General features: G+C 41.6%; 1 protein-coding gene and 1 long non-coding RNA gene across 2 annotated transcripts; both read right to left on the bottom strand.

Annotated features, from left to right (window-relative positions):
* Positions 1–19148: 19148 nt before the first annotated feature.
* Positions 19149–21689, bottom strand: LOC132829624 (uncharacterized). The gene is made up of 3 exons (XR_009646245.1): positions 21655–21689; positions 20139–20252; positions 19149–19962 (listed from the first exon to the last, which is right to left on the bottom strand). It is a non-coding gene; the product is annotated as an uncharacterized LOC132829624 (long non-coding RNA).
* Positions 19927–30341, bottom strand: zgc:113279 (uncharacterized protein LOC553749 homolog). The gene is made up of 12 exons (XM_060846746.1): positions 29964–30341; positions 27915–28039; positions 27654–27681; positions 27506–27558; positions 26004–26680; positions 24848–24953; positions 24104–24250; positions 23939–23999; positions 23229–23395; positions 21655–21762; positions 20139–20252; positions 19927–19962 (listed from the first exon to the last, which is right to left on the bottom strand). The coding sequence occupies exons 1-12, from the start codon at positions 30172–30174 to the stop codon at positions 19927–19929; spliced, it is 1833 nt and encodes a 610-aa protein (XP_060702729.1). The 5' UTR covers positions 30175–30341.
* Positions 30342–72089: the final 41748 nt, after the last annotated feature.

The raw sequence follows: 72089 nt of genomic DNA, 5'->3' as shown, positions 1-72089 counted from the left end.
ACTGAATGTACAGTAAGTGAACAGTTGAATATAGCAATAATTGGAACACCTGTACTGTTAAAATATTCACCAATTGCTGGCTTATACAGTACGAGTGGGTGCAAAACTTAGCTCCCATCGGAAGATAAATTAGGAAAATCACTAGAAGATACATATCAAAAGGAGATAAATTACTGATGTAATTCAATATTTCAAAATTATTTTGTTTCTTTTCTTCCCTTCAACTTCTGCATAACACAGATAATCAAATAAATAAAACCAAGATCGCAGGTGATGGAAGTCTGCAACAAAAATAGAAATTGCTGGAGAAACTCAGCAGGTTTGGCAGCATCTGTGGAGATTTTCTCTCTACTCTTGCTGCCAGACCTGCTGAGTTTCTCCAGCAATTTCTGTTTTCGTTGCAGAATTATTCAAACTAGTGAGATTTAGATCATATTCATTTGTTTTAGCATCCATCACACTGATTATTAGGTACATCTTTGCATTATATCATGTGTCATTAGCAATAATGCTCGAATCTTTTGACAGTTATAATAAGGTGCTATCAGTAACTCATTACAGGGCCAAAGACAGTTTATGAACACACCTAGCATGAGAGTCAGTTTTCCCAAACTATTTCTCTGCATCAGTTCTCATGTTCAAACTTTAACTTGGTCATCTTGAAGCTTACCATCCCTTTCCACCAATCCACTGCTTCATAGGCACACCACAACATATGTAAAGTGAAAATAATGGTGAATCTGTATAATTTTTCTATGTCTGTACATGAACAACCCAAAATCATCAGGAACATTGTCATATCATCCAACATATTTTCAGGAGAGAATTTCAGGAGAGACTGGGTATTTTCCTTACTGACTGCTTAGGTCTGTTGAACAGCAAACTTACTTCCAGAATCATCTAATTGTTTTCCCTTCCCACCACACCCAGGGTAAAATTATTCCTACAGCATTTTTAGTCTATAGCAAAACAATAAGAAAAAAAGTGAAAGCAGTATATCTACAGATTTCAAATGATTTATTCAAAAATTTCCCCCGCCTTAGCAACTATGCTAAAAACTACTGGAAAACATATCTTCAATGTTTCACAAAAGTTGGATTAGTGCCAATGTATAACTGCCAATCAATTAGAATAGCTTCACAATGCACGTCGAGACTTGCATTAATTTTGAGGGTGCTGTCAATCAGGCTTTGGAGGCAGGTGCCAGGAACATGCCAAAGTCATGTGTGAGTTATCACCATGCATCTATACACAAAAAAAGCTATAGATCATGCTGTTATATTCTAGCTTTTATTCATCATGCCTCCAGTTTATCACCAACTCAAATTCACTAGTCCTCAGTCTATCTTGAATTGGCATGTTTTCTGCATTGGAGCTTAAAATGGAACAAGTTGCCTGCGAGATAGATGCTAATTACTATTTGATAGAGCTACAGTCTCTTTGTGCAGTCTTAAGAGAGAGTAGCTTTTGTTTGTCACTTCTACCATATACAACTGATACAGTAAAAACGAGACAGCTTTCCTCCAGGACCAAGGGTGCTACATGGACAGCACAAACTACACAATCGTACATGGCACAAAGTGCATAAGGAGTACAAAACATGCAAGTTACAGTGTAATAGAAGAATGATAAATAACAGACATTTTTCTAGCAGCAATTCAGAGTTGTGCAAAGAATTTCAGATGGGAAAGAGTCCGATCATACAGTGATAAGAAGCCCGATGGACTGGGAAAAGCAACTGCTGCACAGTCTGGCCATGAGAGGCCAAATGCTCCGGTATCTTCTGTCAGATGGCAGGAGGGAGAAGAGTTTGAGTGAGGAGTGTGTGGGGTCTTTCACAATGCTCTTAGCCTTTCAGATGCAGCGTATGGAGTAAATGTCTGTAAAGGATGGAAGAGAGACATTACACCTCAGCAATTCTAGGCAAGGCAAAAGAAAGCATAGCTGCTAATGCTGGGGGAAATATAAGCTGCATCATGATTAATTCTCCTTATGTCATTTTAAATCATTTGAAATCTGTAGATATACTGCTTTCACATTTTTTTCTCATTGTTTCGCTATAGACTGAAAATGCTGTAAGAATAATTTTACCCTGGCAGTGATGGGAAGAGAAGACAATTGAATGAATCTGGACTTAAGTTTTCTGTTCAACAGACCTAAGTAATCAGTAAGGAAAATACCAAATCTCTCCTGAAATTCTTTTTTAGTAAACCTTTCTGGGAGCTCAATAAAGTTTCCAAATGTCAATATTTCAGATTAGTTTGTTAAACCTGAAAGCCTGGACAATGACAATCTTCCAAAGACTTGGATTAAGGTTGCTTGTGATCAGAACTGAAGTTCATCCATAAGTCTATGCCTATCGAAAATTTGATTTCTTCAACAGGAAACACAGTGGACTGTGAGAAGTCATTACGAGACACTGTGTTTTCAGATTCTTGGCCAGTAGCATTGTTTTCCTTCTCTATTTTCATTAGTCACCATATCTTCAGAGATTGTTAGTCTTTTGAGTTGCATGTTTTTCTTTGTGTTTGTCTTTGTGATTAAGGGAATGTAGTTTTAATTCCAGGTTATAACTTAGATATTGATCAGTGTTTGAAACTAATTTTAAGCATGAGATGTATCTTTAGGATGACATGGTGACTCAGTGGTTAGCACTGCTGCATCACAGCATCAGGGAGCCAGGTTCAATTCTAGCCTCAGATGACTGTCTATCTGCAGTTCACATGTTCGCCCTGTGTCTTTGTGGTGGGTTTCCTCCCACGGTCCAAAGATGTGCAGGCTAGGTGGATTAGCCTTGGGAAATGCAGTGTAACAGGGATAAAATAAGTCGGGGTGGGGTGCTCTTCAGAGAGTTGGTGTGGACCTAATGGGCCAAATGGCCTGCTTTCATACTGTAGGGATTTTATGATCTTTTAACACACAGGTTATTTTGAGTTTTTTAAGGAAACCTGGTGAAAGTCTATTTTAGTCTTTTATTCTGTATAGTATCACAAAGGATAAACTATTGGCCATTTGGATAATTAAATCCTCACATTTGGACCAATGGTATAAGAGGTGGAGCAGTAGGGCTTGATTAGCAACTCATTTCCCCCCTATCAAAGTCATAACAAAAGTTACTTGCAACTTTTTTCCCTCTCTTCATGTAGCTCCCCTTTAAATAAAACATACTCAACTCCTTTGCTCTTCCAAACTGCTCATCATTTATTATAATAGACACTGAAGTCATTCAGTGTTGAAATAACTATATGATTGCTACTTACTAATATCCACAGCAGTAGCCCAGGTATCCTTTGTGGAGGATTAAGTAGTCTTAGTCTGCAACAAGCTACAACTTGCTTACACAGGTTCTATATTCCCTGAAAATACTTTGCCTTTTAGTCCAAATCAGGTCAAACAAAAAAATCAGGCAATGTTAAGATTGCCGATGCAATGATTGCCTTCCACCTCTCTCAAAGTTTGGATATTGTTATAAATATGAGGTTTAAAGATTGTTGTGTTTCAGAACTGTGCCTTTAAGTCAGGATAAAATAAAGCAGGTCGTGTGACTGGTTCTGAAGCCAGGATTAGAGTGTGATGCTGGAAAAGCACAGCAGGTCAGGCAGCATCCAAGAAGCAGGCAAATTGACGTTTCGGGCAAAAACCCTTCATCCCGAAACGTCGATTTTTCTGCTCCTCGGACGCTGCCTGACCCGTTGTGCTTTTCCAATACCACTCTAATTTTGACTCTCATCTCCAGCACCCGCAGTAACCCACTTCCACCTGGTTCTGAAGTCTGCCAAGCAACAGGTCTGGTTGATGTAGCTGTAAAAGAAGCTCCAAGTCATTTTGCTAGGAAACAGGAAAAAGGTTTCACACCTGTAGACAACGACAGCAGCAACTGTGTTAGACTGTCCATTTCCAAAATCTCACAAAGATATTGAGATTGTCAGTCTAAAAATGTTTACACTTTAAACTGTGTTTTACTTTAAATATACAACAGAGTTGAAATCTGAAAAGTAGCTAATCAGCATTTCTATCTGAATACAAAACCCATGTGGTTCACACAGCCATGGCAATGGGCTTTGAGAGGAGAAGGTTTTTCTAAGATTCTCTTGGTAACTCAGTGATACAGTCTGGCAGAATCAGGGAGAAATAAACGACTGAAAATCTTAATGGTTCACCCTACAAGAATGTCCATGAGAACTTGTATTCAGCAATTTTGTGAGAATTTGGAACTGGTAATGTAAAGTCTTGTGCCACCTTTCAGTTGTGTACTGGAAGTTCAACTTTAATGAAAGTGATCAGTCTCTTGGAAATTATAGCAATTAATACTCTGATATTGAGATTGCCTGAACTCACAGGAGCTGAAAAATTGGCCATGAATTTTTTGCCGTACATAAACACTCCAATACTTAATATATGAACACGCATTTATATCTATTCAGAATTTATCTAATTACGCATTATATGGTTGTGTTTGTGAGTCACAATAGGCAGCAGTTTTGTAACCAGTAACCCTCCCAACTTTGGAAAAAAAATCCATATTCCAACATTTACATTGAGCAGCTCAATAATCTCCAGCACCCTAATAGGGGCTGAGTTATGGAATTACTATAGCACAGGACACCATTATGCATTTGTGTCACGCCAACTCTCTGCTGCAATACACTTACTTTGTCCCATGCATTTTCTCCTTTCACTCGGCAATTTTCTTTACTGTACATGTCATAGATTCAAAAAAGAAGTCATCGTGTGAAACTTGCCAAGTGGGCATTTGCATTAAGAACAACAAAAGCCTGAGGATGTCTCAAAAACGCTGAAACTTCAATGATCAGGCCACAGTATATTCAATTTTTGTTTTGGAGGTAAATGTTACTCAAAAAATACAGAGATGCCCAAAAGGTTAAAGAAGTAATTAAATTTATATGACACCTGTCATTGCCTCAAGGCATCACATGTATAACAACCAATTAAGCACTTTTTAAACTTTTTCTTATTCTGCCATAAGATGTGTGCATCACCAGCAAGGGCACAATTTATTATACACCCCTAGTTGCCTTGAGCTGAATACTTGTTAGGCCATGTTAGATGGCAGCTAAGAGACAACCATGGTTCTAGGACCGATGTTATATGTAGGATAAACCAGGTAAGAATGATTAATTTCTCTCTTGAAAGGACAGTAGAGAACCAGTAGAGAATTTTTACATCAATTGTTTCATGGTTACTTTGAACTAGCCTTTTCTTTTAAATTCCAGATTTTTAAATTTAATTCAGATTCCACTGTCTGCTGTGATGGTTCTCAAGCCCACATTCCCAGTGCGTCAGCCTGGGTCTCGACATTACTAATCCTGAGGCGATTACCATTGCCACTTCACAGTGCCTTCATTCTCGTAATTTTGGAAAGTTTACTTTCAATACACAATTATAAATCTGCTGGACTGGAAACTGAATTACACTAGTTACATTTTAACCTTGTTAAAACATGCCTAAAAGGTCGTTTAAGGTGAGAGAGAGACAAAAGGGTCCAAATGGGCAATTTCTTCCCCCCCCGGGGGTGAGTGTCTGGAACGGGCTGCCAGAGCTAGTGGTGGAAGTGAGTACAATTTCATCATTTAAGAAATATTTAGACAAGTACATGGATGGGAGACGTATGGAGGGATATAGACCAAATGCAGGCAAATAAGGACGAGTTTAATTGTGAAAACTGGGCGGCATTGACAAGTTGGGCTGAAGGGCCTGTTTCCATGTTGTAGACCTCTATGGGTCTATGTGTACAGCAATCGATATAATCCTTCACCCCAGACTCCAGACCCACAGCAATGTGTTTGATTCTTTGCTGCCGTCGGGTTAATTAAGGATAGGCAACAAATGCTGACCTAGTCAGTGACGCCCACATCCTGTGCATGATTAAAACAATACAGCTGTACCTTGTGAGCTGTCCAGCAGTAAGTAGTGAAGCAGCAGCAGTATCATGTCTGCATAGTTCAGCCCTCGATTCCTGTTGCCTTGTCCCTGATACCTTTGTTTTAATTTTGATTCATCCAGGAATTCTTCCTCAGACCAGCTGCCAGCAAACTTCAATTAGCCGGTCATGCATACACTGGGGAGGGACCCACCTTTGCTGAGTTTCAACTTATTCTGAGTCAAACCTTCCTTTCCCCGGAACGAGTAAATGAACAATGCAGTCCAGCCTACATGATTATATTTAAGCAGCTTAGTTACCCATTCATTCCAGCCTGGTGTCAAATAGCAAACTGCTCAGGGTCAGATAGCTCTTCCATTAGGAATGTCAGGTTACCAGCTGCTGAATTATTTTACACTGACTTGCACTAATTGAGAAAATATCAATGACATCTATATTGTATGATCTTCTCATATGGTGCGGTAACATGAAAATTGAACACACCTCTTACCACATAGTGGCATCAAGAAGTCATAATTCAGTATGTGGATGTACCTAAGAGAAGGTGCAAAACCTGACCTACTCATAGAGTCATAAAGTCAAAGAGATGTACAGCACGGAAACAGACCCTTCAGTCCAACTCATCCATGCCGACCAGATATCCCAACCCAATCTAGTCCCATCTGCCAACACCTGGCCCATATCCCTGCAAACCCTGCCTATTCATATACCCATCCAGCTACTCTTGGGAAATAAGGCAGGGCAGGGGACTGATTTGTCAGTGGGGGAGAACTTTGGGGCCAGCGACCATAATTCAATTAGTATTAAAATAGTGATGGAAAAGGATAGACCGGATCTAAAAGTTGAAGTTCTAAATTGGAGGAAGGCTAATTTTGATGATATTAGCCAAGAACTTTCAAAAGTTGATTGGGGGCTGATGTTTGTAGGTAAAGGGACGTATGGAAAATGGGAAGCCTTCAGAAATGAGATAACGAGAGTCTGGAGACAGTACATTCCCGTTAGGGTGAAAGGAAAGGCTAGTAAGTGTAGGGAATGCTGAATGACTAGGTAAATTGAAGTTTTGGTTAAGAAAAAGAAGGAAGCATATGTCAGGTATAGACAGGATAGATCAAGTGAATCCTTAGAAGAGTATAAAGGCAAGAGGAGTGTACTAAAGAGGGAAATCAGGAGGGCAAAATGGGGACATGAAATAGCTTTGGCAAATACAGTTAAGGATAATCCAATACATCAAAGACAAAAGAGAAACTGGGCAGCAAATAGGGCTCCTCAAGGATCAGAGCTGAAAATGTGTTGCTGGTTAAAGCACAGCAGGTTAGGCAGCATCCAAGGAACAGGAAATTCGACGTTTCGGGCCAGAGCCCTTCATCAGGATGAAGGGCTCTGGCCCAAAACGTCGAATTTCCTGTTCCTTGGATGCTGCCTAACCTGCTGTGCTTTAACCAGCAACACATTTTCAGCTCTGATCTCCAGCATCTGCAGACCTCACTTTTTACTCCACAAGGATCAGCAATGCAGCCTTTGTGTGGAGCCACAGGAGATGGAAGAGATAGTAAATGAATATTTTGCATCAGTGTTAACCTGTGGAAAAGGATATGGAAGATATAGAATGTAGGGAAATAGATGATGATATCTTGGAAAGTGTCCATATTACAGAGGAAGATGTTTTGGAAAGCATAAAAACAGATAAATACCCAGGACCTGATCAGGCATACCCTACAACACTGTGGATAGGTAGGGAAGTGATTGCTGGGCCCCTTGTTGAGATATTTGTGCCATCGATAGTCACAGGTGAGGTGACGGAAGACTGGAGGTTGGCTAACGTGGTGCCACTGTTTAAGAAAGGTGGCAAGGACAAGCCAGGGAACTATAGACCAGTGAGCCTGATGTCGGTGATGGGCACGTTGTTGGAGGGAATCCTAAGGGTCAGCACTTACATATACCTGGACAACAAGGACTGTTTAGGGATAGTCAACATGGCTTTGTGCTGAAGATTGATGAGGGCAGAGCAGTGGACATGACCTATATGGACTTCAACAAGGTGTTTGTCAAGATTCCTCATGGGAGACTGGTTAGCAAGATTAGATCTCATGGAATACAGGGTGCACTAGCCATTTGGATACTGAACTGGCTTAATGGTAGAAGACAGAGGGTGGTTGTGTTTCAGACTGGAGGCCTGTAACCAGTGGAGTGCTACAAAGATCAATGCTGGGTCCATGACTTTTCATCATTTATATAATTGATTTGGATGTAAGCATAAGAGGTATATTTAGTAAGTTTGCAGATGACAGCAAAATTGGAGTTGTAGTGGACAGCAAAGAACGTTACCTCAGATTACAATGGGATCTTGATCAGATGGGCCAATGGGCAGAGGAATGGCAGATGGAGTTTAATTTAGATAAATGTGAGGTGCTGCATTTTTGGAAAATCAAATTAGAGCAGGACTTACACACTTAATTGGAAAGTCCTAGGGAGTGTTGCTGAACAAAGAGACCTTGGAGTACAAGTTCATAGTTCCTTGAAAATAGAATCACAGGTAGATGGGACAGTGAAGAAGGTGTTTGGTATGCTTTCCTTTATTGTTCAGAGCATTGATTATAGGGATTGGGAGGTCATGTTTTGGCTGTACAGGACATTGGTTGGTCCACTTTTGGAATATTGCTTGCAATTCTGGTCTCCTTCCTATCAGAAGGATGTTATGAAACTTAAAATGATTCACAAAAGATTTACAAGGATTTTGATAGGGTTTGAGGATTTGAGCTATAGGAAGAGATTGAATAGGCTAGGGCTGTTTTCCCTGGAGCGTCGGAGGCTGAGGGGTGATCTTATAGAGGTTTACAAAATCATGAGAAGCATGGATAGGGTAAATAGGCATGGTCTTTTCCTTGGGGTGGGGGAGTCCAGAACTAATGGGCATAGGTTTAGGGTGAGAGGGAGAGATATAAAAGAGACCTAAAGGGCAATGTTTTCACATAGAGGGTGTTATGTGGATGGAATGAGCTGTCATAGGAAGTGGTGGAGACTGTTACAATTAAAGTATTTAAAAGGCATCTGGATGGGTATATGAATACGAAGGGTTTAGAGGGATATGGGCAAATGCAACTAGATTAGATTGGGATATCTGATTGGCATGGATGAGCTGGATTGAAGGGTCTGTTTCCATGCTGTACATCCCTATGACTCTATATCAAGGTTCATGTTCTGAATTCATAGCTTCACATCCTATTATGTTTCAGAGGCACATCAGAACATATCTTAACAAGGGAATTTAAAATCAAGTATAAAACTAGTCACAGTTTTTGAAAAAAAAATCAAATTGTTGTAAAAGCCTGTCTTGTTAATTAAACTTTTATAAGAAATGAAATCGGCTACCTGAAGAAGGGTAACACCTGAAATGTTGACTTGTGCATCTCCTAATGCTGTGCTCTTCCAGCCTCCTTTCTGTCGACTTTGCCAAACTGGCATCTGATTCATGACCCACAACAATATGGTTGACTTTTAGCGCCTGTTTGAAATGGCTAAGGGTGCTATTCAATTCAAGGGCTATTATGGATGGGCAACAAATGTTGATCTTGCTAACAATGCTCATATCCCATTAAAGGTACTTTTAACAAGTGCAACAAGAAGCCAAATCAAAGAAGTTGGACTTTGAATGGTGATGCAACTGTGGGGAACCATAAATCCAGCAATTTTCTCTTCTTTATAGCTCTGAATCAGAGTGATTAACATCATTTGGAATCATCTTGACTCTGAGTGTCAGGAAGGCAATAGCTGTTGCAGGTACAACACCCACCCAAGCCACAGGATCATGGATGGACACAGTCACAGGTGAATAATGGTGGGAGAGTAAGTTTGAGACAGAGGGGGGAGAGAGAGTCAGCAATAAGGACAGGGCAAAAGTGAGGACTGCAGATGCTGGAAACCAGAGTTTAGATTAGAGTGGTGCTGGAAAAGCACAGCAGGTCAGGCAGCATCCGAGGAGCAGGAAAATCAATGTTTCGGGCAAAAGCCCCTCGTCAGGATTCCTGATGAAGGACTTTTGCCCGAAACGTCGAATAAGGACTAGGGCCCACCTCTTCCTGATGCAGGGTCCCTTTATCAGGCACTGAATGTCTTTGAACAAAGGACTTCTGCCACCACCCTCCCACCTTGATTACATCACCTGTCCACCATCAAACCCACCACAGAGAAGGACATTCGATATCACGTGGTGTCTTTAGAAATACACAAAGCAGATAACAACAATGTAACTGTATGTACATAATTGATAAAAGTGTAGGATTTACCTGCATGGTAAATTATTAACTTGGTGAAAGTAAGACAGCAGAAAACAAATTCTGATCAAATAGCCATTGTGTTCTACTACATTATGTCCGTGTCCAAAATCTTCCATTTTGCAAGCATTGTTTGCAATTTTTACAATCATTCAATATTGCTTCTCCTCTTGCTCCTTTCTTTAACTTTTCAGTTAACACAAAGGTAGCAATTATGAGCAAACCACCCAAGCTACCCTTCTTCATTACTCTGGACTTCTCACATTATAGAGATCCACGCAACTGATACAGATCAAGTATATCAGTGGTATCATTTAGCTTGAGCAACTCATAGGCACAATACAAACTTACGCCGAGAAATTGAGTCCTCGTACTTATGTATATAATAGAAAGAGGAACTTTGTTATTATAAAGACCCCTTTTACAGGCGCAATGTGCAATGAAGTACTTTTAAAATGTCTGGCCCCGCTTGACATATAAGAAAATATACAGCCAACTGTAACAAGATCTCACAAAGATGGAATACTCCCCACTTGCCTGGATGACTGCACCTCCAACAACACTCAAGAAGCTTGACACCATCCAGGACTAAGCAGCCCACTTGATTGGCACCACATTCACAAACATCCATTCCCTCTGCTACTGATACTCAGTAGCAGCAGTATGTATACTATCTACAAGATGCACTGCAGAAATGCACCAAAGATCTGTACACACAGCATCTTCTGAACTCATGATCACTACATCTAGAAGGACAAGGGCGGTACATAGGAACACCACCACATTCACGTTCCCCTCCAAGCCACTCACCATCCTGACTTGGAAATATATTGCTGTTTCTTAAGAGTTGCTGGGTCAAAATCCTGGAACTCCCTCCCTCATGGCCTTGTGGATCTACCTACAGTGTATGGACTGTGGTAGTTCAGGAAGGCGGCTCACCATCACCTTAGGGGTTGCTCAGTGGTTAGCACTGCTACCTCACAGCACCAGGGACCTGGGTTCGATTCAATCTTTGAACGACTGTCTGTGTGGCGCTTGCATGTTCTCCTTGTATCTGCATGGGTTTTCTTTGGGTGCTCCAGTTTCCATCCACGGTCCAAAGCTGTGCAGCTTAGGTAGATTGGCCATGCTAAATCACCCATAGTGTTCAGGGATGTGTAGGCTAGGTGGGTTATCCATGGGATATATAGGGTAACGGAGATAGGAAGGGGTGGGGTGGTAGGGGAGGGGGTCTGGGTGGGATACTCATCGGAAGGTCGGCATAGGCTCGATGGGCTGAATGGCCTGTTTCTACACACTCGGAATTCTATGATTCATTAAGGAGGGGCAATAATGCCGGCCCAGCCAATGACAACCACATCCCTTAAGTGAACAAAATGGAGTAGCAAGATAAATGAGCAGGTAACTGGTTTTGCTTATATTTTGTGAGGGGGTGAAAGAAATCTCCTTATCCGGCTTGAACAGCTCATTGCATCTTTTCCATCCAACTGAGTGAGCAAAATAGCCTTGTAATTATGAGTTATTCAAAAAGACAACTGTTCTGATAGCACTCCCTCATTACTCCAGTGAATGTTTCAATCTACATTTTGGGCTCCAGTCCTTGGTACGCAGTTAAGAACACACAGAAATCTCAAACTTTCAGGAAGAAATCGAAAGCATTTGATGAGATTAAAAGAATAATGCATCTGAATAATCTTCTTCAACATTTGCTTGGATTGACCGACAATGGGGCAGTTATCAATAAGCAATCACTTTTTTCAATAGGGTGTTGGTGAAATGCAAATGAATTCCCATGTACTCTCATACAGGAATTAAGGGCTACGGGGAGAATGCTGGTAAGTGGAGTTGAAATGCCCATCAGCCATGATTGAATGGCGGAGTGGACTCATTGGGCCGAATGGCCTTACTTCCACTCCTATGTCTTATGGTCTTATAGACCCGTAAGCTCTTTATCTGAGCTTATCGGATATCAATATGTCATATTCTCAGAATGTCAAGCCTCCTGACTTCATCTTTCTGAAATTCTCGTAATCTCTTTTGCAAGGTGAGATAGAGCTCTGTTCAGAGAAATGTCTCTTACAATGTGGTTTAAAGGTAACCCAAACCTGGTGAATAGGACTTCTGTTATCTGTTGCAAACTGCTCATGATCTTCTTCTACTTCACCACAAGGTGTGGAGCCATCAAGCATATTAGTTCCATACTTTGGGACTTCATACATTATGTAATGCTGCTTTCCTATTTTCAAAAGTCTCCCGATCTCTTTAGTCGAATATGAGATCTCTCCTTGCTTTTCAGGCCTGATGACCAAAGTGAAGCACCATCAGGCATTTGCTACCTTATTGGTCCTGCCCATTTTATGATACATTGACCATAGTCCATTGTTGTTCCGATTCTCTTGAAATTCACAGCACAAGAAACACTCTCAATCTCTGCTGTAGAATTGAGCATCTGAACTCTTCAACATAATCAGAGGTCAAAAGATTTCCTCCAGATATTTCACATGAGGATCAGAGATGCACTGGTGAAAATGTACAGTATTCAGCAATTCTACTGAGGCTTTATGCATTTCTTTAGAAAGTGCTTACAGCAATAGAGATAACAAAGTACTTTTATAATTCACTTTTAGTACAGTATAATTCCTGAAGAACTCTGCAATATGGGTTTGCTTCTGAGCCAACTACAGCAATATTGTGGGCGGCACGGTGGCACAGTGGTTAGCACTGCTGCCTCACAGCGCCAGAGACCCGGGTTCAATTCCCGACTCAGGCGACTGACTGTGTGGAGTTTGCACGTTCTCCCCGTGTCTGCGTGGGTTTCCTCCGGGTGCTCCGGTTTCCTCCCACAGTCACAAAGATGTGCGGGTCAGGTGAATTGGCCAAGCTAAATTGCCCATAGTGTTAGGTAGGGGGTAAAATGTAGGGGTATGGGTGGGTTGCGCTTCGGCGGGTCGGTGTGGACTTGTTGGGCCGAAGGGCCTGTTTCCACACTGTAAGTCTAATCTAAATATTAATGCAAATGGACAACACCTTGACTAGGTCCATTTTAAGACATGACTTAAAGGAATAAAGAGAGACAGAGAAATGGACAGCTAGAGAAAGGAAATTCCACAATCATAGAATCCCTACAGAGTGAACGCAGGCCTTTTGGCCCATCGAATACACACTGATCTAATGAAGATCATCCAACCCACCCTGTTCCTGTAACCTTGCATTCCCATGGCTAATCTACCTAACCTGCACAACTTTGTACTGTGGAAGGAAGCCCATGTGGATACGGGGAGAATGTGCAAACTTCACACAGTCGCACTAAGGTAGAATCAAACCGGGTCTCTGGCATTAAGAGGCAGCAGCGCTAACCACTGAGGGACCATGATACCCAGAACATTAGGCAGCTGAAGTCACTGACAAAGGTAAGAGCAATTAACAGAGGAATGTGCAAGAAGCCAAAGTTGTAGGATGCTAACGTTTTAGTGGGCTGCAGGGTTAGATGTGTTTACAATAACTGAGAAGGGAGAGGCCATAGAGGGATTTGAAAACCAGGTTGTGACCCGCTACATTGAGGTATTCCTTGACTGGATGTCAATGTAGGTCAGTGAACACAGAAGTTATGCTGAAATGCACTTGGTGTTGGTTAGGCCATGGGCAGCAGAGTTTTAGACGACATCAAGTTTATGAGGATGGAAGATGGGAGGTCAGGCTCAAGTGTCTCACAATCATCAAGCTACTTGATGGGGTTTTCAGCAGCAGAGAAATGGATAAAGTCAGATAACTTTACAGTTTCACATGAGGTATACTAATATATGAGTCACCTCACACCGACCAGGGGATTTCCTGCACTTTGTTTAGTAATGACAATATGAGATTAAAATGAATAAAACAGAAGAATAATGGTATTTGCTTATGCTATGATTTGGAAATGCTGGGACTGGGGAGCACAAAGTTAAAAATCACACAACACCAGGTTATAGTCCAATAGGTTTATTTGGAAGCACTAGCTTTTGGAGCACAGCTCCTTCATCAGGTGGTTGTGAAATACAAGATCATAAGACACAGAATTTCGAGCAAAGGTTTACAGTGTGATGTAACTGAAATTATATATTGAAAAAGACCTAGATTGTTTGTTAAGTCTCTCATCTTTTAGAATGAAGGCATTGGTTTCAATTCTTTCATATGTAAATTGCAGAACCTCTTTAAAGGTACTCATGCGACCCGGCCAACATTGTCTACCTCATACGCTGCAGGCAAGGATGCCCTGAGGCATGGTACATTGGCAAGACCGAGCAGAGACTATGACAACAGATGAAAGGGCACTGCACAACAATCAACAGACAGGAGTGCTCCCTCCCAGTCAGAGAACACTTCAGTGGTCGGGGACATTTGACCTCAGATCTTCAGGTGTCGGACCACTAAGGCGGACTTCAGGACAGGCAACAATGCAAAGTGGCCGAACATAAGCTGATAGCAAGTTCAGTACCCATGGGGATGGCCTCAATCGGGACCTTGGACCTTGGTTCATGTCACACTACAGGGGCGCACACACACACACACACACACACAATCAGATGCACACTCACACACAGGCACTCCTACAGACCTATACGCTCACGCAGACCCTCTTTCATACACAAGCTCTCTCTCATACACACACATACATTCCCACACTCACAAGCACACATGCACCCTCTTATAGATTTATACCCCTTTACACTCACACACGTATACACACTCTCTCACAAACACTCATAACCCTGCCCCACACATGCACGCACACCCACATATAAGTTTGTGGGGTGAATTTGTACTTGCAGAATTACATTTTATTTTGCTGAAAAACTGCATGAATCCATGTAAGATTCTGTAAATCCTTTTTTATAGATTAGAATCAATCTGAACATTGTGGCACAGACAGTCTCACACAGGGCACCTCACACCTTCAATGCATTATCTGAATGTAATTTTAAAAAAGTTCTGGGATTTACATATGAAAGAACTGAAACCAACATGGTCATTCTAAAAGATGAGAGACTTAACAAACAATCCAGGTCTTTTTCAATGTATAATTTCAGTTACATCGCACTGTAAACTTTTGCTAGAAATTCTGTCTTATGATCTTATACTCCACAAGTACCTGATGAAGGAGCAGCGCTTCGAAAGCTAGTGCTTCCAAATAAACCTGTTGGACTAAAACCTGGTGTTGTGCGATTTTTAACTTTATTTACGTTAAGTTTACTTATAACACAAGGATACATTACATAGTTATTCCCTTAATAGTCAGGATGAAATAACCCACTCTAACTTTAAAAACCCAGTGCACTACCAAACTACTTATAAAGTCATTGATAGCAATTAGCTATATTTCTAATTCGACATAAATTAGAACTTTAAACTGTAAGTAATGACCATATAATATATATAATATCTCACAGTCACTTATAACTTCATGTCTGTAATTGATATGCTCATGAAATCTGGGCAAATTTAAGTTGTAACCCCACAAAAATAACATTCTACTAGTCATGATCAATTAGCCGCTTGTGAAACCTTCTGTTGCTTAACTTAAGAAAAATTGTGTAGATATTTTCACAAAACTGTGGGAGGATTTAACCTCCACTACCCTTTATTAAAAAAGTTCATGCATGGTTTTTGAGTGTTGCTGGCTGGCCAACATTTACTGCCCATCCCTAATTGCATTGATGAGGTGATGGTGAGCTAACTTCTTAAACCACTGCAGTCTATTTGGTGAAGTACACCCGTGATGTGATTAGGGAGGGAGTTCCAGCATTTTTCTTAGTGCAAAACTGAATTTCCAAATCAGAGTGGTAAGTGGCTTGGAGAGGAACTTGCAGGTATTGGTGTTCCCATGTTTCTGGTGCCCTTATCCTTCCAGATCACGAGTTTTGAAAGTTCTGTTGCAGGATGCTTTGATAAATTGCTGAAGTGTATCGTGCAGATGGCACACACTACTGCTATTGTGTGTTGGTGGTCGACGAATTGAATGTCAAAATAGATAGATGTGCCAGTAAAGCAATTATCTTTGTTGCTGTTAGATGAAGTTTAAGGGTGGCAATGTTTTTCACCATTATGACAATGAGCCCACTGAAGCCATTGTGAAAGGAGCTATTTAAGGGAAAACCTGGTTTCTAACAAAGGGAAGTTACCAATTCCAAGGCCCCATATATAGATACATATCATAATCATAGAAGTTGGAAAGCATCTGTTTGAATCAAATTAAGTATAATATTTGGATAGCCTTCCTGCTTTAAAGGAGACAATTAAATGTATTTTTACAGAAATGTTTATATTTTTCCGTATAAGAGGACAATCTTGCTCAAGCCTGTTCAGTTGCTGTTAAAAAAAGAAAAGTATTTGTGAGATTCCACAACTGAAAAAACAAACATTTCTACCATTGTCCTTAGTTTCAGGTGTGTCATAAAACAAATTCTGAGTAAAACTACTGCTTTTAACATATCAGGGAGTGGGATTAATTCCGTGCTGAGTAAGATAATCTTTTCCGCATCAATGAAACTGTTCCTATTTTTCACACATTCAAAGACAATGCATTGGAACAGAATGAGTTCTGTCTTTTGGACTTATGCCATTGGACAACAGGTTAAGACCTTTCCAGGTAATTATTTCTCAGTGCATGGGTAGTCACTGACTTGATTTGCAGCTCATCTGTAAATTCCTCTTGATAAGATGATGGAGGGCCTTTATTGTGAACTGTAAGGGTCCAAGTGATATAGTGCTTTCAGACAGAGACTTGGATGCAGTGAGAAGATCATTCTCACCTCTCAGGATCCTATCCATTAGCAATAATGATGTGTCTTCTAATTCACAACAAACACAAACCCCAAATACCAGAGGTTAAAAACAAAGTGATACTACACTACTGGACGTAAATTCACATAGACATACAGCATGGAAATAGACCTTTCGGTCCAACCAGCCAATCTGAACATAATCCCAAATTAAGCTAGTCCCACTGCCTGGTCCTGGCTCATATCCCGCCAAACCTTTCCTATTCATGTACTTATCTAAGTGTCTTTTAAATGTTGTAACTGTCCCTGCATCCATCACACCCTCAGGAAGTTAATTCCACACACAAATCACCATTTATGTAAAACATTTGCCCCTCATACTTTTTTTTTAAATCCCTCTCCCCTCAGCTTAAAAATGTGCTCCCTCATCTTGAAATGTTCCATCCTATGGAAAAGAGACTTATTATGAACCCTATCTATGTCCATCATGATTTTATAAACTTCTATAAGGTCACATCTCAAACTCCTACGCTGCACTGAAAAAGATACCAGCCTATCCAGCCTTTCCTTATAGCTCAAACCTTCCAAACCCTGTAACATCCTAGTAATTCTCTTCAGAACCTTCTCTAGTTTAATAAACTTCCGGTACGTGGCTGACCAGAACTGGACACACAGTACTCCAGAAGAGGCCTCACCAATCTTCTTTCTAAATATCTACTCCTGAAATTATCCCACCACTATGAGAATTTCACCCGACTTTCCACATTAACTTGTATTCAAGGGTCCTAATGGTGAAGTGGTATGCCCTTGTCTCTGGCCCAGGAGATGTGGGTTCAAGTACCACCTGCTCTAGATTTGTGTCTGAACAGATCTCTGAGCAGCTTGCTGAGAGAAAATATATATTCCTGAACATCGTACAAACACGACAGGTAAGAAAGGGAGTTGTGCAACAGTACAACAAATGTCAATAATCAATCAAAACCACTAACAGGCAAACTTCCATGCCCTACAATTTCAATAAAAGTATTACAGACCAGGCCAGACCCCTTCAACACGTATTAAGAAGGTAGCCCTGACTCTAACTTTTATTTTCTTTCAGGCAGTTGTATAGTGGATATTCCAGGAGTGATGCAGCTGGTCAAAGCACTCAGTTTTCAACAAAATATAATTTATTTAAACATCTCAAATGAAACATGAACAAAAGAAAACAGAATTTAGAAAACCTTAACTTATTTCAAAACAGAACTGACGCAATATCGCAACTTAATGAAGCTGTTCCAATCTCTGCACTATCCCATAACCGCACCCTCTTGCAAAAGGAAAATTCAAACACAGGTTTTTACAGGGAGGAGTTTTCAGCGAGAAAGTTCAGGCAAGACTCTGTTGAAGCATGGAACCTCTTTTCAATGTAGATGCTTTTCTGTCACCAACAGTTTTCTGATTGCCTGCTAATACTAAAGCAAACTGAAAAAAAATACTTGAATTGGGAGAATTGCCCACTCCCATGCCATTGTGAAAATAACTATTTCCAGACAAATCAGCACCTCTGCATTTATGCATCCTCTTGAAAAAAAAACCCAAGGACAACATAACCTTGTTAAAGCGCCAGCATCGTTACAAATGGCCAAATGTGTTCACTGAATTTAGATATGGCAGAAGCTGATTCAGGATAATAAGACCTGAAGCTTTCTAGTATTTTATCAAATTCAATGATTATGAAAACTCAGAACACGTGGAGAGAAAAGAGGGAATGAGAACATTTAATTTAAATATTGTCGAATGTTTGGAAATATTCATAAATGGAAGTTTATTAACCAATAACAATATTCAATTATAAAACCATGCTTTATTGTCTTGCAGTGATTTTACAGCTATTCAAAAGGGACATTTTTAACACATACATCAAAAACCACTCATTGGCCCCAAATACACAATGTCATATCAGCAACATAATATCAGTCCTTAGATCTTAATTTTGAATCCAAGATTATACTAAACTAACAAAGGAACAAGTAATTATCATGTGCATACAGTCTTTAAAGAAGGCAATAAAATCTTACAGACAGAAATAATCAGATATACCTCTTAAAACTCAAAATGTACAATATATTCAACTAAACAATGTAGCCAACAATGGAAGTTTCACAGAAACCAGCTAATTGCAACTTATGATTCGAAGTCCTAGACCAGAAACAAAAGTCGAAATTCTTTGTTATTGGTTACCAATGGAGGTAGAAAATATTCTTTTTACTCCCTTTTTGGAGGGAGTTTCATTTCCCATCAATTTGTTTTAATTTTATGGATAGTTGATCTTGTGCGTGTCCAGCAGGTGAATGACAAATTCTGACTGCCACTAAATTCACCATGACTTAGTTTTGAAAGGGTATCTATACCAGAACTTAACATTTGCATTCCTCAGATACCCAAAATATTTACAACCAGCTGTTGCATGCTACTTCTGCATTTAGCATATCTAATTTGGATTGTTTGATCCATTTTATTCTCATTATCTTGAAAATAACAAGATAGCTTTAACATTTAGATTCCTCTAGGATTCTTTGAGATGTTACATTCCTCTGCAGGCAATTCTGTAACACTCATCACCCTCGTTGCATTTTATTAACAGCCTGAACTGTGCTGAAGCAAAGGACAACCTTATTGTAACTTCTTTGTTTCCCTCAGAAGTAAAATATATTTTTCATTCAAAACAACCCAAAAGTGTTTTGTGTTGCTCAAGTGTTGGGAGATAAAATATGAAGCTATCCTATTTATTAAACCAAATGCCATTCATTAAATGTTTGCAAATTGATTATTATCACAGCTGATTGCAGCAATTGATTTGAAGAGCTCCGAGCACTGTTGGAGCTGTTAGTCAGTAAATGACTTGGATGTATATATTTTAAAACTTATGGATACAACGATACACAAACTTGGCATTCAACTTCGGCTCAGACTTTACAATTCCTTGACCAATACTTGTCTATTTCTGGGTGTCTCACTGACAACCGTGGTTGAGTCTTTTATTGAGCTCCTGAATGAAAATAAAGAAAAAAATGAATTTTAATATTTCGGAGAGCACAAATACAAATGTTTTAGACATTAAAAATGGTAACAATGATTTAAGTTGTGCTTTATAAGACTTCCGTCACCTTTGATCAAAAATTGCCTTCAGAAATATTTTGCATCCTTATATAATTTTTAACTTACCTCACTGTACATGCTGGTCTGCAGGAAAATGTCACAAGGAAGCTCTTCTGGAGCCACTTCTTGTGAAGACACTTTTTGATCCATTGCATTGAATATGCCACATGGTGAAAATTCCTTTTGGGTTACAAAAATAGATTTAAAATCTCACATATTTAAACACATTTTGTTTTCAGATTACTTTAAATAAACATGATTTACAAGCCAGAACTCTGAAAATATTTTAAAAATACTTGATTAATTTGTCAAAAGCTAAAAGATATATCTTTCAGAATAAAAAGCCTATATTTAATAAAAGGGATTTTGTTTTCTTTTCTTTGTAAGGGTTTCTATTAAAAAATTAGACTTGACAGTAAAACAGGCATTTATATGATCCATACTATCTTAATTTGAGGCATTTTGCAAAACAGCTATAAAGGGGTTCTTTCATTAGGGACTTCCAATTCTTTATTGAATAACAACCAAGAAAATGATTAGGGAGGAGCAAATTATGGCAGATGCTGGAATCTCCACTGCAGCCAAAAAATACTGGAGAACACAGCTGGTCAGGTAGCATCCGTGGAGACAAAACAAACTAACGTTTCGAGTCTGATGAAGAGACATCTAGTCTTAATGACTTAAAGCTCTTGGTCTGGTATTTAAAGCATAGAATATCACAAGTCATGGGTTCTACGTCTTAACTTTGCTTTTTGAAACTGGTGCCTTGTCATATTGAAACCTCTTGTAAAACCTATAATAGAATAACACATTTAAGTAGCTTGAGAAGTTTGAAATGGCTGCTACTGCAGGGAGTTGTGATGGCCTGGTTTTCCTTTGCTTTGTCTTTGAAGATTAGGTGCACCTTCATTTTAATCTGGTTCATTAAAATCTTGGAAAACAATATTTCCATTGAACAAAAAGTGATAATGTAGTTCTTCATAGGTTTATAAAAATGAAAGATTGGTGGCTCTATGACTCTACTGTGTGTGAAAAATGTTTGTTCAACATAACAGAAAAGTACAAGCTGCATCTTGGAACAGTTTAAACAATATTGATCATAAGTAATAAAAAGGTACGTTATTTAATGAACACATTTGTTATTTACTGAACTATGGGGAGATAACAGGGGAGCAGGCTGACTGGCTAGCTATTCCAATGGACCAGCATTGCCACAATGGGCTAAATGAGCTTTGCCTTCTAAATCTTTTTGAATCAACCTCTTCAGAGATGTTATTAAACACCTCTGGAGCAGGTGGGACTTGCACTTAGCATCCCCCCTCTGGTCCATAGGTAGGCACACTACCACTGTGCCAGAACAGCCCTGGCATCCCCTGCAATACAATGATTTAGGGCTTGAGTGCCGTCCTTCTCTGCGAATCTCATTTTTAAATTTTGACCATAAGCAAGACATTACCCAACAAAAACAAATACCTCAGTACATAGTGAGAATGAATACAATTTTACAGTTTTGGGACCAAAAGAATTTCTCACTAAAATGAAGACGTAATTATATCAAGTGTTCTCACTGAATGAAATGTACCTTGTGACAAACATTTTTCATTCCATCAAGATGGCCATAAAGGAAATTCAGAACTTCAATGTCATTTATTTCTTCTGCAAGGTTGATGGCAGTTTGGCAAATCAGATCCTTCAAGAAAAGAACAAATCTTGTTACACATCAAGTGAGACATTTTTCAACCTCCTCCCTTTTATTTTTCGCTTCTTTGCTAAAACTGCTCACCAATGCTGCTTAAGTCCCTCTAATTCTTAAACACTTTGCTCACAAAGCCTTCCTTCCAGTCTTGAGCCCAGGCTTGAATGTGCGATAGCAGGCTTTCTAATTTTTGGTTTCTAAATTTTGGGTTTTCCCAGCATCACACAAGCTTTCTAAATTTGATCCATTTTTATCTTTTGGCTTTTTGTCATGAGTTTTTAAAATTTCAAACTCAATTTGGCACTTTACTTTGTCCATTTGTGTGCTTCATAAATTGATTTGCTGGGAATTAAAGTATTACATGTGGCACAAACAGAAATTGCTGGAAAAGCTTAGCAGGTGTGGCAGCATCTGTGGGGAGAAATCCGAATGTTCCGAAGAAGGGACACTTGAACCGAAAATGTTAACCCTGATTTCTCTCCACAGATTCTGACAGACCTGCTGAGCTTTTCCAGCAACTTCTGTTTGAGTTTCTGATTTACAGCATCTGTAGTTCTTTCATAGTACATGAGGCATGATGTATTGAATACTGCTGTGCTGTTAAGTTTTAAAATCAAAGAATAGCTCTTGCACAGACTAACCTCTTGCAATCCCCAATCTCCATGCCTTCGAACTTACTTGTGTTTCTTTTCATCCTTGTATTCTGGAATATTGTCTCACCCATCTGCCTCTATACTTCTACTTTTAACCCTAAGTTTTTTTTCACACGTCACTGCTTTGACCAAGTTTTTAATCATTTCTTCATGTGTAGGATTTTTATCTGACATAATCATGTGATGCACCCTGGATTGTTATTTGATATTAAACTAGGTGATAGAAATTTACTTTGTCATTGTTGTTGTACTTGGCCTACAAGCATAAATTCATCATAGAATCCCTACAGTGTGGAAACAAGCCATTTAGCCCAACAAGTTCACACTGACTCTTTGAATACTAATCCACCCAGACCCATTCCCCTACCTTATTATTCCAAATTTACCCCTGAATAAAGCACCTAACCCCTATATCCTTGAACACTATGGGCAATTTAGCATGGCCAATTCACCTAACCACATAACTTTGGATTGTGGGAGGAAACCGGAGCACTTGGAAGAAACCCATGCTGGCATGGGAAGAATGTGCAAACTCCACACAGACAGTCAGTTGCCCAAGGCTAGAATCAAACCCAGATCCCTGGCGCCGTGAGGCAGCAATGCTAATTGCTGAGCCACTGTGCAACCCTTAATTGGAAAACACACCTATATGGCACTCTAATGTATCTCTTATAACAGCTCATATAAAGGATTTGCTCTTAAAAACAATTCAGTTTGAACCCCAATACTTATTCAGTTACAAACTGCTCTCCCAGTGGCCAACGAAACAGAACAGTGAACACACTCGGTCTGAAATAACCTCCATACCTTTGTACAGAGAGACGATCCCATCCTCAGCAAGCATCTCATTCCATCTAGCAGCTGCTCCTTCCTCAACATGAGGAACTTCATCATATCATAGCTCATGTCTGTATTCTCAAATGCTTTCACTGTCGCAGCATGAGCCAACACCATATAGTGTAATGGGGTCAGATCTTTTGAATCGAAATAAATAATTATTATTCACATTTGATGGAAGCCGCAAAGATCAAAGGCATGAGTAAAATCATAACAAAGGTGATGTGCCTATGTGTTCCAGATTAACTGGAAATTATAGTCACTGAAAATGGCATAATATGCAGGGTGATAAGAAAGTTCGTGTGCAATTTTAAACTTTAATAACTTTGAATGTGTATACAGTAAGAGTGAATTCTAAATAGCATACAAGAGTAAAATTCACTAAAATTTTCATCACAGTTCAAGTTTCAATGTAATCACTATTTCTTGAAATATCTTTCTCAATCAGATTATTTTGAGTTCATTGAAAATATCCTGCAGCTGCTACTTTATGCATTTATAAACTATATTTTTGATTCTGACCCTGTGACTGTTTCTGTAAAACATTTTGAGTTGTCTTCTTACACAAGTTGGAGTTTTCTGTTATCACGTGTACCTCCTAAGCTAAGTTGCAAAGTTAATTAATGTCATAATATGGCAATGAAACATTAATTATGTAGAGCCTAATAAAAGATACTTACGATTATTATCGCTGGCATCAATTACGACATCAATTCCATTCATCATTGTTTTCTCTATTACCTGAACGCAATTGAAAATGATATTATTGGCACATAAATGTGGCAGGAATGGTAATTATTCATAATCTGAGATGATCAGAAGTGGCACTGAGCTCCTTTACTTACATGCAAAACCCGAAGGAATCCATTTTCTGCACACAAATGTATGGGAGTTTTTCCAAAATGGTCTCTCTCATTGATTTGAGCACCAAGTAAAATGAGGTCATTGACTACCAGGTGCTGATTTCTTTCTGCAGCTAAGTGCAATGCAGTCTGTAAAACCAAATATAGCAATATCATTCGAGTTTCTTAAAGTTTCATTTGATCCCCATAAAAATAATCTCTTTTTCATAACTTTGAATGAGGCAATCTTAGCTTTAAAGAAATATCATGATTGTAATGTGTAACTTGTTAAGTGAATATTGTTACAACTAAGTGAACAAAATAGCAGGCAAAATTAAAACAATTTAAATGTTATAATTTAAAATTATTGATAATATGCATATATTTTTAAAATGTACATAATCCTTCACATTGTCTTACAGAGGATTTTCGTTTGGATTTTTTAAAAATGTCCAATACTTTTTAAACTGATTGCATCTTTTAGTAGAATATTGTAATCATTGAATCTAACAACCAAAGTAATCTATATGTGTTACTGCAGTTATTAAGCAAAGAACAAATATATTATGAAATCTAGAACAATAGCTGAGAGTAAATCGAAATATTATGCATTAGGTAACCTTTTGAAACATTTTTGTAACGTAGCAGTCGTTATTAATACAAGGTGGTGCGGGGGGTGGGGGTGGAAATGAGATGGGTAAAGAACAAAAAAGCAAGAACTTTCTTCAAAGTTTTCTCAATACTTACTCTGCCTCTGGTATCCTTTGTGTCAATTGTGCCAATATTTGCCATCCTACAAGCCAGACTGTATGTCAAGGCTCTTTTTCCCTGAATAACAGCATTGTGTAGCATTCTGTTGGAATTTAAAACAAGATACGCTGTTACTAATAACTAAGTAAGACAACAAAGCACAAAAATAGATAATGCAAAGCTCTGAATGAATCTCCTACCATCCCTGTTATTTTTAGCAATTCAGTCATAGTTGTAGTTGAAAGTATTTTGCTTTAGTTTTAAATTAATCTCAACAAATCTGCAATTTGTGGGTGACTCACTTTCAGATGATTCATTTGAAAAGTATTAAATTGTAAGTGATTTTAATCAGAACCGTTTGTCTGCTTTTACCTCCAATGTTTAAAGGTCAACTACACAAAAGTGCACTCGCATGTTGCATTTCATGGAAGAAAATGACATTCACCGAACTTGCTTTCTTGTATAAAGCTCTGAAGCACACCTATCACTTGGAAAATCACACAATATCCAATTTTATTCACCAGCAATACTCATTTTAAAAGTACTCATTGAAGAAAATATTTGAATTTTAAGAAGAAAAAAGGATTGTTTCTGGTGTTGCACATTTACATGTCGAAGTATATTGAGACGGGAGAATTGATTGAAGCCTGTTGCTCGTCATTTCCTAATATGTTCAGATAGATTCTCAACCATCAATATACAATGCAGCAAAAACTGTAATAATTCAGACCATGCCTCTTGCATAGAAATGGTAACAATCATTTCGCAACTGAGAAACCAGCAGAAGCCAATTGGGTTGTAAAACAACAAAATAAGATGGCTGACTATAAATTTGAATACAACAATGGAGTTTTGAAAGCAACTGATGACTTGTTATTAAAACAATTTTTTACTAACTGTGCCACACCAGCAGCGATGCAGCGTACAGAACTCAAAGAGCCAAGCATATTAAGATGATATTTGTTAAATAAACTTTTGCAATAGGCTAAATGATTAGCTGTATTCTTATCACTTATATTTGCTAAAGTTAATTATTTTTGCTATGGGAAGTGGGATTGCGTTTTTACTCATTCGAAAAGCTGACACAGGTAAAGTGGGCAATCTCAGGGCATTTTGGATCTCTATCAATAAGTAACGCAGGTGTTGCACTTACGTGTTTCCGCTCTCATCCACAGAAAGCAGTTCTTGAGTCGATACATTACAAAGGCTGCCCTCTACATGCCGCAGTTGCGACTGGAAGAAAGACAAGGCTGACCCATCTAAAGAATGTTGCTGTTGAGAGGTGATCGGAAAGCACTTGCTTTCAACGTGGGAAGATTTATAATTGTGAATATTGTTCAGTTCAGCTTGGCTGAACCATTCTTCCCCAAATGACGGGGAACAAGGTGGGGATTGTTTCTTGACAGTTTGGGAATAGCAGGGCTGACAGCTGAAATTCCTATCTTTATCGGACGTGTTGACACAGTGTTGGTCTGTGAAAGCCACTGACTGGCGAGGCAAGTAATTCCAACCCTCCAGTTCAAAGTGTGAGTAAGGTGTGGGAAATACAGATCCCAGAACAGGAACAGTAACATCATACTCAGAGGAGCAAGTCGAACCATTTATTAAGGTCCCTTGGTTTTGTTGTAGCTTTTGGTTGTCATACTGTGAACCCCAGAAACTGACTGGGCTGCTGGTGTAGCTGTCCTCCTGACAATCCATTTCAGGTATGTTCTGTGTTGTTTGATACGAGCGTGCTTCATTTTGTTTCAAATCAGACTCCAAGACTTCTACCAAGTCTTCCAGGAGTTCTTCAAAATTCTTTGAGGGGAACATATTGATTTTTTTCATCTGGATCAAGGAAAGCAAAAATGGCATGTTCTGATGAGTTTTCATCAATTTGTAGGAATCTATAACAATCACCTACTAATTTCAAGTTGCCTTTAACATCCATAAAATCAGCAATCCAAACAAATTATATTATAGAAATGGATCTGGAAACTATGCTGTGCAATTCTATCACATGAAAAGTAGACTAAGCTGCGTCTAGTGTTCTATTCCATTAGCAACTATAGCGGTAGTTCCACCATTAGAATTCAAGTACTTTATTAATCACACAACACCAGGTTATAGTCCAACAGGTTTATTTGGAAGCACTTGCTTTTGGAGCACTGGTCCTTTGTCAGGCTTACGGTCTTACTCTCTACAACCATCTGATGAAGGATCAGTGCTCCAAAAGCTAGTGCCTCCAAATAAACCTGTTGGACTATAATCTGGTGTTATGTGATTTTTAACTTTGCACACTCCAGTCCAACACTAGCTCCTCCAAATCACAATTATGTTTTTGTCAGCTTAAGAACAATCAGAATTTTAATGTCAGTGCTAATTTTTCAAAAGGAACCACAAAACTTTTGAATTGTCACCGAAGTTCAGCTGATTCACCAATAACCTTTTGGGACAGAAACCTGTCGTCCTCACCCAGTCAAGTCTATGTGTGACATCAATGTGGTCATTCATTGACTGCCCTTCAATGTGGTCCCGCAAGTCCCTCAACTGGATCAGATCTCAAGAATAGGCAAATCTACCACCATCTCCCGGGGTAACTAGGGATAGGCTTTCTATGCTGGCCTTGCTCTCGTTTCAAACTGTAAATTCTAGGACCCCAACAGTGTTTACCTGTGAGCTCCATTTCATAGTGTGTCCAGTCTCTCGGACCACCCGTCTTCTCACTATAAGACGAAGAAATATATAATAGTGAGCAACAAATACTTGACGCATTAAAGAGAAGGCATTTCAATGTAATATATTACTCTGCAACACTTACAATTATTTGATTTGAAGTGTACATCTACCTGTTTAAAAAAAAACAAAACATCTTAAAAATTCTCACGTCAACCTGGCCTTTCAATGAAGATTAAAGACTGAATTTGTCAGTTAGTGACACTTTTCTTATAGAGTCCAGTGTGACTCTGCAATTTGCCTCAACGCTCGGAATAATTTGTTTCACAATGAAGTTAATCGTTTAAGGACAAAAGTTTTGTTTTTTTTTGCCTGCTGTGCAGATGCGGTGGGTTTATCCTCATACCTGGTCGACATTGGGGTCTTCTCCTCTGGCTATTCGATAATTACGAAGGAGATCTCGAACTGGGCGGCGGACTCTTACTCCCACATATTTCTTCTGACACTTAGTATTCATGAGATTTTTTGAATCTAAGTAAAATAAAGTTCGATTAAAAACTGGTGCTAGAATTTTGATACAATTTTTACTTCCTCGACTTCACACATCTAGGGTGCATGAGGCCGACAAAGGTGCTTATGTTTCGTGCTGTAGCTGTTTTTCTCCCTGGAACGGGTCAACACTCAAAAGCCAGGGCTGTAGCTTGGGGCTAACCAGGAGGCTTTCATTTTCAAAGTGTTTGAAGGTCAGTAATCAAACAATTTGGCCAATTTCTGCAGACTTTAAGACCCGAAGTGAGAGTCAAACATAATGCTTTCGACTCAGCGGTTGAGACACTATCCACTGCAGCTTACCAGATAAAAAACAACTTAATGTTAACAGTCAATTACATCAACTGGAAAGTCATAATAATTTGTATTAATGCTAAAGTTGATAAGTTTGGCATTTTAAGCACGACATTGACTTCTAACAGAAACAGCTACATTTTGGTTTACACCTGTTGGGCTACAAGGAAGGTATAACAAAATAACTATTACCATAATTTTTGTAATACAAATTGCATCTGTAAATACATTTTCCCAAGTTAAAGAACGTCGTAGCTGAAATGACTAAGGACAGATTCCTAATCTATAAATCAATTAGATAATCAATAAAAAGGATTCCAAAGAGTTGACAGCCTTGCCAATCACATTTGTATAAATTCTTCCAGATTTATCTGACCTAATATGGGTGATATGGCAGCACAATTGTTCGCACTACTTCCTCACAGCACCAGGGGCCTGGGTTTGATTCCAACTTTGGGTGATGGTCTGTTTGGAGTTTGCACATTCTCCCCGTGTCTGGGTTGTTTTTTTTTGGGTGCTCTGGTTTCCTCCCACAGTCCGAAGATGTACTGGTTGGGTAGACTGGCCATGCTAAATTGCCCGATAGTGTCCAGGAATTTGCAGGCTAGGCGGATTAGCCATGGTACATGCAGGGTTGCGGGATGAGGTGGGTTTGGTGGGCTGCTCTTCGGAGGATCGGTGCAGACTCAGTGGGCTGACCAACCTCTATCTGTATGTAGGAGATTCTACAAATTGCGCAGCATGATTTCAAAAAGATCTGGGCCTTTTCCAACTTTTTGCAGGGTTTCTGAGTTCCGCATTTTCCAAAGTGCAGCACCGTGATTTAGTCCAACCTGTTCTGTGATTGCCAATGCTAGGCACTTGAACGATATTGATATCCTGATCATTTCTGATCAACTCGAAACAAACAACGAAGCAAAATCTGTGTAAAACTCTGATCTCAGGTCTAAGCAGAGAAACTTTGCATTGAGACAGCACTGCTCTTGGATTCAGCAGCTCCCAAATTGTTATACAGTCGCTGACCTGCTGTTTTGAAATGTTTGCACTTTTACTGTGCAGGGAATGCGGCAATCTTCTATAACACAGCAAGATCTCACAAACAGCCATGATATAAATGACCTGATAATGTTGTGTAATGTTGATCGGACAGATAATTGGTTTATTGAAAAAATCCTCTTGGCAACAGCTGTAGTGATCGTGGAAATAAAGCAAGTAGCAATAATTTATAACGCACAATCATCAAGGAGTAAAGTTTATGGCATTGAACTATTGTCCAATTAACTTAGTATTTATTCTGGTTTGCCACTTTTTGCTGTGTTTGTCTGGGTGAGTCAGTACCAGTTGTTAATTTCCTTGTGTTTGCAAATGTTATAATGAGTTGCTTTCGAATCAATTCCTGCCAGTTTACATATTTGCAACTGTCACTTCAGAATGCTAAAAGCCTATTCTGATCTACTATGATTCAGAAAACAAAATATTCAGCACCACATTTCAGTTGATTACCAAAACATTCAACTTTAAGCATATTTATTGCTCGGATTGTAAATCATGTCTGCATATTGCCAGGAGTGCCTCAGAGAGACTGCAGTGTCAACCTGAGCAGGAATCTTACCAGTGGATGCCTCTTTTGCAGCTTCAGGGATCTTTTTGCTGTGTTCCAGGTGTCGAGAGGAACTCGGGGTTGGCTGTGAGCAGTCCCCCTCTGTCGTGGCGACCTTCCCGGCTAGGGGGGACCGGTTGCTCTTTCGGTAGTAATCATCAAAGTCACTGTCATTGCTGCTGTGATCGTGAATGCTGTGCGGGCTTAGCACTTTGTACAGCATGTTGTGTTCTGATGCACCAAGCGTGGAGCAACACCAGGTGCGACACCGCTAGGACTTGGGCAGCACCTGGACAGGTAAATACACCTCACTACAGCAATCCACAGGTGGAGGCAAATTGAAAACTCTGATTTATATAACTCATGAGTGGCTACTTTTCTTATATAAGGAGAAACGGCTCAGTGAAGGGGCGGGATCATTGACACCAGACCAGCGTCAATTTCCTGGTTATTTGTGTACCTGCCTTGAATTTCACCGGTTTGAGTGCATGTGACGCAGCTCTGTACGCAGAAATTTCAGAACCTCGCCTACTTTCCACGAAAATAATACACCTGGGTTTGTGTTGGAAATTAAATACAAAAGAAATTCCGAATGCAACATTTCCTGAACCACATTTTTAACCCAATTTAATATTGTACCCTTCACTGAACCCATTAGACATTAGCAGTAAAATTTTAACATCACAAACATTGCAATAAATCTATTTATTGACCACCAGGCTTAAAGGTGTCTCCCATAAGCAAACAGCCCAATGGTCTGGTAAGATTTGGCCTTACTTTTTATTGAATATTATTTTCACCCAGGTAACTTTTTAATTTGTTTATGGAATGTGAACATCACTGGTAAGACCCATCCCTAATTGCATTTAAGAAAGTGGTAGGGAACTACAGTGGTGTGTGTCCAGAGCAAGTTGATCATCTGATGTTTCCACTTGAGATATCTATTTATGTTGCACAACTAGTGTTAGGTAACTGTTTAGAGTTTGCATGTTCTCCCCGGGATTACATGGGTTTCTGCCGGGTGCTCCGGTTTCCTCCTGCAGTCCCAAAAATGTGCAAGTTAGGTGAATTGGCCATGCTAAATTGCCTGTAGTGTTAGGTGAAGGGGTAAATGTAGGGGAATGGGTATGGGTGTGTTGCTCTTCGGAGGGTCGGTGTGGACTTGTTGGGCCGAAGGGCCTGTTTCCACACTGTAAGTAATCTAATCTAATCTAATCTAAATTATCCATAGTGTCCAGGAAAGTGTAGGTTATGTGAATTTGCTATGCTCAGCGTGGGATGACAGGCATAGGGTGTGGGGAATGGGTCTGGGTGAGATGCTCTTCATAGGGTTAGTCCAGAATGGCCTCCATCTGCACTGCAGAGATTCTGTGATTCTCTGAAGGATTGAAGTGTATTCTCTCTCTGTGCCTGAGGTGTAAAAAGAGTGAATTTAAATAAAATTCGAGAAAAAAAACTCAGTAGATCAGACAAGGTACAGAGTCAGGGGCCTGTTGCTGGGTCATCGAGCTGAAATTATTAACTTTCTCCACAAAGGCTGCATCACCTGCTGAGCTTTTCCAGCTCTAAGTTTGGATTTCCAGAATCCATGTATTTTGCTTTTGAATGAATTTTGTTTTGCTATGCTTATCATTCAGAAGAAATAGTTACCAGGTCTTACAAAGCACTTTTTTTTTAAAACTGGCATTTCAAATTGTTGTGCTGTGAATGTGTGTAGTTTATAGTTGTTAAGTATGTAACATGCCCCAACAACTTGCGTTAAAGGCTCAGTGGTTAGCACTGCTGCCTCACAGCGCCAGGGTCCCAGGTTCGATTCCAGCCTTGGGCAACTGTCTGTGTAGAGTTTGCACATTCTCCCCATGTCTGTGTGAGTCTCCTCTGGGTACTCTGGTTTCCTCCCACAGTCCAACAATGTGTAGGTCAGGTGAATTGGCCATGCTAAAATTGTCCGTAATTAGGTGCATTAGTGGGGGGGTGGTTACTCTTTGGAGGGTCGGTGTAGAGTTGTTGGATCAAAGGGCCTGTTTCCACACTGTAGGGAATCTAATTTAAGCAAAAAATGATTGACTATATTGTAAAATTAGGGGACATCATTGTGGTAATGTTATTGAGCAAGCAAACCAAATAAAAAAAAACTGATGGGGTGCAGGGGTCACTGATGAATTCCAATTAATGTTGATCTCATTCATATTGATCTTGCTTTGCATACCTCCTGTGCCATGTAACCTGAATGCTTCACTCTGTCTAAGTACCCTACAACCATTGTTCTTGCTTACTATGATCTGCCTGTACTGCTCCCCAACAAAGCTTTTCACTGTACTTACAACAAATCAAATCAAATCAAATGAAGCCAACGTTGACTGTCCAGAGAACACTTAAGAGTCAACTGCAATGTAATGGATCTGGAGACAGATGTAGATCAGACCAGGTAAGGAAGGCAGATTTCATTCCCTAAAGGACATTAGTGAACCAGGTGGGGTTTTTTTTAACAACATCCAACAGTAGTTGTATGGTTGATATTGCTTAGCTTGTTATTCCTTTTTTTAAAGCTAAATTCAGATTTCATCACTGCTATGTTGGGAATTGAATCCATTCCCCAGAAACATTGGTCCTGGATTGTCCAGTGATATACACCACTACTTATTCTAGACGCGAGTTAAAGGAATTAAAATTCAACGAATAAACTTAAAAATAAAATGCCTAATTATCGTCATCATGAAACTACTGGATGGTTGCAAAAAAAAATCTAATTCACTAATGAATGTTGTCCATCATCCTTTGGCGATGCAGTGGCTCAGTGATTAGCACTGCTGCCTCACAGCAGAGGGGACCTGGGTTCAATTCCACCCTGAGGCAACTATCTGTGTGGAGTCTGCACATTCTCCCTGTGTCTGCATGGATTTCCTCCCACAGTCTAAACATGTGCAGGGTTATGTGGATTGGGTGAGATGCTCTTGAGAGTTGATATGCACCTGATGAGCTGAATGGCCTGCTTTCACACTGTACGGATTCAACAATTCATTCTAACCTGTTTGACATGTGATTCTGGGCCCAATACAATGTGACTGCCTCTTTGTTGTCCCTGCACTCTAAAATGACCCAGCAAGGTAGCCATATACCAAACCACTACAAAATTAAATTGGCTGCATCAGTTCAAGAAGGCAGCTCATTACCACCTTTGCAAGGGAATGAAGGATGGTACACACTCCAAGAACAAATAAGGAGCGCACCATTTTCTAACTCTCTCCATGAAAAGGCTATAGGTGTAAAATCCTTGAATATTTTTAAGGCAGAGTGGATCGATTCTTGGAAAGGAAGGGAGTGATCAGGACCAGAAGGAAAATGGGTTGATGTTACAATTAGATCAGCCAGGATCTATTTAAATAGTGAAGCAATCCTGAAAGGACACATGGCCTATTCCAGTCCTTTGTTGTATGTTTGCATATCCTAATAGTCATCTGAATGAATATCAATGTTTATATTAAAGGCTAGTCACATTTTTTATCTGATTGCATTCTAATCAGGGAAAAGCTTTCTCACTGTTGACAAGTCCAGAGATACTGCTTAATAGTCTTGTGCAGAGTATTAACACTGGCATGGACAATTTCAGTGGAATGGCTTTTCCTGCATTGTACATTGTAATAATTTATGTTAAAGATTCGAATTAAATGCTAGTTGTTGCTAAAAATAGGCGGATGTTAGATGATTGTGCAATAGTATCGTACAAGTTACAAAAGTTTTGCAAAATATAGGAATATGTCAGTTTTGACTCAGCAGCTTCATCCTCCCTGAACTATAAAGCTGTTAAGTCACACTTCAAAGACCTACATAAATAATCAATTGTTACCATCTTGGAACAGTACTGAGGGGTAGCTGCACTGTTGGGTTTGTTTTTTCTGGAAGAGGTATTAAGTTGAAGTCCTGATTGCTCTTTTAGGCAGAGCTAAAAGATCCTACAGCACTATTCAAAAAATATTAGCACAGGAGATTTTCCAATATCTCTGAACAAATGCCGAAAACAGTATCTGATCAATTATTTCATTGCAGTTTGTGTGAACTTACATAAATGGGTTGATACATTTCATAACTTTTAACAGCATCTACAATTCAAAACAATTCCTTTATTTATTAAAACAGGATGTGGCCATTCTTTATTTCCCATTATGAATTGTCATGGAAAAGGTGGTCATGCACAGCCTTCTTGAAACGCTGCAGTGTTTTTAAATATTAATTCACAAGATTTGGGTGTTGCTGGCTGGCCCAGCATTTATTGCTCATCCCTTGTTGCTTTTGTGGTTACATGCAAAGTGCCATTCGGGTCAGCTTTGCTGGAATTTGACCAAGCAACAATGACAATATTAGCAAAATAACCCCGAGCTGCCTGTTGGAAAGAGAAAGTGAGGACTACAGATACTGGAGAGTCAGAGTCAAAAAGGGTGGCTTATGCCTGAAACATCGACTCTCCTGCTCCTCAGATGCTGCCTGACCTGCTGTGCTTTTCCAGGTGCCTTCCTTTTCGATTCTGAGCTTCCTGTTGGTCCGTCTCTTCAACACATCACCATGTCCTCTGGCCAACACCTGTGTTTTGGGCTTGTTACAGTGCTGCAGTGAGGCTCAGTGCACACTACAAGAAAATCATCTCATTTTCAGCTTGAGGACCTTGCAGCCTTTGGGACACAATATCAAATTCAATAATTTTAGGACCTAAACCCCTTCCTCCATGACCTTAACCCAACCCTCACACACCAGGCTTTGCCATCACATGGGCTGCTATCACAGCCAACCCATTGTCAGTTATTAGTGGTGCCCATTAGCACCTGTTGATTCTCCCAGGCTGACCTTTACCCATTTCTCTTGTCTCGGAGAAAGTGAGGACTATAGATGCTGGAGATCAAAGTCGAAAGTGTGGCGCTGGGAAAGCACAGCCAGTCAGGCAGCATCTGAGAAGCAGGAGAATCGATGTTTCGGGCATAAGCCCTTCATCCTCGAATGCTGCCTGACCTGCTGTGCTTTTCCAGCAGCACACTCTCGACGCTATTCCTTTGTCTATCAACTGTTGTTCTCTTTCTCTGGGTTTCATCTCCACCTATCGGTTACTCCTCCACCCTCCCCATCTTTAATATTTATATCAACCTTTTCCTAGCTATGGTCAGTTCTGATGAAGGGTCACTGGACCCAAAACATTAACTGTGCTTTCTCTCCACAGATGCTGCCAGAACTGCTGAGTTTTCCCAGCAATTTCTGCTATTGTTTCTGATTTTTGATTAGTCTTTCCAAGTCAGGCTAAAAGCATAGAATTCCTACAGTGTGGAAGCAAGCCATTTAGCTTATTGACTCCATGCCGAAATTCCACACTGACCCAACCCCCTACCTTATCCCCATAACCCTACATCTCCCACGGCTAATCCACCTAGCCTGCACATCCCTGGACACTATGAGAAATATCCCATGGCTAATCCACCTAATCTGCATTTCTTTGGACTGTGGGAGGAAACTAGAGCACCTGGAGGAAATCCACACAGGCGCGGGGAGAATGTGCAAACGCCACACAAACAGTCATCCAAGGCTGGAATCAAATCCAGGTCCCTGCCGCTGTGAGGCAGCAGTGCTCACCACAGTGCTGCCCCACATTTAGGATGGGGAGACTTGAATAGGAACTTGCCAGAGTTGAGTGGACTCCAAATTGAGCATTTGGGAGTAGGTTGGTATGTGGGTGCCACTTGATAGCACTCCAGATGTCACATTATATTTCTTTGTTGATGATCGAGTGGAGACTAATAGAGTGGGGATTATTTGTGTTTGATTTGGCCAGTTCTTTCTGCGGCAATTTTCCACCTTGTCCAATGACTGTATAGAAATGTAGAATGTTCTGAGGTTATGCGGCTGCTATTTAACTGCAAGTTTTCCTTCCATCACTGAAATGCTACAACATGCCCCACCAGGGTTGTCTGATTTTTAACCAGATAATAGCCTTTAGTCACCTTAAAGACCATTCTGCTCATTCCAAAATAACTTCAGGTTCCTTTTATATCATAAAATTCTAATTTTAAAACTTTGGAGATGGTGTTTCCATGCAGTTGCTGCCTTTGTCCAACTTGATGTTAAGACAATGTTGTTAAAGAAGCTTTATGACACCAGGTTATAGTCCCATCAGGTTTATTTGGAATCACAAGCTTTCAGAGCACTGAGAACTTCACCTGATGAGGGAGCAGCATTCTGAAAGCATGTGATTTTAAATAAAGCTATTGGACTATAACGTGGTGTTGTGTCACTTCTGACTTTGTCCACCTCATTCCAAAACTGGCATCTCCACGTCAAAAAAGCTTCAACTAATTACTGTAGTGCACCTTGTAGATAGTACACACTATAGCCACAATGCACTCCGGGGCAAGAAGTCAATGTTTAAAATGCTGGATAGACAGCTAAGTGGGCTATTTTGCTCTGGATGTCTCTCTGAGTGTTGTTTGAGCTGCAGTGGTTTGAGCTGGGTAAGAGAGGGAGCTTTGAGAGATGGTATGAAAGATTGAAGGTGCAAAGAAGAGAGATCAGCTTCAAACCTATCAAATGAGCCTCAGCTAACTGCAAGATACGAAAACCTGACTTTAGATTAGATTACTTACAGTGTGGAAACAGGCCCTTCGGCCCAACAAGTCCACACCGACCCGCTGAAGCGCAACCCACCCATACCCATTCCCCTAAATTTACCCCTTACCTAATGCTGCAGGCAATTTAGCATGGCCAATTCACCTGACCTGCACATCTTTGGACTGTGGGAGGAAACCGGAGCACCCGGAGGAAACCCACGCAGACACGGGGAGAATGTGCAAACTCCACACAGTCAGTCGCCTGAGGCGGGAAATGAGCCCGGGTCTCTGGCGCTGTGAGGCAGCAGTGCTAACCACTGTGCCACCGTGAGGTTATGAATTATTACCAAATTATTTAAATGTGGTATCTCTCACTCGAGGCTGCATATGTGTAGGAGCTCTGTATGGGGAAAATTGTAGGGGATGCTTTGTAATGAAGATTGGGTGGAATTTTCCCTGGCTCTGAATGAACAGGAAATGTGAGAGAATCATGTCAGTAGTTATGATTTGGAGATGCCTGTGTTGGACTAGGTGTACAAAGTTAAAAATCACACGAAAGCTAGTGCTTCTAATTAAACCTGTTGGACTAATACCTGGTGTTGTGATTTTTAACTTTACATCAGTATTTGAATGAGCCTTCTCTCTATATTGGGAACAACAAATCAAATTTTCTAAGTGAAGTTCCTTGACATTGAGAAAAGATTCTCACTAGTGAGCAGCGAGGCACCTATTAATGAGGATTTTGTTCATTGTCACCCACATTATTACCTGAATCTCACCTGATTAATATGTAAATTGCCATTCTACCACCTGCCAGAAAGAAACTGGGCCAAAAGTTACCAATGCAAAAAACTGAGTTGGTACTTGACAACTCCAGCTCATTGCTTTCTCCTCCAGCTTAAAATAATATTTCAGGGCGTGATTTATGGGTGCAGTTGCACACGTCTCACATTCACAGACCGTAGTCTCTAACCCACGCATCATCATGCACATCTCCAATTCTTCTTTGGTACGCTTCTGCTTTTCAAAGATACACTTTAGTACAGACTGGTTATTATCATTGGGATGCTGATCTTGTGTGACAGATGGCCACCCAGCTCAAACTGCATCTGAATTACATTCACTATATTTTTCATTTAGTATATTGTTGTAGAAAGACTGTTATTATGAACTTGTTATTCTTTTATCTTTCTAATTTATTACATAATTTTTCAGTTTTGAAGGTCTGTAATGCTGGACATTTTATTTCTTTGTATTTCTGTGTTTTTCTCCTAAGAATTTATCCTCAAGAATCTGTACCTAGGTAACTTTGTATCTAAGATGGTGTTATAAGTGGTGATTTGTAAACTTTTCACTGCAATCATGTGAGTACATGTGACAATAAAGCATTTCATAGTTTCTTTGCTCACTCTCTTACTTCTCACTCACTTAGCACTTTCTGGAAGTTCACAGTATCTCTGCTTTGCCTTCATGTGCTTTGTCACCACCATCAGAACTTTAAGGCTCCTGGAACCACAGTATTGCCTGCAGTTTGGCACAGACACAGAGCCACAGGTACTTTGTCAGCAGTCATCAGTAAAGAGGCTGGACATATTAATGTACGACTTAATGATGTGTCAATCGCAATCTTGCACCATGTGTCAGCAGCTTATGCAGCAGAAACAATGAAATGTGCAAATGACCATGTCTCAAAGCCGATGGGGAGTGCTGCTCAGTTAAGTCCAGGAAGATTCTCAGGGTGTCCCAGTACAGTCATTCAAGGATAGGCTCTGATGTCAGTCCATCGGTTTGGACACAGACAAAAGTCTGGTCAGAGTGATCAGGGAATGCATAGCTCTGCAGTTTGAGAAATAGATCATTGTGAGTTGATCCAGGGGGTTACGGGAAGGTGGTTGAGGAGCTGTACAGGTCTCAGTCAGGATAGAAGCAAATTACTGCGAATGCTGGGATCTGAAACCAAAAGAGAAAATGCTGGAAAATCTCAGCAGGTCTGGCAGCATCTGTGAGGAGAGAAAAGAGCTAACATTTCGAGTCTAACTGAGCCTTCGTCAAAGGGTTAGTTAGACTCGAAATGTCAGCTCTTTTCTCTCCTTACAGATGCTGCCAGACCTGCTGAGATTTTCCAGCATTTTCCCTTTAGGTCTCAGTCAGGGTTCTGGTCACTCATCACCCGGGGCTGTCCAGCTTAGGTTGCTCAAGAGGGTGGGCCATGGTCCGTCCTGAGAAAGGTCTGACCATTAACTGTCAAGGTGCTTGGTCATCGTGGGGGGCAGTGCTGCCAGAAGGTGGCTGGGGAGCTTAAATTGTGGGGATTTGAGGTGAAGGGGATCGCAAAGAGGGGGTGGGGGGGCGGAAATCAATATATAAGATGGGGGTTGGTGAGACATTGGAGCATGGGAGAGAGATGTGCTGGGGTGGGGTGAGGAGGAAGGCGGGTCATTGATGTTAAAAAAGCACCCTGGCTTCTATGGGGAGACAGTGCTGCCCTGGATCCTGCATGCTCACTTGATTTGCCCGGCCAGGGGGTGGGAGTTAAAGTAGGCAGATGTGGATTCAGCGAATTCTCTATTCCTGAGATGCTGCCTGGCCTGCTGTGCTTTGACCAGCAACACATTTGCAGATGTGGATTCAGATTGACAGGTTCTGTCAAAGAAGCCTCTGGGGTTGACAGCGTTCACAATTAAGAAGTTAGATTGCTAGAGAGAAAATCACGTTTAGTTGAGAAAGCTTCTTAACTAAAAGCTCTGAAGATGAACCATGATCTTCATGACAAGACTGGCAAAACCTTGTGACCCCTGACTGTAACAAGCAAAATTGAGTTTTGATGTAGACAATAAGCTGGGGTGTAGTAATGTTCTAATAAAAGAACTGATATACCAAGGAAGTGAACAAGGACTCAATAATGAACTGGGGATCAAAAGGAAATCAAGAGGATGTCAGTCACAAAATGAAAGGCTGTCATCATTTCTAGCTGTTTTAGATAGTCTTATTTTAAATTAGTGGATCAGGATCATGTTTCACCCTCGATCAAAGCATTAAAAAAAACTTCACTGCCTTTATTCAAGAGGTGCCTTACATTTAAACACAAACCAACAGACCTGCAACAAAAACTTCCCTTTAAATCCATAGAAATTTCTCAGCTCCGTCTGCCATTTAAACATAATTGGGTGTCTGGTTGTGGCTATACAAAGGGACGATTGAATAAACTTCAACAGCAATGTCTGACATGGGCCATCTTCCAAATGACCCAAAAATCCCAAAGAATTATGATAATTTTGTATATTTTACAGGGGTTTATCTTAAATGTTTGTTTTCACATCTATATGCTACAAATGTTAGATTAAGTTACATTGGTGGAAGGACTGTTTGAACGTACCTTGACCTGCTCAAATACTTTTACACCTTTCTTCAATGTGAAGTTCAATTCTCTTCTTAAACAAACCATAAAGACTCAGCAGGTCTTGCAGCATCTGTGTAGAGAGAAACACAGTTAATGTTTCAAATCCCATATGAATCTTCTTCATTTCTGAAAAACCATACCAGAAACATTAACTCTGTTTATCTCTCCACAGATGCTGCCAGACCTGCTGAGATTCTCCAGTATTCTGTGTTTGTTTCAGAATTGCACCATCTGCAGTATTTTGTCTTGGTTCTCTTCTTCTTCGGCTCTCTGATTATTCACAGAACCAAAGGGCCATGCATGTTAACTATGGGTAAGGTGCAGAGGCAGATCTTGAATCTGGATCAACTGGAATGGAGATTAAACACTGTACGATTGGCATTAATCAGTTCCACCCACTAGCTGTCTAGCCAACCGAGTAAACACACCTCTGTCCCTACCATCCGCCCCCCACAAAAAGGCACAGTAGTAGCATATTATTGAAATCCTGCATTTGGATGTTGGAGAGGATTTTAAAAACAAAGTTTGCTCCTTACTGCCATTCACCCAAACTACAAACACTAAAAATGCAGACAGAAAATAAAGGAAAACCATTTGCTTACATTCTATTGGAAATGCTAAGTACACTCTTAGATATAGAATAAAGCTCACGTTATTCTGCCACATCAACATTCCTTAAATAGCAGTCAGAGAAAAGCATTCTTTAGAGCAGTAAGGCATCATTTCTGTTCCCCACAGCAGTCACCCTCTGAATTGAGATTGGCAAATAATTTCAAATTATGGTTGATTGCTCTCAATAGAGACACACCTTAGTGTGAATGCACTGAAATTGCCAATGGCCATTTCATGAAATAGTTTTGCAGCCAACTCTGCAGGAGAAGCTTTATTGTGGTTATTATGTGTTAAATAGCAAGTGCAAGGCTCCCTGCATTAGCTAACCTTTCAAAATAGATCCCCTGAGCTTTAGTTTAATCTTCAGAAGAATTAAAATGGATGATGACTGAAATAACTAAGGTTAGGTACAGCAAAAGAGATAATATAAAAGCTGTCAGTTCAGAGTTAAAATGGATAATACCATACATACTTGTATAATAGTCAAATTGTTTAGACTTTTTTAAGGTTAAATTCATGGGGTCAACTATACATAGATACTACTTTTGAGGAGCTGAAAATCATGCTACAGTCCAAAACATTGTATCATTAGGGGAAGCTCAACTGATCTCTATACAAATAAAGGGAGAAAAACACAACAAATTATGGTAATTACCAGATAAAGACAACAGAAACAAAAATACATGATAGCTTGTAGTCTTCCTTCTGCTCATCTCTGATTACAAACTGGTGAAACTGTAATATCTTATCTTTTAGTTCAACAGGCAGTTTTTGTGTAATCTTAGTTCTCTGCCGATGTATTAAATTGTCAAATTGACGTGAATTGTACATCAAATTGTACTTCAAAAACACATTCATTTCTTCATTATAATGTTTATGTACAGGAGAATACCTTGACTCACAAATGTTGACCTTTATACCGCTGAGGCCAAACGCCAGCTCGCGGACGCCTCCTCCTATTGTCCCCTTGACCATGACCCCACCTCCCACCACCAAACCATCATCTCTGAGACCATCCATAACCTTATCATCTCAGCGGATCTCCCATCCACCGCCTCCAACCTCATAGTCCCACAACCACGCACCGCGCGTTTCTACCTCCTGCCCAAAATCCACAAGCCTGAATGCCCCGGCCGACCCATTGTCTCAGCCTGCTCCTGCCCCACCGAACTCATCTCCGTGTATCTCGACACGGTTCTGTCCCCTTTAGTCCAAGAACTCCCCACCTACGTTCGGGACACCACCCACGCCCTCCACCTCCTCCATGATTTTCGCTTCCCCGGTCCCCAACGCCTTATCTTCACGATGGACATCCAGTTCCTGTACACCTCCATCCCCCATCACGAAGGACTCAAAGCCCTCCGCTTCTTCCTTTCCTGCCACACCAACCAGTACCCTTCCACTGACACCCTCCTTCGACTGTCTGAACTGGTCCTCACCCTGAACAACTTCTCTTTCCAATCCTCCCACTTCCTCCAAACTAAAGGAGTTGCCATGGGCACCCGCATGGGCCCCAGCTATGCCTGTCTCTTCGTAGGATATGTGGAACAGTCCATCTTCCGCAACTACACTGGCACCACCCCCCACCTTTTCCTCCGCTACATCGATGACTGTATCGGCGCTGCCTCGTGCTCCCACGAGGAGGCTGAACAGTTCATCAACTTTACCAACACCTTCCATCCCGACCTCAAATTCACTTGGACTGTCTCAGACTCCTCCCTCCCCTTCCTAGAACTTTCCATTTCTATCTCGGGCAACTGAATCGACACAGACATCTACTATAAACCGACTGACTCCCACAGCTACCTGGACTACACCTTCTCCCACCCTGCCACCTGTAAAAACGCCATCCCATATTCCCAATTCCTTCGTCTCCACCGCATCTGCTCCCAGGAGGACCAGTTCCAATACCGTACAGCCTAGATGGCCTCCTTCTTCAAAGACAGCAGATTCCCCCCAGACATGATCGACGATGCCCTCCACCGCATCTCCTCCACTTCCCGCTCCTCTGCCCTTGAGCCCCGCCCCTCCAACCGCCACCAGGACAGAACCTCACTGGTTCTCACCTACCACCCCACCAACCTCCGTATACAGCGTATCATGCGCCGTCATTTCCGCCACCTCCAAACGGACCCCACCACCAGGGATATATTTCCCTCCCCTCCCCTATCAGCGTTCCGCAAAGACCACTCCCTTCGTGACTCCCTCGTCAGGTCTACACCCCCCCACCAACCCAACCTCCACTCCCGGCACCTTCCCCTGCAACAGCATGAAATGCAAAACTTGCACCCAAACCTCCTCCCTTACCTCTCTCCAAGGCCCCAAGGAATCCTTCCATATCCGCCACAAATTCACCTGCACCTCCACACACATCATCTATTGCATCCGCTGCACCCGATGTGGCCTCCTCTATATTGGGGAGATGGGCCGCCTACTTGGGGAACGCTTCAGGGAATATCTCTGGGACGCCCGGACCAACCAACCCAACCACCCCGTGGCTCAACACTTTAATTCTCCCTCCCACTCCACCAAGGACATGCAGGTCCTTGGACTCCTCCATCGCCAGAACATAACAACACGACGGTTGGAGGAAGAGCGCCTCATCTTCCGCCTGGGAACCCTCCAACCACAAGGAATGAACTCAGATTTCTCCAGTTTCCTCATTTCCCCTCCCCCCACCTTGTCTCAGTTGATTCCCTCGAACTCATCACCGCCCTCCTAACCTGCAATTTTCTTCCTGACCTCTCCGCCCCCACCCCACTCCGGCCTACCACCCTCACCTTGACCTCCTTCCACCTATCACATCTCCATCGCCCCTCCCCCAAGTCCCTCCTCCCTACCTTTTATCTTAGTCTGCTGGACACACTTTCCTCATTCCTGATGAAGGGCTTTTGCCCGAAACGTTGAATTTCCTGTTCCTTGGATGCCGCCTGACCTGCTGCGCTTTTCCAGCAACACATTTTCAGCTCTGATCTCCAGCATCTGCAGACCTCACTTTTTACTCACAAATGTTGATAAGCTATCTGAGAAGAATTAGGGTCAACATTTACACAAGATATATGGAAAATTCCAGATTTTTAGCCAAAAATAGGGGGCCGACTTTTACATGAAATTAAGTTTTACTTGAGTATATACAACTGACCGACTCCCACAGCTACCTGGACTACACCTCCTCCCACCCTGCCCCCTGTAACAACGCCATCCCATATTCCCAATTCCTTCGTCTCCGCCGCATTTGCTCCCAGGAGGACCAGTTCCAATACTGTACAACCCAGATGGCCTCCTTCTTCATAGACCGCAATTTCCCCCCAGACGTGATTGACGATGCCCTCCACTGCATCTCCTCCATTTCCCGCTCCTCAATCCTTGAGCCCCGCCCCTCCAATCGCCACCAGGACAGGACCCCACTGGTCCTCACCTACCACACCACCATCCTCCACATACATCGTATCATCCGTCGTCATTTCTGCCACCTCCAAACAGACCGCACCACCAGAGATATATTTCCCTCCCCTATCAGCGTTCCGAAAAGACCACTCCCTCCGTGACTCCCTCATCAGGTCCACACCCCCCACCAACCCAACATCCATTCCCGGCACCTCCCCCTGCAACTGCAAGAAATGCAAAACTTGCGCCCACACCTCCCCCTTACTTCCCTCCAAGGCCCCAAGGGATCCTTCCATATCTGCCACAAATTCACCTGCACTTCTACACACATCATTTACTGCATCCGCTGCACCCGATGTGGCCTCCTCTATATTGGGGAGACAGGCCGCCTACTTGTGGAACTTTTCAGGGAACACCTCTGGGACACCCGGACCAACCAACCCAACCACCCCGTGGCTCAACACTTCAACTCCCCCTCCCACTCCCCCAAGGACATGCAGGTCCTTGGACTCCTCCATCGCCAGACCATAGAAACACGACGACTGGACGAAGAGCGCCTTGTCTTCCGCCTAGGAACCCTCCAACCACAAGGGATGAACCTAGATTTCTCCAGTTTCCTCATTTCCCCTCCCCCCACCTTGTCTCAGTCAAATCCCTTGAACTCAGCACTGCCTTCCTAACCTGCAATCTTCTTCCTGGCCTCTCTGCTCCCACCCCCACTCCAGCCTATCACCCTCACCTTGACTCCTTCCACCTATCGCATTTCCAACGCCCCTCCCCCAAGTCCCTCCTCCCTACCTTTTATCTGAGCCTACTGGACACACTTTCCTCATTCCTGAAGAAGGGCTCATGCCCGAAATGTCGACTCTTCTGCTCCTTGGATGCTGACTGACCTGCTGCGCTTTTCCAGCAACACATTTTCAGCTATATACAGTAATTACAAATTGGAGGATTAACTTCTCCAAGTTTATTTGTTGACTGTGGTTTTGCATCCCTAATTAATGCACAACGACTTTGCACAAACTGACTTGCATTTAGGCCAACACCTTCTTGATTGGACTGTCTTTTGCCACAGTAACAACCAGTCACTGACATGTGATGTACCTGATATTTGATAATAATGAATACTGTGCCCTCTACTGTTTGCCATGTTGGATATTGAATACCTCTGTTACATAACTGAAGAATCTGAACTATGCAGGTAGTTAATCAGAAAATGGTGTATACCCATTTGTATTTCATTGGAAAGATTAACTGCTGATAACTTCCAAATTTGATAATAAAACAGAATCATGACAGTACACACTGTAGTATGCTTTTGGAGAATAGCTACTTTGTACATCATAATCAAATAAATGAACTGGTGAATAATCTCAGAATAACATCACATAAGATAAATTACAAACACTGAATAAAGTCTACCAGTTTAATAGACACAGTTGATGAAGGAAAAAATTCAATAACTCCCATTCTTTTCTCCCAGAGTGAGTGCATACGCCTCATGGATTCCTTTCTCTCCACATAATTGCAGTCATGGCCAAGAAATTCTCAGTGTCCTTGCATTTCTCCACTCTGGTCTATCCAAATATAACCAACAGTTTGCCAGCAATATTTTAAAATTTGCTCATGGATGTTGTTGGTTATGCAAGCATTTATTACTCATCCCTAGTTTCACTTGGGAAGGTAGTGCTCAGCTACCTTCCTGAACTGCTGCAGGTAGACCCACAATTCCATTAGGAAGGGGATTCCAGAATGTCTGAAGCAGTAACATATGAAGAAGCAGTGACATAGTTTCAAGTTGGGATAGTGTGTGGTTTGGGCAGGAACTTGCAAATGGCAGCATTCCCATGTATCTGCCTCTCTTCTCCTGGGTGGTGGAGATTGCAGATTGGCAAAGTGCTGATAATGGAATGTTGGCGATGGTTCCTGCAATATCAACCTTTAGATAGAACCACCCTAGAATATGGATGCCATTCCAATGAATTCATATCACCAATGGCCATGCATGCTGATGTCGAACAGTGCTACCTAACCTCTACCTTTCTCAACTCTGTAACTGTGCTTCGTTAACTGACAACCAGTTAGGAAGACAAAATTCATTTATTTTTTGTCTCCATTATAAAATCCACTTCCCCTCTATTGCCTGTATCCTGTCCTTCCCAACTATTTTCTCAAGGGTGAAGGATTTGACCTAAAGCTGTCCATACCAGTCCTCATCAACCCATTTCCATAAAAGCAAATTACTGCGAATGCTGGAATCTGAAACCAAGAGAGAAAATGCTGGAAAATCTCAGCAGGTCTGGCAGCATCTGTAAGGAGAGACAAGAGCTGACATTTTGAGTCTAACTAACCCTTTGTCAAAGCTGTTTTGACAAAGGGTCAGTTAGACTCGAAATGTCGGCTCTTTTCTCTCCTTACAGATGCTGCCAGACCTGCTGAGATTTTCCAGCATTTTCTCTTTTGGTTCCTGCCCATTTGTATCTCCATAACATTACCCACTTTTGTCACACCCCTGACCCCTGACCCCTCTGACTTGAAAGTTCTATTCACACTTCTGGTACCTCCAAGCTCAGCTGTTGTAATTGTTGCAGATGTACTCTCGCCTAAAATGAGCTTCCTCTCTTAAAGCAGAGAGTTGTATTATACTCTGTCCAGCATCCCACTCACCCCAATTGATCTATGTTACTTTTTTGATTCCCAACATATTGAATTTAGAAACATAAGTCAGAAATTTCCACTTCTTTAAACAGCCGGACCAATGGCAAAAGGTTTGGGAAAGTATGATGAGAATCCTACTCAGGAGTGGACACTACTTTATTTCTATGTATTTGTATCTGATTATTAGCTAATCTCACATAATATCAGTGCAATTGTAGATTTTTCCTTTTTCTCCAGTAAGTTAGACAATGCCGGTTCCTGGTGTAATAGTTAGAATGGTAGCAGCTGCTTATTTTCATTCATTGACAGGATGAGAATATCGCTGGCTAGGCTGACCTTCATTGCCAGTCCTTAATTACCCTGATGGTAGTTATTACTATGGAGTCATATGTAGGCCAGACCAGGTAAGGATAGCAGTTTCATTCTCTCCTTAGTGTACCAGATGGGTTTTCTGACAATCGACAATGGTTTTATGGTCAACATTTGACTCTTAATTCCAGATTTCTATTGGATTTCTAGTCCACCATCTGCCATGGTGGGATTTTGAACCTAGGTCCCCAGATGATACTTGGTTGTCTGGAATAACAATCTGTTTACAGTACCCCTCCGCCATCGCCTCCCCCTTGCTAATTGCTTTTCTTCCACTTCATTGAAACCCAGCAAGCTCCATGGACACCACCATTTACCATCCTTTGCCAAACTGGATATGGCTACCTTACCACATCGTTCTGGCAACTGACTCCCAAACCACTTTCAGGGCCACAGTTTGAACCTCAGAGACACATGCACCTCGCATCCTCAGGCAGATCGTGTTGCTGACAGGGGACCTGCACATCTCATGTATTGGGTGCATCTTAAGACTCCCAGCTCACTTTCTTAGTGCTCACTCACTTTATGCTCATGTCCACCCCCTTGACTGTACTCGCAACTGTGACAGGCTGCCATTCTGTCTGACTTGCATTTCTTTTTAAATTAGAGGGAGAGGGTACAGCATTGGGCTATGTCAGTGTCACAGCTACAGCAAGTGCCAGCAATTTCAACCAAATGGCCATTTCTGAAAGTCAAAGGCGATCAATCTTTAGTGGGGTGAATGGGGTCTCTGGTCATTCAGGGGGTGGTAACACACTCACTGAAGGGAATTGTCCAATCTCAGCTCAGGAGTTAGCCAAAGTTTTTCAGGCATTTGGTCCAACTAGAGTCTGGGGCCACGGTGAGCACTGGAAGTCTAGTGTGACCTGCTAGCATCAAAGGTAGGTCAGTCAAAGAATTTCTACAATGTGGAAACAGACCGTTCAGCCTATTGAGACCACACTGACCCTCTGAAGAGCCTATCGAGTCCACACAGACCCACATCCCCTACCCTATAATCTTGCATTTCCCATGACTAATCCACATAGCCTGCACATCCCTGGACAATTTAGAATGGCCAATCCACCTTAGCTGCACATCTTTGGACTGGGTGAGGAAACCTGAACACCCAAAGGATATCCACACAGACACAGGGAGAATGTGCAAACTCCACACAGACAGTCACCCGAGGTTGGAATCAAACCCAGGTCCCTGGCGCTGTTAGGCAGCAATGCTAACCACTGATCCATCATTTCACCCCAGTCAGGAAGCTGAGGAGACAATCTTGGGGAGGGCTATTCTCCATCCCCGGGGCAGGCCACAGTCAGTCCTGTGCAGTTTGATAATGAATTGTCAGGGACCCTATCAGGGCTAGTCTGTAGAATAATTGGGAAAATGGGAAATTCAAGCTTATGATTGGAGTTCATTAATCTGAGTCACTGAGGGAATGATTAAAGTGAAAGGGGGTAATTCAAGATGAAAGGATGGGGTCTTAAGACCACAGGAAGAGATGGGAAGATTTCACAAGTCAGAATCACTCTGATCTTTGCATGAAGAGAGCATAAAGCCAACAGGAATATGACAATTTGCAAAGCCATGGGTTCAGTGGATAAACGGGGGACATTAATACTAATAGAAAGAGGCTGAGCAGTCACTGGGGTGCAGGCACAGTATCAGAAAAGGTGGGGAAGGTAATTGTTTTTCTGACAAATGTGACTATGATGGGAATGACGATGATGGGATTGCTACTTGTCTCAGACAGACTCTGCATTGGTGAGGACACAGAGCTCAGATCTTTTCATGATCACATTGAGATCAACTGTGCAATAGTAAGACATGCAAGCATGGGGGCAGTATGTAGCTGTTTCATGTTTGGAATGGAGTACAGTTTAGATTAGATTAGATTAGCTTTCTTTGTACATGAACCCTGCATATATTCACCATGCATTCATTGACTCTCTAATGCCACTCATCTGCCATCCAATTGGATTGAAAAGTCATTCAGTGTGGCATTGAAAAATAATTCTTTTCAAGGTTTGTGCGAAGATTTGTAGCTCGGGTGCTCGTTGTTGTGGTTCTGTTCGCCGAGCTGGAAGTTTTTGTTGCAAACGTCCCCAGCCAGGGGACGAAACGTTTGCAACAAAAACTTCCAGCTCGGCGAACAGAACCACAACAATAATTCTTTTTGCAAGAGTTAAGAATAAAAATGATGGTCTCAAGCAACCATGACCATTACACAGTTTGCATTGATTAGCTGCCTGGTCATGTTAGGTCTGCCCAACCACCCCGTGGCTCAACACTTTAACTCTCCCTCCCACTCCACCGAGGACATGCAGGTCCTTGGACTCCTCCACCGGCAGAACATAACAACACGACGGCTGGAGGAGGAGCGCCTCATCTTCCGCCTGGGAACCCTCCAACCACAAGGTATGAATTCAGATTTCTCCCGTTTCCTCATTTCCCCTCCCCCCACCTTGTCTCAGTCGGTTCCCTCAACTCAGCACCGCCCTCCTAACCTGCAATCTCCTTACTGACCTCTCCGCCCCCACCCCACTCCGGCCTATCACCCTCACCTTGACCTCCTTCCACCTATCCCACCTCCATCGCCCCTCCCCCAAGTCCCTCCTCCCTACCTTTTATCTTAGCCTGCTTGGCTACTCTCTCTCATTCCTGATGAAGGGCTTATGCTCGAAACGTCGAATTCCCTATTCCTGAGATGCTGCCTGACCTGCTGTGCTTTAACCAGCAACACATTTTCAGCTGCAAATCCAAGCAACTTTAAAAGTCTCACCTGGGTTTGTCAGTTCCGCATCACTTTTGGTACCTGAAATGTGAAGTCAACTGTCACATTCTCACCACTGTAAGTGTGTAACCGCATGGTCTGTGAGTCATAGAGTCATACAGAGAAGAAACAGGCCCTTTGGTCCAACTAGTCCATGGCGATCATGTTCCCAAACTAAACTAGTTCCACTTGCCTGTGCTTGGTTGTGAAATTTGAAAGGGTTCAGGAAAGATTTATGAGGATGTTGCTGGTGTTGGAGGGGTTGAGCTACAGGGAGAGGCTGAATAAGCTGGGGATGTTTTCCCTGGAGCATCGGAGGCCGAGGGATGGCCTTAGAGAGGTTTATAAAATCAGGAGGGACATGGATGGGGGAAATAGGCAAAGTCTTTTCCCTGGGGTCGGGGAGTCCAGAACTAGAGGGCATAGGTTGAACTGAGAGGGGAAAGATATAAAAGAGACCTGAAGAGCAGCATTTTCATGCGGAGGATGGCACATATATGGAATGAGGTGTCAGAGGAAGTGGTGGAGACTGGTAAAATTACAACATTTAAAAGACATCTGAATGGGTATATAAATAGGAAGGGTTTAGAGGGATATGGCCAAATGCTGGCCAATAGGACTAGATTTATATAGGATATCTGGGGGTTGGCATGGATGAGTTGAACTGAAGGGTCTGTTTCCATGCTGTTTATCTCTGTAACTCTATGACTCTATATCCCTCCAAACCTTTCTTACTCATTAACTTATCTAAATGTCTTTTAAATGTTGTAACTGAACCAATATTCATCACTTCTTCTGGAAGTTCCTTCTGCACACAAACTACTCTCTGTGTAAACAAATTGCTTCTCACATTTTGTTAAATGTTTCTTCTGTCGCCTTAAAGATATGCCCTCTAGTCTTGAAATCCCCCATCCTGGGGAAAAGACATCTGCCATTCACCGTATCTATAAGGTCACCCTTCAACCTCCTACACACTATTTAGAATACTGTGTCCAGTTTTGGGCCCAACAACTCATGAAGGACATACTGGCACTGGAGCGTGTCCAGTGGAAATTCACACGGATGATCCCTGGAATGGTAGGCCTATGATAAACGGTTGAGGATCCTGGGATAGAATTCATTAGAGTTTAGAAGGTTGAGGGGAGATCTAATAGAACCTTACAAGATAATGCATAGCTGAGAAAGGGTGGACGCTGGGAATTTGTTTCCGTCAGGTGGGGATACTTGGACCTGTGGGCACAGCCTTAGAATTAGAGGGGGTCAATTTAGAACAGAAATGAGGAGCCATTTCTTCAGCCAGAGAATGGTGGGCCTGTGGAATTCATTGTCACGGAGCGCAGTGGAGGCCGGGACGTTAAATGTCTTCAAGGCAGAGTTTGATAAATTCTTAATCTTGCAAGGAATTAAGGGATACGGGGAAAGTGTGGGTAAGTGGCATTGAAGTGCCCATCAGCCATGATTGAATGGCGCAGTGGACTCAATGGGCCAAATGGCCTTACTTCCACTCCTATGTCTTATGGTCCTATCTTACAAAACCAGTGAAAAAGTCCCAGCCTATCCAGCCTCTCTTTTTAACTCAAACCCTCCATTCCTGGTAGGTCTGCTTTGAACCCTCTCCATCTTAATAATATTATATTAATCATAGGGTGTTGAAGGGTGGCCTGTTTTTTGGACAGTGGATGCTATCATGATAGATAAATGCCTGTGATTCACTCTCACATGTGAACTTGGTTACTTCTGCATCTTTTCCAGAAAAAAATTAATCAGTGCTTTAATCTCACTCCAGTACACCACCGGCATCTCCAATTCATCATGGTTGGTTGTTTCCATGTCAAGTAACCTTTCACCTTTATCCCAGCATTGACAAAGATTTGCAATGTCACAAAAGGTTGAATCTTTCCAAACAATTAGTGGTGGACTTGGAGGAGAATGGAAGCTATTGTCACTGTTTTGTGTCATAGAGGTATAAAGACGGTATAAAAAAAATGCCCTTTGGCCCGTTGCGACCACATCAGTCAGCAAACACTCTCTACTCTAATCCCGTTTTCCAGCACTTGGCCTACAGTCTTACCTGCTATGGCTTTTCAAGCGTTTGTCCAAATCCATAAATGGTTTGATGGTTCCAGCCCCTACCACCTTGTTAGGCTATGAGCTCTAGATACACAGCACACTCTGGGTGAAGATGTTTCACTTCAGATCCTCTCTGAGCACCTTAAAATGGCTATTGCCCTCTCTTGTAAGGGCAAGGTTTGACTCTATCTAAGCTCCTCAGAGCTTTGTAGACCCCAATCAGATCCCTCCCTCAGTCACTTCTGCTCTAAGGAAAATAACCCCAGCCTATCTAACCTCTCTTGACCCAAACAGCAGAACTTCACTCATACCCATAATACCTATTCAATTTTTTTTCAAAATAATACTGTTTCAACAAGAGTATCGTGAGCATTGGAAATAGTTGATTGATCATTATCACCATGAGCAATAAACTGTAATTCAGGAATATGTGACTCGGTCAGTCATCATCCAAAGAAAGTTCGTCTTTACATAGAAACATAAAAAATGTCGATTTCACCATTCAATATGATCATTTTCCCATTTTCTTCCATACTCTTTAATCCTTGTAGCCCGAAGCGCTGTATCTAATTTCTTCTTGTAAACATTCAATGTTTTGGCCTCAACTGTGTGCTGTAGAATTCCACAGGTTCCCCACTCTCTCGGTGAAACAATGTCTTCTCCTCTCAGCCATAAATGGCCTACCCTTAGTCTGACACTGTGAGCCCTGCATCTCGATTCCTCAGTTACTGGGCACATGCTTCCTGTGCTTATTCTGTCTAATCATGTTAGAACCTTTTAGGTTTCTATGAGTCCCTTCTCATTCTTCTAAACTTTAGCAAACGTAGTCCTAACTGATCCAGTCTCTCTTCATATGTCAATCCTGCCATCCCAGGAATCAGTCTGGTAAATCATTGTTGTACTCCCTCATTCGCCAGAACATTCTTCCCTCAGTAAGAAAACCAAAAATGTACATAATACGCCAGGTGTGGTCTTTCCAGGGCTCTGTACAATTGCAGCAAGACATCACTGCTCTAAACTCGAATCCTCTCCCTGTGAAGGCCAACATATCAGCTACTTTCTGCATAACCTTCTGCACCTGCATGCTCACTCTCAGCAACTGGTGGATGAGGACAACCAAGTAACATTGAGCCTCCCTCATTCCTAATCTAATGGCATTTATATAATAGCTTGTCTTGCTGGTTTTGCACCAAAATAGATGGCATCACATTCATCCACATTAAGTGACATCTGCCATGCTTTCACCCATTCACTCAACTTGTCCAAACCACTCTGAAACATCTCTACATTCTTCTCATTGCATACTTTAACACTTATTATAGCACAATAAGGGGATGAGTCAGATCTAAAGATTATCACTTCCAGAAATTTGAAAGTGGATTAACCAACAGACCACATCTGTGAGGTATTGGCTGCATACTGTGCATAAATTTGCATTGAGTATACACGATTTCCTACGGCCATTGGGTGTAGAGGTGGTTAATGTAAATATTCCACATCTGCATCTGTCGCAGGTTGAGATAGAATCTAAAACAAACTGAGAGGGCCTTTCAAGAGAAGACTTGAAACGTTTTTGGGTGGGACCTCTTGAAAGAAGGATAATTCCTCGAACCATTTTGCTCAGGGGTTGTGTCTCTGTCAACAGGATGCAAGTCACTTAAAGAACAAAATATTTAATCTACAAGGACAAAAATATAGAATGCAGCGCACTAAAATTAAAAAAACAAAAGGCAAAAATATAAAACTGATTGGTTTTCTAGTCAGTTTGGATTAGTTGTTAAATTCATGTAGCAATTTGAACTTCTCAATGTGTTTCCCTGAAGGTCAATGTAGAAGGTTAATCCAGATGGTGAAGCAGATCAGGTAATATATTTACTTACATAGTACTTACTGGGTTTTTTTCCAACACAAATACTGCTGTGTTGTTTGTCTGACTTTCATCAAAGCATTTACTTCATATTAGCATCAAGAATGAGCACTGAAGTGATTGGAAAAAGGTCAACCAGGTGGATCTCATTAAATATGAGTTTCCTGATTGGGGCTGTTAACCTGGTCCAGTTAGGGAGCCCTGGCTGACAGATATTAACAGGAGTGTCAGGTATTCTGCTCTCTCTGAGGGCCAGCTCTGAGCTAGATGGCTCAGTGTCATGTACTATGCACATGTGAATAAAAGGTGATGTGGAGTTATCTTGCAGTGGTGACAAGAGGGGGATTAATGATGTGACCATACAAAACCACCTATTAGCTGCACCCCAACTGGACTTGAAACAGGCAGGACAACTGGTTTTGTCATTAGAAAATGCAGCAGTATCAGCGATTGTAGAACCCATGTTTACTAAAATTCAATCTGGACTTCAGTCTTTATGTTTATGTAAGACCTCAGCCAGGCTGAGAACCTATACAGAGGAAGTCCTACAGTTTAAGGGCATAACTTTGGTTCCAGCCTCTAATGAGAAGCAGCTAGTTCAGTGAACACTGATTATAATGAAAGCTTGATGCCCCAAGCTGCCCCAAGCTTGATGGGGCAGAATTTGTTGAGAACGATCCAACTAGATAGGCTCAATATCTTTCCATTAAAAAAAATGAACCGAGTGATGTCCTAATCAGATACCTGGAAGTTTTTCAGGAAGGTCTAGGGACTATCAAAGGGGCTAAGACTACCTAACATGTTGACCATGAGCTACGCCTACCTGCAATTGCAACCAGATGAGGAGTCCCAGAAGTATGCTATAATGATACAATCAGTACCCAGAAAGGTTTGTACCAATATACAATTCTGCATCATCAGCCTGCGCCATTTTCCAGTGGATGATGGAGAAAATTTTACAAGATCTACCCCAAGTGATAACTTACCTGGATGATATACTAATAACTGGGAAGATAGTAAAGAGCATTTAGAGAACATGGAAATAGTGCTTACATGTTTTTCCAAGGCAAGTGTACACCTAAGGAGGGAAAAGTGTGTGTTCCAGGCACCCATTTGTCCTGTTTGGGCTAAATAATCAACAAGACTGTTATTCCTATTGAGAGATAAAGTGAAGGTGATCAAAGGAGCCCTGGCTCCCACATCTAAACCTGAGCTTAAGTCTTTCTTTGGGTCAGTGAAAAATTACAAAAAATTCCTTTGTAACCCGGTCTCCATCCTGGCACCCTTATATCTGTTAATGAAAAGGGTCAGCCTTGGAAGTGTTGAAAATTGTGGTGCTGAAAAAGCGCAGCAGGCCAGGCAGCATCCAAGGAGCAGGAGAATCGACGTTTTGGGCATAAGCCCTTCATCAGGAATGAGGCTGGTGTGCCAAGCAGGCTAAGATAAAAGGTGGGTGGGGGGGGGGGGATTTGGGGGAGGAGCTCTGGGAATACGATGCTCTGGGAAGGACGTGAAGGGGAGGTTGATAGGCCAGAGAGTGGGTGGGGCGGAGAAGTTGGGAAGAAGATTACAGGTGCTGAATCTGGGGGTTGGGACTGAGATAAGGTGGGGGGAGGGAAAATGAGGAAGCTGGAGAAATCTACATTCATCTGTGTGGTTGGAGGGATCCTAGATGGAAGATGAGGCGCTCTTCCTCCAGGCATCATGTGGCCAGGGTCTGGCGATGGAGGAGGCCAAGGACCTGCATGTCCTTGACGGAATGGGAAGGGGAGTTAAAGTGTTCAGCCACGGGGTGGTTGGGTTGGTTGGTGCGGGTGTCCCAGAGGTGTTCTCTGAAACGTTCCGCAAGTAGGCGGCCTGTCTCCCCAATGTAGAGCAGACCACATCGGGTGCAGCGGATGCAGTAAATGATGTGTGTGGAGGTGCAGGTGAATTTGCGACGGATATGGAAGGATCCATTGGGGTCTTGGAGGGAGGTGAGAGGGGAGGTGTGGGCGCACGTTTTGCACTTCTTGCGGTTGCAGGGGAAGGTCTCCGCCCCCACCCTCTCTCTGGCATATCACCCTCACCCCCACCTCCTTCCACCTATCGTATTCCCAGCGCCCTTCCCACCACAAACTCCCCCCCCCCCACCTTTTATCTCAGCCCGCCTGGCACACCAGCCTCATTCCTGAAGAAGGGCTTATGCCCGAAACATCGATTCTCCTGCTTCTCTGATGCTGCCTGGCCTGCTGTGCTTTTCCAGCACCACACTTTTCAACTCTGGTCTTCAGCATCTGTAGTCCTCACTTTCTCCCAGCCTTGGAAGTGGTCTCATTACCAAGATGTAGGCTTTAGTGAGGTCAAGAAGCAGCTACCTTTGGTGTTGTCATGTTAAGACCCCAAGCAAGAAGTGGTGCTGCCATGCAATGCCTATCTGTACAGTATCAGGGTGCAGTGTTGCCTCACTGGTGGCCCAGTGGAGAGGAACACCAGATAGCATATGCCCCCAGAACGTTGACTGATGACGAATGCAAATAGAGAAGGAAGGTTTGACAGTCACCTTTGGTGTGAGAAAGCCCCTCTAATACCTTCATGGATGGGAATTTGTTTTTGTAATGCACCACGAATCTCCACTAGAATTATTTAAAGAGGACAGGACTGTGCCATCCATAGCTCCAGGTCAAATTCTCCAGTGGGCATTTATTCTGAGTGCATACAATTACAAGTTGGAGCTAAGTGGCTAATGCGGGTGCCTTGTGGCATCTCCCACTGGTGCATCCATAAGAAGAATCTGTTCTGGTTTTAAATTTTCTGGACACCCTTCCAGTCACTGTTAACCATATCAGACTGTGGACACTAAAAGGTCCAGTCCTGCCAAAACTAAAATGGCTGATGGTGTTGAGGGAAACAAAATGGGCATCACAACTAGGACTGAATCCTTTCTCAACCTAGTGAGACCAGATCACCGTGGAGGATGGCATATTGTTATGGGGAGCAAATGTTGCTGCCAGATACTGGCTGAACTCCACAAAGGTCATCCCAGGGTTTCCAAAATGAAGATGTTGGCAAGAAGTTATGTCAGCTGGCCAGGATTGGATGCAGGCATAGCTGCATTGGTGGGGCAGTGCCCAGAATGCCAACAAGGACAAAAGTTATCACTAGCAGCTCCCCCCATTCATGGGAATGGTTGAGTAAACCCTAGACTCGGTTACTTGTCAACTGTGCAGGTCCTTTCATGGACTCAATGTTCTTAGTCACTGTGGACACCCACTCGAAATGGTTGGATGTGCACTGAGTTCATTTGTTAAACACTGTGATGACGATTGAAAAGATGCGAGCATCTTTTGCAATACATAGACTCCAGAGGCGTTGCTCAGAGACAACGGACGGTCATTTACCAGCAGGGAACTCAAGTATTTCCAAGAGTCAAGTAGAATTTGCCACATAAGTACAGTTCCATACCATCCATTGTCCAATGATCTGGTGGAAAGAGCAGTCCAAACTTTGAAGACAAACTTAAACAACAGCCTGCAGCTTCACTCGATGCCAAACTGTCCCAGGTCCTATTTGATGATAGGATCACCCCTCATGGAATGACAGGGATAGCTCCAGCAGAGTTGCTAATGGGGAAAAGACTCCACACCAGGTTAAATCTGATCTTCCTGGATCTGGGGGAGAGGATTAAACATCATCAAGAACACCAATATCAGACAGTAGTGGAGGCTGGTAGAAGTGGAACATTTAAAAGGCAACTGGATGGGTATATGAATAGGAAGGGTTTAGAGGGATATGAGCCAGGTGCAGGCACATGGGACTAGATTAGCTTAGGATATCTGGTCGGCATGGACGAGTTGGACCAAAGGGTCTGTTTCCATGTTGTACATCTCTATGACTCTATGAACTGCTGCTACACACCGTCCACCTCGTTTCCCTCATCCACTGCCCATTTGCCTCTGGGCGAGGGGGATCCCAGTCGAGAAGACTCTACGGGGGAGTCCTCCCTCTTTCTCTCGGGGATCTGGGGTGGAGGGTGCTGCATGCAGCAGTCCCCTGCAACCACAGATTGCGGTGGTTCTCGGACTCCCGGCCCAACTGCTTGATCTGTGATACTGTGGTGTCTGTGAACCATGTATATATTGGGTGTGGGTGCTTGCACCCCCTTTTTGATTTTCTTAAAAATCTTCTCCTATTTTTGCTTGCACTTCAGTCCTACGCTCTTGATCGTTGGGCATCCAATGCGGAGGTGGGGAGGATAGGTCAGAGGCGCTCCCCATGGGTCTGCTCCTGGACCTGGCCAGAAACAGGTCCAGGCAGTGGACCCTGGAGGGGGTCATTAGGGTTGATTGCCTGACCCTCTTCTGTGGTTATGTTCAAGCCCGGAAGTCCCTGAAGAAGGAGCACGCTGTGTCTACCAACACCCTGGAACTGTTCACGGAGAGTTGAGCAGCGCAGGCAGTGGACCGTCTTATTTCCCCCTCCAGCTCTATTTTGATTTAATCCCTGCCCTCCCCTTCACTTCTTGATCATGCAGCATTGCCCTTTGTTGAGAAAGGCATGACTTGTGACAGGCCACTCTGGTGTTTCCTTTCTTCTTGATGATGGAACATAAAAAAAGATTTACACACCTGTTGTTCTTCACTGTGTCCGACACCTGCACACACACAACTAAAGAAAAATGAACAGAGAAAATAAACAGGAGTGTCAGAGGCTCTGTTCACACTAGGAGCTGGCACTGAACTGACTGGATCAGTGTCTTGTAATATAAATAAAGGGTGTCTTGGTGGTGGGACATCAGCCTTTGCGGAGCTATTTCAGACACATTTCCTGTTTAAGGAGCTAAAGTGTTAAATTAGACACAAATCAGATGGTGAAGGAAGTACAAGACATGGATCTTATTCCTGATAGCAAGCTCACTCACGGAGTGCAATCGTACACATTCAGCCTCCCCATTGCTATCCCCAGTGTGCCATTAGTCCCTTTTCTGTACTGTCGCGAAGCCTGTGAATTAACTAACTTGCATAAAGAACCAGTCCTTAAAGGGTGACTGTTACAGAAATCAAATCTTTCTGGGACACTTTCTTTCAATTTAAATGTTATTCCCAGAGCTGATGATGCTCTGCAGTCCCCATCAGTTGCAGGAAGTCTCAGGTACACCAATGGTCACCTCTCCTTGGGCGTACCAGTGTGAACACACTGCAGAGAGACTCAGATTGTTGGGGTTCCCTTTTCAGATGAGCCCAACGATATTTTCAAATCATCCTGTTAAGAGATTTTATGACACACCTCTGGAGCAGGTGGGACTAGAGTCCAGGCCTTCTGGCTCAAAGGTAGGAAAACTACCACAGCACCACAGGAGCCCACATGAATGCAAAGATATTTTGATTAACCTGTTCCAGGCATGTTCTGACAAACGGCTGGAGCACATGGAACTTGAATGCGGGCTTTCTAGTCCACAGGTAGGAACACTACCACTGTACTACAAGACTTGAAGGATAATTAGTTAATATCCTTGTTTACCCTTAACTTTAACCATATAATATGACATGAACGTAAAATGCTATTAAAATGACACTTCCATTAAATATCTTGAGTGTAAAATTAGGGAAAGACATGTAGTTGTATAAAACCTTTCACAACCACAGAAACGCTTCAAATGCATTTTACAGTCAATTAAGAGCTGTTAAAATGTTGTCGCTATTGCAGTGTAAGAACCAGAACAGTCACTTTGTACCTGCAAAGGCTTATAAGTACAAATGTAATAATAACACAATAATCTGTTTTAAAGATATTGGGCAAAGAATAATCAAGACATTGGCCAGGAAGAGCTTTTCCTCTTCAAAATCGGGACATAGGAACTTTTAAGCCTACCTGGGATGGCACATTTGGGCTTAGGTTTAACAACTTATCTGAAAGACAGCTTCTCCCACAGTGTAGCACTTCCTCAGTATTGGACTGGAGTATCAGGTCTCATTTTGCTTCTGGAGTGGAACAATGACCTACAGCCTTCTGACTCAACGATGTAAGTGCTGTTACCAAGGCGCGATTGACACCAGTAAATGGATACTCTTCCAATTAGAGAGCAGTAAGAGTTAATCCCATTGTAATTCACCAAGAACTTTCTTCAGGCTAATTCATCTTAGTGTGAGGTAGCATATGTTCCTTTTGCTGAAAGAAAGGCATGTTTCTGAACTTGTTGATTATTGTGGCAATCCAGAAGCTTGCATGATTGTTTGTGTTTGATTAGATTACTTACAGTGTGGAAACAGGCCCTTCAGCCTGTTAGGACGAGCTACCGTCCCCGTGTTCGTTTGAAGGAGAGAAACACTGGATCGGATTCAAAATATAAGCTGTTTTAATGAGAGAGAGCCGTACAAAATACAGTGAGGTGTTTTCTGCTCACTGGAGAAAGCGCCTTCTGAAATCTTTCCATAAAACCCCTGCTTGATATATTGTTCGCTAAGCTAACGCTACGTAATCACTCACACACGTGATCTCTCACAGACAAAGGCCTCCTGTGAACAGGCCTCGGCCTTGGCAGGTATCCACGAGATGGTCTGTCTCGTAAACAAGGTTTCCGAGTAAAGGCTGCCATTGTATTGGTCTGACCTTGGTAGTCCAGCTGCACAGGCAGTTTCGGTAAACAGTCCAAACAACAGCTCCGCAGCGCCCCCCGATTTCCCAAGAAGTAACTACATCTCTACCCTCCCTAGGTCTATGATATATCCATCCCAACAGGCCCAACAAGTCCACACCGACCCGCCGAAGCATAACCCACCCAGACCTATTCCCCTACATTTACCCCTTACCTAACACTACAGGTCAGGTGATTGGCCATGCTAAATTGCCCATAATGATAGGAGAATGGGTCTGGGTGGGTTAGTCTTCGGAGGGTCAGTGTGGACTTGGGTAGAATCTAATCATTAAGCTTCCTAAAGGAAGATGATTGAGTTTTTTTTAAGCCTAGGCTGAAACATTCATAGCTTATTAAAAGGGGTTATTTGGATCTGAGAAATTTTAAGTTGAAGGCTCCAAAAAGGGGCTAATCAATTCTCCAGACTGACAGTTGGAATCACAGTTTCATTCAGCCTATAGAGGTGATTGAGAAAATTATTCACCATGGTATGAATTCTATAAAGGGTTTTTGCGATCCGTGAAGGAGTGTTTTTGGGATTGATGGGATTATATTTTTTCCACGTGTTGTGAAATCTTAAACACGTCATGTGCATGTTCTGATGAACAGTCACTGGACTCAAAATGTTCACTCTACTTACTTGTCACAGGTGCTGCCAGACCTGCTGAGTTTCTCCAGCAATTTCTATTTTTGTTTCATATTGCCAGCATCCACAGTTTTTTGTTTTATTTTGTGTATACCGAACAACCTCAATTATCCGAACAAGACAGGCAGGGACTGTTTCGTTCAGATAACTGATTGTTTGGATAACTGATTGTTTGGATAACCAATCACATTTTATGGGACCTTGACACGTTGTTCGGATAATCCAAAATTTGGATGTTTGATGTTCAGATAACCGAGGCTGTTCTGTATTTCATTGGGTTTATTGTATTCTGACTTCATTTCTTTTGCAAAATAAACTTGTGTTCTATTGTCAGAACCAAATTTGCAATTTTGCATGCTTATGTCTTAGAGAGAGACCATCTGTCTCATTAAAACCAAAAAGAAGAAACAAATCTATGAAGAAACAGATCTACCAAGCCAGATTTCAGTTTGGGATCTGACTTGCCCAGTACTACCATCAGCTGCAATTATAATAAATCCAAGACCCGAGATTTGCTATTCAGTGCCAAATTTATTACACCATATAGTTCAGACACAAAATACTTCTGAAAATAGTCAGTGCATACTGCTGTGTAATTCTGGATCTGTTTAAACTTGTTGACTGTATGATCAACCATGTATGTTTGATTGTATCTATTCTTGGTAAAAGACTTTGTACATGATGTAAGCGAGGTACTATGAATTAGGTGGGCGAGGTATATATCAAGATTAGATAGGAGAGACAAAAGCCATAGTTTGTTTAGAATACTGCCAATTCTTTTAAACATGACTTATGTGGATACCTCTTAGGTGACACACAATTTATAAATTTACTGTTCAAAATCTGCAAACGTGCTCACTTGTTGGTGCAACATTTTTATTTAAAAGGAGCGGCAGCTGTTTCAGCCAAACTGAGCAAATTGTATGCCTGCACCATTGCTGGTGTGGATCCAATCATGGCCTCTTACAAAAGTGATAGGTTGTCTCCATATTCTTGCACCTTTAGAAGCAAGCCCTTTCAAATTACAGAAGGTACATCTAACGAGCAAAGAAGTACAGGCCATGTTTCAATGACAACCCCAAAAAATTGGGTGAGGATGTCTGCATGGAGTTTGCATGTTCTCCCTGTGTCTATGTGTGTTTCTGTTTGGTGCTCTGATTTCCTCCCACAGTCCAAAGCTGTACAGGCTAGGTGGATTAGCCATGCTAAATGTGAGGTTATGGGGATGGGTCTGAGTGGGATTGTCTTCAGAGGGCTAGTACAGATGTAATGGGCTGAATGGCTTCTTTTCCACACTGCAGATTCTATGAAGTCACCTTCAGTGAGGTATTCGACTTAGTGCCAGAAATAGGGTCCAAGCTTTTTAAAATCTGTTGAGAGACAACAGTGGTTCTATCCCATCCTGCAGGTGCTCTTGATGTTTCTGTCCTTTTGCAACAAATGAAAAAGTATTTAATGTTAGTTCTAGCCTCCAGATGGAATTTCAATCATGACAGCTGACGTTTGGCACCCAATCCATATTAACAAAGGAGTTTTGATTTATCAAAACTATTAATGTCCATGTGAAATGGAATGGAGGAAACAGTCCTTGGTCCTGATGAAGGGATTATGCCCGAAATGTCGATTCTCCTGCTCCTTGGATGCTGCCTGACCTGCTGTGCTTTTCCAACACCACACTCTCAAGTCCTCAGTCCTCACTTTGAATAATGAATTTTCATGGTCATCCTTCAACTATCTGAACATAAATCCACTCTTTAGCAACTTTTGCTTCGAGATTCACTTTGTAATTTGCTTGGAGCTTGAGCAGATTACTTGTCCAGTAAAATCTGCAGCCATTTCAAAACAGGATCCTGGCTCATTTAAAGATCTTTTCAACCAAGAAATTGATCCCAGGGATGAAAGAACTGTCATACGAAGAGCAATTGAACAGCTTGAGCTTGTACTCACTGAAGCTCTGAAGAATGAGGGTGGATCTGATTGAGTTATATAAAATGCTCAATCATAAAATGCTCAATCAGGTGTCACCTGATGAAGGAGCAACGCTCCAAAAGCTAGTGTGCTTCCAAATAAACCTATTGGACTATAACCTGGTGTTGTGTGATTTTTAATATTGTTCCCCCTTGTGGGACAGTCTAGAAAAAGGGGTCGTAGATGTAGAGTAAGAGGAACTAGGTTCAAAACTGAGATGAGGAGAAAATACCTCTCTCAGAGGGTTGAGAACCTGTGGAACTCTGCCACAGAGTGCAGTGGAGGCAGAATCAATCAACAAATTCAAAGAACCATGGGGAGCAGGCAGGAAAGTGGAGTTAAGACCAGGACGCGATCATATTGAATCATGGAGCTGAATTGCCTATTCCTGCTCCTAATTTCAATCTTTCCATGTTTTTTTCAAATGAAAGACCAGGTAGGATATCTTTGACAAACACAATAATAGGAAATAATAAAGCAATGTATCCACAAGCATTATTATTAACCATATGCATAACAACCCTCTCCAAAGACATTTAAAGAACCAAACTTGCCTCATACATTGACATCCTTACAAAAATGCAAAATATCTAAGAAGCGTAATGTTCTGTCTAGAATAAAGAGAATGCCGTTTCAAATTATTCCTCATTGCATGTTATTGTTCACATGATTTGCTCATTTTAAAATGTAATTATGATACCATTATTTATTATGTACTTCACCTCTGTTATCTAATAACTGTCTTTGAAATTTGTGAGGTTTCTTTATATACCTGCATTGCAATTCTAGATTTGGGCTTGCTTGCCCTAACACATTATTCTCTGCTTCCCAACATTATTATCTCATCTCATTATTATCTCATCTCATTATTATCTAATCTTTCCCTTGTCAACTGCCCTTAGACATTGTAGATCTACAAAGCATCAATAACTTCTATATGTTCTTCCGTTATTTACTCCCTTGCGAAAAAGAACCGGAAATGACATCATCCACCTTAAGAGACCAAGACCTATAATTGGAGAGGCGGGACATACCACTGGTGCTTCACCAGAGATTCTCAGTGATGATGTTACCTAGTCATGGTGACGAAATGTCTGAAAACAAACCTTCCAGCACAGTGAGCTAACTTCTACACTTATCATTAACCTGAGCTACAACTCTTTTCAAAAATTGCTAACATTTACTCCCTCTATTACAAAACAACCCCTTTTTTTTTGCATGCCTGTTTTCTACCATTCTGAACATTCTGGTTCTGATCCTTTTCCTCCGTAATGCTTTGATCCATTGTGGGAAGGCCTCGATATGAAACCATAGTAACAGGAGGAGGCCATTTCCTCTCTTTTACCCATTTAATAATTGTTGATTTATGATCAAACTTGTCACAATTGTAATAAAAGTGCACGATCATCATCCAACTTGCATCATCCAATTGTAATACCTCAGATATCTCTATAGGCTAAAAATGTTTTTTCTTGAAAGGAAAGATTGTGCCTTAAAGTGACCGCTGCAATCATCTGAATAGGTTGAGGAATGCTCATGAAGCCATCGGTATACAAGTATCCACCTGAGCCAAAATTATGGTTTTGAGGGAAAAACAGAGACACACGAGAGAATTTCTTGAAGGCTGGCACTCCTACTGGAACCCAATCAATGAACGCATTGAACTAGACTCCATATACAAACCGGGAGAAAGTGAGCACTGTAAATGCTGGGGATCAGAGTCAGAAAGCGTGGTGCTGGAAAAGCACAGCCAGTCAGGCAACATCCGAGGAGCAGGAGAGTCAACGTTTCAGGCATAAGCTCTGGTGAAGAGCTTATGCTCGAAATGCCAACTCACCTGCTCCTCAGATGCTGCCTGACTGGCTGTGCTTTTCCAGCACCACACTTTTTGACCCCATATACAAACCACTCAGATACAGAAATGGAAGTATTAAAAAAAAACAGAGATACATAAATACCAGGTGGGACAGACGTCCAACACTTTATTGAAGATACCCTGACGATGTCATTTAGCGAGGCAATGGAACATCTGCAAAAAAACACCAGCTCGACGAACAAATCGACAACCTCAAAATTAAGGTGATCATAATAGTAATGGAATTTTGATTTGTATCTTGTTGGTGATTTCACATTTCTGGAAGTTACATATTGAGGTGAAAAGTTGTGGAGTATTCAGCTTGGAAAATCAATGAGCAGCCTCAGGAATACTTAATGGACCTTTATCAGCAGCTGTCATTGAGTAGCAGGACAGACACAAGAATAAATGAATTTGTGAATAAGAACTGGAAAATGGTCTCTTTCTCAATCTCAAAAAAAAGTGCCTGGTGAAAGACCAACTTGGAACAACGTCTGTTGTTCACTGAGGACTCAATATCTACAAACTGGTAGCGAAACAAACAAGCTTCCAAACAGTTGAGACGAGATCATTCTCACACTCAAAGACTCTAAGCATTTTAATCTGTGACTCCTCAACCTTCCTGTCTGCCTTGTTAGCTTCACCCACTTCTTAAGCCTGAGATTATGTTTGTTGTTGGATTTTTATTATTCATATGCATTATTAGTAGGCAATAAAATTCCTCTTTCACCCAAGAAAATGTTGGAAGTTGGCTCCTACATTTTGAAATGAGTTAATTATATTTTGATTGAAATGTGATAGCTGCACAGTAAATATACAAATAAAAATACTTTTTATGACTGGGTGAGGGAAGTTAAAAGGAGGGCAGTTAATTTGGCCTCATCATCTGGTTTGTAATAAATTGTATAAACCTACCTTCTTTCCTGTACTTCCAGGCTGATTACAAGAAGCAATTTTAAACTCACAATGCTGAAGAATCCATCTTGCATCTTCACTTGATGTTTTCTTGACTGAAGAACCTTTGGACATTCATTTCCCAAATTTGGGAGTCCAGCATCGTGTTAGCCAGTTAGGTGGGAGTCATGTAACTGAAAGACAGGTTGCTGATGCCAAGCAATGCCAACAACATGTTGAGGTTTTCCTTCTCAACCTCTCCTCCCACCACCAGTTGTCTCTCCTGAATCTGAGAGCAACCCTATGGGCCTGGTAGGACTTTTACCAATTAATCAGCACATGAGGTTGTAACGATGGGAAAGATAGAAACCCTCATACTATGAAAGAAGTATTTTGACTGACACTTGTGATGCCAAGGCATACAAGGCTATGGCAAAAGTGGGTGCTGCCAATGCTGGAGTTGAGAGTCAAGATAAGAGTGGTGCTGAACAGCACAGCAGGTCAGACAGCATCCAAGGAGCAGGAAAATCGACGTTTTGGGCAAGGGACCTTGACCAAGTGCTGGAGAATGGGATTAGAATAGTTAGAGGCTTGTTTTTGATGAGTACAGACTTGACTTTGAAGAGTCTTTCTCTGTCCTATAGATGTCTATGACGATGTAAAAACAATGACTGCAGATGCTGGAAACCAGATTCTGGATTAGTGGTGCTGCAAGAGCACAGCAGTTCAGGCAGCATCCAAGGAGCAGTGAAATTGACGTTTCGGGCAAAAGCCCTTCATCAGGAATAAAGGCAGAGAGCCTGAAGCATGGAGAGATAAGCTAGAGGAGGGTGGGAGTGGGGAGAAAGTAGCATCGAGTACAATAGGTGAGTTGGGGAGGGGATGAAGGTGATAGGTCAGGGAGGAGAGGGTGGAGTGGATAGGTGGAAAAGGAGATAGGCAGGTAGGACAAGTCCAGACAAGTCATGGGGACAGTGCTGAGCTGGAAGTTTGGAACTAAGGTGAGGTGGGGGAGGGGGAAGTGAGGAAACTGTTGAAGTCCACATTGATGCCCTGGGGTTGAAGTGTTCCGAGGCGGAAGATGAGGCGTTCTTCCTCCAGGCGTCTGGTGGTGAGGGAGCGGCGGTGAAGGAGGCCCAAGACCTCCACGTCCTTGACAGAGTGGGAGGGGAAGTTGAAATGTTGGGCCACAGGGTGGTGTGGTTGATTGGTGCGGTTGTCCCGGAGATGTTCCCTTAAGCGCTCTGCTAGGAGGTGCCCAGTCTCCCCAATGTAGAGGAGATGACAGTGTCGAAGCAGAGGGTTCTGGTGCACCCAAGAGACACATACTCCTGTACTCTAAACTTAGAAAAATATCACATAGAAAGAAAATAGCAGGAAAGGGAGCACAGGTAGAGCAGTGCCAATATTCCATAGACTAGAAGCATCTTGAAATCAATTGATTTGGTTTTCCAATTAACCTCACCTCTTGTTCAAAGGTGAATACTGAGAGTTGTATTACCAGCAAATTACGTTTATTTGTGATAAAGTGTTAACATGGTGTCTGAGTTATATATAAAATGTTGAACTGCCTACTCATATCTGTCCACTTCAGTCATGAATAATATCACCTTGGTTGCCTGCAAACGTAGCTTCTGTGTTTATGCTGTCTGCAGTAATGACTCCTTTTGCAATGCTTCAATGTAGAAGCATTGAATGAAACAATCCAGAAGAAAGCCATTCACTCCATTGTGCCTCACCAGCTATTTCAAAAAGTCATCCAGTTTGACTCACTATACCCCTTCCTCATAAACCTGCAAGTAATTTCCCATTTGAAGTATTTATCCAGTTATCTTTTCAAAGTTATCTTTTCACCTCCTTTCCTAAGTACAGCATTTCAGGTTGCAGAAATATGACCTTTAAAAGTTACCTGGAATGTGATTGCATCTACCTTCTGTAACAAAGAATGTTTAAAAACAAAACTTGCAGACTGTTGCGTTGAAACTGTCCTGAGCACTGGAACAATGGTAACGTGGTTTCAGAGTAATGAGATCTCCCAATAAATGTACACTGCAGAAGCATTATCAAATACAACTTGACACTGAAAAATGTGCACAGGTGAAAGGAGCCTTTTTGAGGAGAGAGAGACAGAAAATGTTAATTCAGAATATTTGAAGAGAATTGAACCAAACACAAGACACATTGGCAGCATTTTTAAAAAATAGAATGATGAAAATGTTAAGATTTGGGATGAAGCTTTGTCAGTTCTGATGAACAATCTTTACAGTATTTGTTAGAGTTTTCAGTCCAAAGTTTGGTCCCTGTTCTTTTGTAATGCCATTAGTTAATTGTCTGGTTACATTGGAAAATGTACAAGCATTTGCAATAAGAGCAAAATTAGGTCATTCTATCCCTTTGAGCCTGTCCCACCATTTAACAAGTTCATGGCTGATCTGATTCAACTCCACTTTTCCTCCCATTCCCAAGATGTTTTGATTTCCTAGTTAGTCAAGAGTCAGTCAGCTGTTTTGACAGATCACAGCCTTTAAATAAAATTAATTTATTGGCATTGCCAGTAAAGCAGGGTCCATGTATAGGCAGGTGTTTACATTTGTTTATTTACAGGAACAATTCTTAGAATATGGGTGCATGCTATTAACACAGAATTATCACATGACCTAACTCCAAACAGAGGAAACAAAGCCTCCATAACTGGTAAAGATTTGAGATAATCTGCAGGCAGACAGCAAATATAAAAAACAATTGATGGATTCTGAAATGTTGGAACTTTAGTAGCTGAGTTTATTTTCCAGTGTTTCATTTTCCTTGTATTCTAATGTAGGGTGACTCATGAGGAAAAGGAATTCTTTATGTTGTTTAAAGTTATATTGAGGAAGATGTAGATCAGCTGGGAATATGCATGGATTTTTTTTGAACATTATTTATGGCAATTCGTTGGAACCATAACCTAGATATTTATTACCGCTTATTGGATGTTGTAATGAAATATACTTGTTCTTGGAAATCAATGAATCAACTGCACTTTAACCATCTAAATAAAGAAACTTGTAGCCTAAAAAACACTTGAAAAAAGTTACGAGAGGATTTTGGACATTTTCAGGAGCCTATGTGTGAAGTAGTGTTTCCTGGTTTAATCCTTAAACAGTAAAACATTAATGTGAACTCCTCCCCAAATGAAACAGTTTTCATCTACTCTCTTTGATCAATTTAAACACTCAATTGGATCATCCATCATCTGCAATCTTTAAAGGGATACAGGCCAAGTTCACTCTACAGATCTGCATTTACCTACCCTCATAATGTAACCATCCTGGCCCCTCTATTAATTATAGATAGGTGCTGTAAAGAGAAATAAGTCACCCACCTGTATCCTTTGTACAATTAAAGCAACAACCTTGTAACCCTGGCAATGTGCTTTCACATTCTGTTTCGTTGATTAATCGACTTACCAAATTATTGAATTGCCTTTGAAGATTCACTTATAACCACACCCAGTTTGGGTCTTGCTTCACTGTTACAACAACATTATCATCTCTCATTACCATCAAGCTGGGTTATTGACCCCTGATCCAATCAGGAGGGAAGTAGGACATGCGAGGAGTAGCACCAAAAATTAAGGTGTCAACCTGGTGAAGCTCCAACACAGGACCACTTGCATGCCGAACAGCACAAACCATATCCAATAAACAGGGCTAAGTAATTCCACAAACAATGGATCAGACTGAATCTCTGCAGTCCTGTCACATCCAGCCATGAATGCTGGCGGACAACTAAACAACTAACAGGAGGAGGCTCCATAAATATCCCCATCCTCAATGGTATGGGAGCCCTGCACAAAAGTGTAAAAGGGAAGGCTAAACAATGTGCATCTATTTTCACCCAGAAGTGCTGAGTGGGTGATCCACCTTGTTGTCCTCCAGAGATCCCCAACATCACAGATGTCAATCTTCAACCAATTATATTCACATCATGTGGTGTCAAAGAATGGCTCAAAATATTGCACACTGCAAAGGATATAGGCCCTGATAATAATAAAGGAACTGGTCTGGATATTAATGCTCCAGGACTAGTTGTAACCTTTACCAAGTTGTTCCAATAGAATTGTACCATTAGCATCTACCTGCTATGTGGAAAATTGTCCAGGTATACTGATACACAAAAAAGAGGAAAGATCCAATTTGACTAATTACCATCCCCATTAGTCTACTCCATCATTAGCAAAGTAAATGGAAGTAGTCATTGGTGATGCCATTATGTGGCACTTACTGAGGATTAACCAGCACAGACATTCAGTTTGGGTTTCACCAGAGCCACCCAACCCTTGACCTCATTCCAAAGTTGGCCTGGATAAGGAAAAAAGAGCTGAACTGCGGAGATAGGGTGAGTGTGACTGGCCCTGGCGTCAAGGCAGCACTTAACCAATTGTGGTTTCAATGAGCACAAGTAATACTGGAATCAATGAGAACTGGGAGGTGAAACTCTCTGTTGGTCGGTGTCAAGGCTAGCACAAAGGAAGATGGTTGTAAATAATTACTTGATGGTATACATCTTAAACATTGCTAAAAGGAGACTAGAAGTCGAAGTTTTTCACCTTGCACCAACTTTGTTGAATTTCTACAAAGGCAATAACCTACTTGGTCATATATATGAAGGGCTTCATTGTCCTGGTTTTGTGTCCCTGGCATAATAGGCTACCAAAGGACACACAAAAATAATATCTCATTACATCCTATTCTATTGGCTCTGTGCAACATGAATTAGCCAAATGGCTATGTGAGCTATTGTAATGCTCTTAACTGAGATTTTCACATACACTGTGAAGGATTCCTTCACGTCCGCTAAGACAATTTAAGACCTACATTTCATTAGCAATGTCCATTTGCTCTTTCAAAATTGCCAGCTTACTTATTAACATATTTCTCAAAGAAGACATTTGCATTTGCATAACGTCACCACGTTGTAGTAACCTGTGTCTAAATCTGTGTTCATCGAATTCATGAACTGCTTGGGTATTTCCGATATGTAGATAGCACATTGCAATATTTGAATTCACAGCTGAATCAAATAATTCCTTTGTGCAAGATCATAAACTTCATCCTGCTCTCAAATTGAAACAGGGCAATCAAACAAGCTCCCTTTCCTCTATGGGTTAGTTTAGATGTCTGACAATGGGTTCTTAATTATGGTCTACTGAAAGCATGCGTTCACTTGTCCATATGCATGTTGGGATTCCTACAATCCTACATGCTACAAGGTCAATCTTATTAGCAACAGTGTGCATGGAGACCTAACCATTTGCCCATTGTGTAAGCTAGGTGCTGAGCTCAACCATATCAAAACTATCAGGAGTAATGACAGATCATAAGATCACTCATAGTATGTCATGAAAACTCATGGAAAGCCTTACATCCAGCACTGTCATTCCTGATTTGTGCCCAATCCACCTCAGATTCCCACTTAAGGTATCTCAAAATTATATTCAGCAGCTGAAGCAATCTGCCTAATGCTGCTATTAAGCAGTACGTCCACAAGTGTGTTTTTTCACTAATTGGAAGCTATCATTAACCAAAAAGATAGTTGCCTACCACAGCAATGAATGAAGTGATATCTGCATTTCAGTGCAGGTATGATGCTACATACGTGGGCTGTACATCGCAACATTGACAGACTGTATCAAATATCACATCCCATTGACAATTTACAGCTGGACACATGCCACTGAGGCTTAAACAACCTGTGGCTGCAGGCCTCAGAAATGTATATTGTCCATTAGATGTGATTCCTCTATTGGAAATCTTTATTAAGTAACCATGCCCATGGTAAGAGTTAATGCCAGGGACCAAATTAAGATCATCTGTCAAGCTGACAGGATGATGCATTTTCTCTTGCTCAAAACTACACATACAAATACTCTTTTATGTAAGCAAAACGAATTTGTACCGCACTGATCCTTTTTTAATAAAGGTCCCATGGAAACAGCCAATCTCTGCTGATCCTCATGGTAACCATCAACTGACCAGACTTTATCTATCTGGTCTAGAATTAAGATTGACAGGTAACTGCTCCTGCTGCATCTCCATGTCAATGATGGCCCAACCAGTCAGCACCCTCTTCTCATGGTGTATAAAATGATGTCCCTTTTCTCATGTCTGTTTCTTACAATGTGGTTCTCATAAGTAGAAGATGAAAAACTAAAATCTCTTGTCTCCTTTTAGCAATGTTGTGATTAGTTAAGGTCTGTCATCTCAGTTCCAAGACATCACTGCAGGAGCTCTTGGGTCATGTCTTAGACCCAAAAACTCAGCTATTTCATCAATGACCTCTCCTCCATCATAGAGTCAAAACCAGGGATGATCGTTGATGATTATACAATGTTTAGCATTACTCATGGCTCATCCAATACTGAAACATTCCATATCCATAATCAGCAAGATTTGGACAACATGCAGGCTTG

Source organism: Hemiscyllium ocellatum, chromosome 29 (genome assembly GCF_020745735.1).
Source record: "Hemiscyllium ocellatum isolate sHemOce1 chromosome 29, sHemOce1.pat.X.cur, whole genome shotgun sequence".
NCBI lineage: Eukaryota > Metazoa > Chordata > Chondrichthyes > Orectolobiformes > Hemiscylliidae > Hemiscyllium > Hemiscyllium ocellatum.
Note: the sequence above shows the minus strand (reverse complement) of the source record. Positions and strands in the feature narration are given on the sequence as shown.

Bases quoted from the DNA above. Each gene is read 5' to 3' on its own strand.
- zgc:113279 (XM_060846746.1), bottom strand. From the start codon at position 30,174: ATGCTGTACAAAGTGCTAAGCCCGCACAGCATTCACGATCACAGCAGC. The intron at 28,040-29,963 runs GTAAGATTCCTG...TATTTTACTTAG, and splicing joins TGCAAAAGAGGCATCCACTG to ATTCAAAAAATCTCATGAAT. The intron at 27,682-27,914 runs GTATGAGGATAA...TTTTTTAAACAG, and splicing joins AAGACCCCAATGTCGACCAG to GTAGATGTACACTTCAAATC.